General features: G+C 45.9%; 2 protein-coding genes and 1 pseudogene across 2 annotated transcripts; all 3 read right to left on the minus strand.

Moving 5' to 3' along the window:
- Positions 1-3,622: 3,622 nt before the first annotated feature.
- On the minus strand, positions 3,623-5,767 carry LOC120941629 (E3 ubiquitin/ISG15 ligase TRIM25-like). Its single transcript, XM_040355159.1, has one exon. It carries the CDS (start codon positions 5,534-5,536, stop codon positions 3,959-3,961), a length of 1,578 nt encoding a protein of 525 aa, XP_040211093.1. The 5' UTR covers positions 5,537-5,767; the 3' UTR covers positions 3,623-3,958.
- A 19,095-nt stretch (positions 5,768-24,862) lies between these two features.
- Positions 24,863-26,434, minus strand: LOC120941361 (E3 ubiquitin/ISG15 ligase TRIM25-like). The gene has a single exon (XM_040354699.1). The coding sequence runs from the start codon at positions 26,429-26,431 to the stop codon at positions 24,863-24,865; it is 1,569 nt and encodes a 522-aa protein (XP_040210633.1). The 5' UTR covers positions 26,432-26,434.
- A 33,415-nt stretch (positions 26,435-59,849) lies between these two features.
- On the minus strand, positions 59,850-62,171 carry LOC120941631 (annotated as a pseudogene).
- Between the last annotated feature and the right edge of the window lie 9,918 nt (positions 62,172-72,089).

A 72,089-nucleotide genomic window follows, 5' to 3' on the forward strand; every position in this document is an offset into this window, starting at 1 on the left:
CAGTTAAAGCGACGCAGTGCCAAATCGCAAAAACTGGCCGGGTCCTTTACCTGCCTAAAGATCCGGGGCTTAAGTGGTTAATCCAATCACCATTAGATGTGATGAGGCAGATGTTGATTATCCAGCATGGGGGGTGTGAAAGGTGTGGAACCCCCCCTGTTCTAGTTACATCATCCCATTGAGACACCAAGGATGGGACGATGTAACTAGAAGAGACGGCTCACACCATACTATAGCATTTCTATCCACACAGGTAGCATTGGCACCTTCATCCAGTCACCATGGAATGTGAAGATGTTGATTGTCCAAGAACAGGGTGGGAGATGTAAAAGTTGTTGGACCCCCCTCTTCTAGATACATCATCCAAATGTTGGTGTCAGGAAGCCTGCATAGGGGTTAGTTCCTCCAACAACATCCTAAATGTGACTCTTCCAATTAAAGCTGAACTCAGAGAACACATACAAAAAACATTTGGGGCCAGATTCTCAAAGGCGTTACGACGGCGCAACACCATTAGCGCCGTCGTAACACCTCATCTGGCCCCGGGTATCTATGCGACTGATTCTCAGAATCAGTTGCGCATAGGTACCCATTAGATCTGACAAGCGTAAGGCTGTTACGCTGTCAGATCTTAAAAGTAATTTTTTTTCCCGCCGCTAGGTGTCGCATCGTCGCTTTTCCCCGTCGTCTATGCAAATGAGGTAAGTACGGCGATTCCCGAACATACGCGAGGTCGACGCAGCGAATTAACGTCGTTTGCATAGCGTACCCGACGCGTAAGGTTGCCCCTGCTAATTAGCAGGCGCAACCAATGTTAAGTATGGCCGTCGTTCCCGCGTCGAATTGAATAAAAATTACGTCGTTTGCGTAAGACGTCCGTGAATGGCGCTGGACGCCATTTACGTATACATCTAGGCAAATGACGTTGGGGCGACGTCATTTAGCGCAATGCACGTCGGGTAATTTACCCGACGGAGCATGCGCAGTACGCTCGGCGCGGGAGCGCGCCTAATTTAAATGGTGCCCGCCCCATTTGAATTGGGCGGGCTTGCGCCGAGCAATCTAACGCTACACCGCCGCAAGTTTACAGGTAAGTGTTCTGAGAATCAGGATGTAAACCTGTAGACCTGCGGCGGTGTAACGTAGAGCTCATACATTACGCTGCCCAGGAGCAGCGCGAATGTATGAGAATCTGGCCCTAGATGTATAACTAAACGCTCGTCAATTTTTTATTGCAGTCTGTTCCCCCGTTAAGGGGTCTCACCTTCTCTATTGGTCCTTTTTACCATTATCATTGAAAGTAAAAGAAATTACCCAAATGTTGGGTTGTCCCCAGAAAAGTAATAGAAGGGAAATCTTCCAGTGGAATATTCCAAGGGGGTCCCCAAGAAATTCCCATGATTTACAGGAATTTCCTCTCACTTCCTGTTTGGCTATGGGACAGGAAGTGAAGGGAAATCTCCACAATGGGACACAGATGGTAAAAAAAAAATCTGACGGGGGTTATAACCCTCCCTTGATCTATCCAAAATAAAATTAAAAGTTTTGCCCATAGTTCCATTTTAATGCAATTATGTATTAATAAAAAAGCTTTTTTCTTCTACATAGAACTGTTGTATATATCTGAATTTGTCCTGATATCACTTCCTGTAATCACCTACACAGCAGCATGGGGGGGGGGGGCAGCACTCTGAGCCAATTAGAGCTTTACAGCTTTGTACACTTCTGTCTGACAGCAACAATAATCTACAATGAAGATACCAACAAACGTCACTTATTTCCTTCATTTTGATCTGTTACATATACACTTAAAGAATATTGTTCTAGTTATTCAATAAGTGTATAAATCCCCTGTGAATCCTGCCCGAAATCCAGTGCTGTCCTGTGCACTCTGCAGTCTGATATTAACCACTTCCCGCCCGGCCTATGGCCGATTTACGTCCGGGAAGTGGTTTTGAAATCCTGACTGGATGTTCCAGAATGTCCTGCAGGATTTCATGCCGCGCGCGCCCGTGGGGGCGCGTGGCGATCGGTGATGCAGGGTGTCAGTCTGACACCCTGCATCTCCGATCTCGATAAAGAGCCTCCGGTGGAGACTCTTTACCACGTGAGCAGCCGTGTCCAATCACGGCTGCTCACGATGTAAACAGGAAGAGCCGTTGATCGGCTCTTCCTCACTCGCGTCTGACAGACGTGAGTAGAGGAGAGCCGATCGGCGGCTCTCCTGACAGGGGGGGTTCGCGCTGATTATTTATCAGCGCAGCCCCCCTCGGATCGCCACACTGGACCACCAGGGAAGCCCACCCTGGACCACCAGGGTGGGCCAAAAAAAAAAAAAAAGTCTTAAAAAAAAAAACACTTAAAAAAAAAAGATGCCAATCAGTGCCCACAAATGGGCACTGACTGGCAACATGAGAATCAGTGCTGCCCCACAGTGTCCATCAGTGCCACCCCACAGTGTCCATCAGTGCCACCCCACAGTGCCCATCCATGCCCAGTGCCCACCTATCAGTGCCCATCTGTGCCACCCATAAGTATCCATCAGTGCCACCCATAAGTGCCGCCCATGAGTGCCCATCTGTGCCGCCTCTGAGTGCCCAGTGCCGCCCATGAGTGCCCATCAGTGCCGCCTATGTGTGCCAATCAGTGCCACCCATGTGTGCCCATCAGTGCCACCTATGTGCCCATCAGTGCCACCTATGTGTGCCCATCACTGCCGCCTATGAGTGCCCATCAGTGCCGCATACCAGCGCCGCCAATCAGTGCCACCTCATCTGTGCCCATCAGTACTACCTCATTGATGTCCATCAGTGCCATCTCATCGGTGCCCATCAGTGCCGCCATATCAGTGCCCGTAATTGAAAGAGAAAATCTACTTATTTACAAAAAAATTAACAGAAAAAAATAAAAACGTAATTTTTTTTCAACATTTTCAGTCTTTTTTTAGTTGTTGCGCCAAAAAAAATCGCAGAGGTGATCAAATACCACCAAAAGAAAGCTCTATTTGTGGGGAAAAAGGACGCCAATTTTGTTTGGGTACAGTGTAGCATGACCGCGCAATTGCCATTCAAAGTGCGACAGTGCTGAAAGCTGAAAATTGGCTTGGGCGGGAAGGTGAGTAAGTGCCCTGTATGGAAGTGGTTAACCGCTTCCAGTCCGGGCCAATCCTGACATTCCTCTCCTATATGTAAAAATCAGCATTGCTTTGCCAGAAAACCGCTTAAAAACCCCAAATATTATCTATTGTTTTAAGCAGAGGCCCTAGAGAATAAAATGGAGGGTGTGGCATATTTTTATATTTGCACAGCATTTTTTAAAATGCAAATTAAAAACAAAAAAACGTAATACATTTTAAAACACACACAATTTTAAAACACAATATATTACCCATATGGGGAAATATAAAAGATGATGTTATGCTGAGTGAATAGATACCCAACATGTCACTCTTTAAAACTGCGTACGCTCGTGGAACAGCGCCAAAAAACGACAGTACCTCAAAATCTACACTGTACAGTACTATGAGTGAGTGGTGTCACCCCAGGACAGGAAGTGTGTTACTGGCAGAATCTCTAGGTAATAATAGAAAAGAATAAAAAACGTCTGAAAAAAGAAAACTAATGCAGTCAGCACATTTAATGAATAGTGTATATTACAATTTTCTGAAAATGTTGAATAATCATTCAAATCATAATCAATGATAATATCTCCTAGTCTTATCATAACCACTAACACTTAATGAACCCCTGAAAACCCCAAATCTTATTATTGTGACTATAAGAGAATAAATCACACTTCCCTGTGCTGAGATTTCTCAATGCTGTGATTGGTTGTGTTGGGAACCTTTAGATTTATGACATCTGGAATATGAATCTACTGCATTATTCTGTTGGTTAAAAATCATCAGATTCATATTTCTGTGATGTCAGCAGATTTGGGCAGATTTTCTGTTATATTATTATTTCTCACGTCGCCCCTCACCCCCAGATATTGTTATAGAACCTTTTCCTACACATAACCCGGCATGGAGGGGCTCAGTGAAGGTGGTGGTGAAGGTGTGGAGGTGTCTGATCGGGTCACACAGATCATAAAAGGACAGCCGCCCGGCCTCATAATCCACATAGATCCTGACTCTGTTACTGGAGAGATCGGGAGATATTCTGATCGGTTTATTGTCATGTATTAGAGAACACACACCTCTATACCTGTGCAAACCCCAGGACTTCTTATTATTTCCAATCCCTGACTGCCTTCCTCTCCTCTCTATACTGGGATAACACACCCCAACTATGCAAAGTTCTGACTCTCTGACATCCACTTCCCAGTAATGTCGCCCCGAGGAAAATCTCTGACTGCTTAATACCTGGACACACCACTGAAATCTCTCCGGTGTTTCTGGACGATTCTGCTTTATATGTGACCAGGATACAGTTTTCATGTCATCTGATATCTGTAGATAATTATCAGCTGTGTTCACATCCAGTAATATGTCTGAAGCTTCCTGTATATAGAAGAATACATTTACCTCTTTTATCATATCAGATAACCCTGTGTGTAATGTGTGTGAGATTCCAGACACATCCAGATCCCCTCCATCATGGAGGAGTCTATCATGTCTCTCTCTGTCCTCATTATCTCCCTCCTCAGTATCACACAAGTCCCCTGTGTCTGATTCCTGTAGGACAGTCAGTGGGTCAGTCATGTTACACAGCTCCTCAATGTCCTCCATCTTCCTGGACAGATCCTCCTTCTTTATTTCCAGCTGATGGATCAGATCAGACAATGAGATCCGCTCTTCCTGGCTGGAGATGTTCCTCCGGACTCTCTTCTCCAGGTCCTCCAGATGTCTCCTGAGCTCTATGAACAGGGCAGTGACTCTCTCTGATTTTTCTTGTACTTTTCTCCTGCGATCCTGCAGACTCTGGACTCTTTTCTCCGTCTCCTCTCTCTCAGTCATTAGTTTCTGCAGAACATTTCTCAGTTTCTGTTTTTTATTCTCAGAGGCCTCATCCAGAGTCTCCACCTTGTGTCCCCGGTGTTCTCCATCCAGCCTGCAGGACACACAGATACAGGCAGAGTCCTCAGTGCAGTAATATTCAAGAAGTTTCCTATGAATGGAGCATTTTCTGTTCTCTATGGAAGTGGTGGGATCAGTTAGGACATGTTCTGGTCCCTTGCTGTGGACTCTCAGGTGATTATCACATAGAGAAGCTTCACACATCAGACAGGATATAACAGCAGGTACAGGAGAGTGATAGCAATAAGTACAGAAGATTCCAGTCTTCCCTTCCAGCTGAGTAGATCGGAAAGTCTCCACTATGTTACGTAGTGTTATGTTCCTCTGCAGTACAGGCCGATCCCGGAACTCTTCTCTGCACTCAGGACAGGAATATCCTCCAGACCCCCCCTGTGTATCCAACACACGATCAATACAGACCCGGCAGAAGTTGTGACCACATCTCAGGTTTACAGGATCTGTATATGTGGTCAGACAGATGGAACAGTCCAGCTCCTGTCTCAGATCAGCAGACGCCATCGCTGACAGCAGAAGAGAGAAATGAAAGTAAAAAGTCTCCGACAAGGAAAATCTAAAGGGCGTCTCACATTCCTCGGCACAGGGAGGGGCTGAGCTGGTCTTGCAGCTTTTATCTTGAGGAAGTTTGTGGAGAAATAAATGTTTATATTGAAGGTATATGTCCTACATGTTGATACACATTGTACTGATTTGGAGCTTTAAATGACTTCTGCAGACGAGGCACAAAACTAAGTTCTATAATGCAGTGTGATAGATATTTGCATGTTGATGCTTTTTGTGTTTAGGAGAAAATTATTTCCAACGGTAAAAGAAACCTGTCCTGAGAGATATACAAGAGCGTCTCAAAAAATGTGATATCATCAAAAAGTTCATTTATTTCAATAATTCAATTAAAAAAATTAAACTCCTATATTATATAGATCCATTACACACAGAGTTACAGTATCTGACAAAAGTAAGTACACCCCTCACATTTCTGTAAATATTTTCTTCTATCTTTTCATGTGACAACACTGAAGAAATGACACTTTGCTACAATGTTGTGTAGTGAGTGTACAGCTTGTATAACAGTGTAAATTTGCTGTCCCCTCAAAATAACTCAACACACAGCCATTAACCACTTAAGGACCCCTTCACGCCGATATACGTCGGCAGAATGGCGCGGCTGGGCACATCAACGTATAGGTACGTTGTCCTTTAAGCCCAGCTGTGGGGTCGCGGGCGCAATCCCGCGACCCGGTCCGAAGCTCCATGACCGTGACCGTGGGACTCGCGGACCCGATCGCCACTGGAGTCCCGCGATCGGTCCCCGGAGCTGAAGAACAGGGAGAGCCGCGTGTAAACACGGCTTCCCTGTTCTTCACTGTTGCGGCAGCATCGATCGTGTCATCCCTTTTTTAGGGGGACACAATCGATGACGTCACACCTACAGCCACACCCCCCTACAGTTGTAAACACACTTCAGGTCACACATAACCCCATCAGCGCCTCCTAGTGGTTAACTCCCAAACTGCAACTGTCATTTTCACAATAAACAATGCATTTTAAATGCATTTTTTGCTGTGAAAATGACAATGGTCCCAAAATGTTGTCAAAAGTGTCCGCCATAATGTCGCAGTCATGAAAAAAATCGCTTATTGCCGCCATTAGTAGTAAAAAAAATAATTAATAAAAATGCAATAAAACTATCCCCTATTTTGTAAACACTATAAATTTTGCGCAAACCAACCGATAAACGCTTATTGCATTTTTCTTTTACCAAAAATAGGTAGAAGAATACGTATCGGCCAAAACTGAGGAAATTTTTATATATATATATATATATTTTTGGGGGATATTTATTATAGCAAAAAGTTAAAAATATTGAATTTTTTTCAAAATTGTCGCTCTATTTCTGTTAACAGCGCAAAAAATAAAAACTGCAGAGGTGATCAAATACCACCAAAAGAAAGCTCTATTTGTGGGGAAAAAAGGACGCCAATTTTGTTTGGGAGCCACGTCGCACGACCGCGCAATTGTCAGTTAAAGCGACACCGTGCCGAATCGCAAAAAGGGGCAAAGTCCTTTAGCTGCATTTCGTTCCGGGTCTTAAGTGGTTAATGTCTAAACCGCTGGCAACAAAAGTGAGTACACCCCTAAGTGGAAATGCCTAAATTGGGCCCAAAGTGTCAATATTTTGTGTGGCCACCATTATTTTCCAGCACTGCCTTAACCCTCTTGGGCATGGAGGTCACCAGAGCTTCACAGGTTGTCACTGAAGTCCTCTTCCCCTCCTCCATGATGACATCACAGAGCTGGTGGATGTTAGAGACCTTGCGCTCCTCCACCTTCCCTTTGAGGAGCCCCACAGACGATCAATAGGGTTTAGGTCTGGAGACATGATTGGCCAGTCCATTACCTTTATGCCGCGTACACACGATCGGGAATTCCGACAAGAAAACCGTGGATTTTTTTCTGACGGAATGTTGGCTCAGACTTGTGTTGCATACACACGGTCAACCAAATCTTGTCGAAAATTCCAACCGTCAAGAACGCAGTGACGTACAACACGCATGACGAGCCGTGATCAATGAGGTTCAATAGGCAGTTCGGCTCTTCTGCTTGATTCTGAGCATGTGTGTTTTTTGTGCGTTGGAATTGCATACAGACGAGTGGATTTTCCTATAGAAACTTATTCCGTTGGAAAAATAGAGAACCTGCTCTCAATCTTTTGTTGGCTGAAATTCCGACAGAAAAAGTCTGATGGAGCCTACACACGGTCGAAATTTCCGACAAAAAGCTCACATGGGACTTTTCTTGTCGGGATTTCCGATCGTGTGCACGCGGCATTACCCTCAGCTTCTTTAGCAAGGCAGTGATCATCTTGGAGGTGTGTTTGGGGTCGTTATGTTGGAATTCTCTCTGGAGGGAGGGGATCATGCTCTGCTTCAATATGTCACAGTACATGTTGTCATTCATGGTTCCCTCAATGATCTGTAGCTCCCCACAGGGCCGTCTTTAATATTGACTGGACCCTGGTCAAACATTTTCTTGGGCCCCCTCTTCCATGCAATTTCGCTCTCTGCATACTTTGAGACATACAATAAATAGATTCAAAATCAGTTTACTGAATTAGATCAGGCAGTAAAAGAGCTGCAAGAAGATAGTGGAGAAGCCCGGCAGAAGGACATCGGAGAGGAGGGAAGAAGGCAACGTGGAAGACTGGGCCCCCCGCTAGTAAAAGAGATGCAAGAAGATAATGGAGATGCCCGGCAGAAGGAAGCAGGGAGAGCAGAAGAAGAGACCCCCCAAAGTCGGAAGAAGACCCCCGAAGTTGGAAGAAGACCCCCGGAGCTGCCTAATAAATGACTTTTAAAACCTGTGTAGTGTGTTTTTTTTTTATTTATTTTTTCCTCCAGGTGAATGGGTAAGGGAACGATGTACCCCTTACTCATTCACCTAGGGTGGGTGATCCGGGATCTGGGGGCCCCTTATTAAAGGGGGCTCTCGGTTTCCGATAAGCTCCCTGCCCGCAAACCCCGACAACCAACGGCCAGGGTTGTTGGGAAGAGGCCCTACCCCCCAATGCTGAGGGCATGCGGCCTGGTATGGTTCAGGAGGGGAGCGCTCGTCCCCACCCCCTTTCCTGTCCAGCCTGCGTGCTTGGATAAGGGTCTGGTATGGATTCTGGGGGCCCCCACGCTGTTTTTTCAGCGTACGGGGTTCCCCTTAAAATCCATACCAGACCTAAGGGCCTGGTATGCCCTTGGAGGGGGAACTCATGCCGGTTTTTTATTTAAAATTTGGCATGGAGATCCCCCTCAAGATTCATACCAAATGCAGCTGACACAGTGCACTGCGATTACCTGCGGTTATGTGCAGATAGCTGCGCCAGATCGCACCTGTACGCATTCAATTCTATTTTTTCTATTCGCAACAAACCGCAGGTAACGAAACCACAGCTAAACGCAGTGTGTGAATGGTGTCAAAGGAAACATTGTGTGCTTCTAGCTGCTGTAGAATCCGCAGCTAAAAGCACCATTCTATCCGTCCTTGTGAAAGGGGACAAAAAGGAGTTGTAAAGGAGAAAGTTTTTTCACCTTAATCGGGGACACTCTGTGCAAAACGAACTGCACAGTAGAGGTAAGTATAACATGTTTGTTTAGAAACAAAAATGTTTTTTTCCTTTAGTGACCCTTTAATGATTATAGTTGTAGGCAGGACTTTCAAGCAAGCTCCTTTACCTCCCCAGAGGGCAGAATTCAGCAGAAGTGATGGTAGATATGGCCACGGCCAGATTAAAAACATTATGGGCCTGGTGCTGAGGATTTTGGTGGGGCCTTTTGTAAATAATAAATAAATGCGTGGGAATGACATGAACGCAGCCCAGCCAAGGCAAGTGACCAATGGCACAGAACCCAGAAGGAAGAGCGGGTGAAGATGTAAGCGCCCGGGCCCCGCCTGATTCATCACAGCGCAGCACTGGAGGGCTCAGTCTGAAAATGTAAGTGTACACTAATGTGCTAATATGCTGTGCATACTTGTACATTGTGGCATAACCTACCCCAGGGCCTCTAAAAAGTAGTAATGTCAGGAAAGTTTACTACCGCTTTATTATCACAGGATCCCAGGAGCCTCTCATGGGGCCCCCTACTGACCCAGTGGTCCTTGGGCAGTGCCTAAGTGCACAGTTGCCAACATTTAAAAAATATTTTCAGGGACACTTTTTTATATAAGTGCTATATTTAGAGTAGCTGAGATCCCCGATGTTCCTCTATACATCACAGTAGTAATCACAAAATTAAAGGAGTATTAATAATGGGGCAGAACAAATATGAGAACTGAGATTTCCTTTAGTTGAACTAACAAAAGTGTGTCCATTCTAGAGCTGGTAACATTGAGGATATTCAGTATAATTTTAAAGAACTGTTTTTGTGGGTAAGCGACATAGGGGAGGAGTATGGACGGTATATAAGTGGGAAGTATGTGCAGGTGAGGGAGAGGAATGTGGAGGGTCTAACAGTGGGCACTATGTACAGGAGAGGAGTACAAAGGGTACGGCAAAAGGCACTATGTACAGGAGAGGAGTGTGAAGGGTATGACAATGGGCAGTATGTACAGGAAGAGTGTGGGGGTATGACAGAGGGTAGTACGTACCAGAGAGAAGTGTGGAGGGTATGATGGGGCAGTATGTACAGGAGACGAGTGTGGAGGGTATGACAGTGGGCAGTATGTACAGGAGAGGAATGTGGACGGTATGATAGTGGGCACTATGTATAGGAGAGGAGTGTGGAGGGTATGACAGTGGGCACTATGTACAGGAGAGAAGTGTATGACAGCAGGCTCTATGTACAGGAGAGGAGTGTGAAGGGTATGACAGCGGGCGCTCTGTATAGGAGAGGAGTTTGGAGGGTATGACAGTGGGCACTATGTACAGGAGAGGAGTGTGGAGGGTATGACAGTGGTCACTATTTATAGGAGAGGAGTGTGGAGAGTATGACAGTGGTCACTATGTATAGGAGAGGAGTATGGAGAGTATGACAGTGAGCACTATGTACAGGAGTGGAAGGATATTTAGGGACTGCGTAGTGGTTAAGCGGGTCATACATGGATTGAAATTACGCCAATTATGCAGAGACCAGCCATAGTCGATCTATGTATGGGCTAGCTGGTTTTACACAAGTCAATCTATTAATCGACTTGAGTACAACCAGCCTGTTAGGTTGTTCCCAAAACAATCCGTGCTGCCAGCAATTGTTAGCAACACTGATCATTGTACTCACTGGTCAGCAGGTGAGAGGGTGTGCGGGGACAGGCTGGGGAGAGATACTAGTCAGTGGCTGGGTAGGCACTGGTAGTATCAGAGCCAGATACACACAGGTTACATACGCCACAATCGTTAGAGCGAGAACAATAATTCTAGTACTAGACCTCCTCTGTAACTCTAAACATGTAACCTAAAAAAAAATTAAAGAATCGCTTAGGATACCAAAAAAAATCATGCTAACTTAACTAACTAGTGTTTTTTTTTAATGAATGAAACAGTTCCAAAAAAAAACATGTTTGAAAAATTGCTGCGCAAATACCGTGCTAGAGCTGCACAATTAATCGTTAAAAAAATTGTGATCTCGATTCAACCCCCCTGACGATCTTCAATGCAGAGTTTGCTGATTCTTTCATATAACAAGTGGAAAGACTTTCAGCTGTCAAAAGAAAAAATCTGGGCAGTCTGCCAAGTTTGTAAAAAAAATGAAACATTCTTAGATCAAACTTCTGTGTGTAAATTCAGGAAATGTAACCACTTAAAGTCCAACACTTGTTTCTTAAAGCGGGGGTTCACCCTTAGAGGGCACTTTTCCCCTTAGATTCCTGCTCGTTTTTACTAGGGGAATCGGCTATTTATTTTAAAATATGTGCAGTACTTACCCGTTTACGAGATGCATCCTCTCCGTCGCTTCCGGGTATGGGCTGCGGGAATGGGCGTTTCTTCTTGATTGACAGGCTTCCGAGAGGCTTCCGACGGTCACATCCATCGCGTCACGATTTTCCGAAAGAAGCCGAACGTCGGTGCGCAGGCGCAGTATAGAGCCGCACCGACGTTCGGCTTCTTTCGGCTACAAGTGACGCGATGGATGCGACCGTCGGAAGCCTCTCGGAAGGCTGTCAATCAAGAAGGAACGCCCGCTCCCAAAGACCCATACCCGGAAGCGACGGAAGAAGATGCATCTCGAAAACGGTAAGTACGGATCATATTTTAATATAAATAGCCGATTCCCCTAGACCGAACGAGCAGGAAGCTAAGGGGAGAAATTTTTTTTTTTTATAAATGGGTGAACTCCCGCTTTAAGTTAAAAAGCAATATTATTTGCTAGAAAATTACTTGGAACCGCCAAACATTATATATATTTTAGCAGAGACTCTAGGGAATACAATGGCAATTGCTGCATTATTTTATGTCACACTGCATTTGCCCACTTCAATGAATAATAAAAACCATAAAAACAAAACAGTGAAGTTAGCCCATTTTTTTTTTTGTTTTAATGTGAAAGATGATGTTACACCGCAAGAATCGTGAGAGAATCGTGATCTATCTTCTAAGCAAAAAAAATTGCAATTCTCATTTTAGCCAGAAATGTGCAGCTCTGTACCCTGCAACATAAAAAGTGCAAAGACCACCATAGAGTCATTTTCTAGCAAAAAACAAATGATGATTTTTACTAGGGATGCACCGATTATCGGCGGCCGATACATATCGGCCGAAAATAGCATTTTTGGGTCCCTGCCGAAACACAGTAAAAATTGCCGATAATAAAGTTTTGGGTTGTACCATTTAGTTTACAAGAGGGGTGGTTCTTATGTACACGCAGACCGCCAGACACACACTCTGGCCGCCAGACCTGTACATAGCGTGAGCAGCGGCAGTGGCACTGTACAAATTGTGTGCCGACTGCCGATCGCGCTCCACCGGAGTTCTCCTAGCTCCGATTTCCTGATTTTTGGACTCCCCCTACTCTTTGGACTCTCTTGGTATAGTCCAGCAGCGTGAGCCGCGTGACGTCACGGCCGGAGGCGAGGGAGGACTCGGAGCGCGCAGGGAGCTGTGTCGGAGCCTGTGTGCCTGTAATCACACTGCATGCCTAGGAGGAACCTAGCAGTGTACTAAAAGTAAGCAGCACAAAACCTTTAACTGTTAACTAACTGAGGAACTGAGGTGCCATTTTTTTTTTGGTAGTCAGATAAGGCAAGCATGGCTCAATAACATACAAACGTTTAACGTTTGTGTGTTATTGAGCCATGCTTGCCTTATCTGACTACCAAAAAAAAACATTAATTGCAGCCTCACTGTGCCATCACATACAACCACTGTGCCATCACACGTCACCACTGTGCCCATCAAACGCAGCCACTGTGCCATCACACGCAGCCACTATGCCACTGCCAACACACGTCACCACTGTGCCCATCAAACGCAGCCACTGTGCCATCACACGCAGCCACTATGCCACTGCCAACACACGTCACCACTGTGCCCATCAAACGCAGCCACTGTGCCATCACACGCAGCCACTATGCCACTGCCAACACACGTCACCACTGTGCCCATCAAACGCAGCCACTGTGCCATCACATGCAGCCACTGTGCCACTGCCAACACACGTCACCACTGTGCCCATCAAACGCAGCCACTGTGCCATCACACGCAGCCACTATGCCACTGCCAACACACGTCACCACTGTGCCCATCAAACGCAGCCACTGTGCCATCACATGCAGCCACTGTGCCACTGCCAACACACGTCACCACTGTGCCCATCAAACGCAGCCACTGTGCCATCACATGCAGCCACTGTGCCATCACATGCAGCCACTGTGCCAACACACGTCGCCACTGTGCCCATCAAACACAGCCACTGTAACCATCTATTATTGCCACTGCCAGTTTGCCCCATCAATTGCCACCACTGTGCCCATCAAACGCAGCCACTGTGCCATCACACGCAGCCACTATGCCACTGCCAACACACGTCGCCACTGTGCCCATCAAACGCAGCCACTGTAACCATCAATTATTATTGCCACATCGATTGCCGCCAAAAAATTGAAATAGGGGGAAAACAAAGAAAATTAATTTTCGGTTTCGGTTTCGGTTTCGGACTGAATTTTTTTTTTATTTCGGTTTCGTTTCGGTTCTGAAATTTCCATTTCGGTGCATCCCTAATTTTTACATGTAGTAGAGAAGTGTCAGAATTGGCCTGGGTGGCGAGGGGTTAATTACCATGAGTAATATACAAATAATTATTATAAGCACTGTGATCCTATCAGTCTGCTGCAGTGTGTCAGCTTGTATTTATATTGGCCGCTCTGAATGTAGCTTCTGACAGGCTGTGCAAGCAGGCCTGTATCTCCGGAACCATAAATGATAGCCGTCCCATATTTTAACCAGTTGTGGGGTAGCTCTTCACCTGCCTACCCCCAAATGTGGGATTTCTGTGACCTCTAGTCGTCGAGCTACAAGCCCCCCCCCCCCCCCCAAAGTCGATCTTTTTTTTTTTTTTTTTCAGGGGTTTTTTTTTTTTTTTTGGGCAAATGGGCCTATCTTGAGAAAGGGGCCTGGAACTGCAGCTCCATCAGCCCCATTGTTAATCCGGCCCTGCAAGTAGTCTGTCTGCTCTGTAGCACAGTGCTACCTTCAGCTAGGGGAGCTGACAGTCCGCACTCGGAGGAGCGCCCTCAACACATGCATGTTCAGTGCCACTGCCCGCTTGCAGACACGGCACGGGGGGGCCGGATGGAATGATTTTGTGGGCCGCAAGTGGCCCGCGGGCCGCAGGTTCCCCACCCCTGATGTAGAGCAAAGCTGGAAATCTTTGGCAAGTATATAGTTGGGGATTCTACCAATGTAATGGGGAATTTACACGGACCACCAATGTGAGGGGGGATTTACACTGACCACCAATGTGAGGGGGGATTTACACTGACCACCAATGTGAGGGGGATTTACACGGACCACCAATGTGAGGGGGGATTTACACTGACCACCAATGTGAGGGGGGATTTACACTGACCACCAATGTGAGGGGGATTTACACTGACCACCAATGTGAGGGGGGATTTTACACCACTCACCAATAGAAAGGAGGGATCTCTACACTGACACCAATGTAATAAGAGCATTTACACCAACCACCAGTGTAAGGGGGAATATAAAATGACCTCCATGTAAGGGGGGATTTACACTGACAACTATTGTCAAGGAGATTTGTACTGACCACCAATGTAAGGTGACACTTCTACACCGACCACCAATGTTAGGGGGGATTTACACTGACCACCAATGTAAAGGGAGATTTACACTGACCACCAGTGTAAGGGCAATTCTGCACTCACCACCAATGTAAAGGGAAATGTACACTGATGACCAATGTAATGAAGAATTTACACTGACAATCAATGTAATGGGGGATTTTACTGCAACAGCCAATAAAGGGGGATTTCTACACTGGCCACCAATGTAAGGGGGATTTACACTCACCACCAATTTAAAGGGGGCTTCTACATGGACCACCAATGTAAACTGACCACAAATGCAAGTTTGGATTTTTTTTTAACAATTTCCAATATAAAGAGGAGTTTCTACACTGGCCACCAATGTAATGGGGATTTATACTGACCACCAATGTAAAGAGGGATTTACACTGGCCACCAATGCAATGGGGATTTACACTGGCCACCAATGTAATAGGAGCATTCACATTAACCACCAATGTAAAGAGGGATTTACACTGACCACCAATGTAATGGGAGATTTACACCGACCACCAATGTAATGGGGATTTACACTGACCACCAATGTAAGGGGGACCTTCACACTGGCCACTAGTGTGAATGAAAGGATTGTACACAAAGCCCCAATGTAAGGAGAAGAGTCACACTGACCACCAATGTAACTGAGACATTTAGCCTGCGTTCACATTTGTGTGTGTTGGGAATACATGCAAAATCACTTTCCTGACAACACAGGAACATGCTGCCCTTTAGCAGATACACAGCAGTGCCATTAGTGGTTAGTGACACCCTCATGCATCAGCTGAGATGTGCGTATTCACATGCACCACAATTCAGGGTGCTGTGGTACCTCGTTATTCTGAAGAAGGGTTCCACCTCCAGTTTCCTTACCTTTGCAGAACAGTCTGGTGTTGGGCTTAATGATTATAGTTGTAGGCAGGACTTTCAAGCTCCTTTACCTCCCCAGTGGGCAGAATTCAGCAGAAGTGATGGTAGATACGGCCTCAGGGGGACATGATATACATATGAATGCCGCCTCTATTTACATATCAATGCCGCAGTCCACGGCTATTTACAACTTAATGCCACCGCTATTTACATATCAATGCAGGTTATTTACATGTAATCACAGGGGGGTAGATTCAAATAGATTAGCGGATCTTTAGATCCGCGTAATCTATCTGAATTACGATCCGCCGGTGCAATTTTGCGAAGCTAGTGCAGTATTCACAAAGCACTTACCTCCAAACTTGCGCTGGCGGATCGTAACTCCCCCGGCGGAATTCATATTCCGCGGCTAGGGGGAGTGTACAATTTAAATCAGGCGCGTCCCGTGCCGATTTAACTGCACATGCGCCGCCGGCGAAATTTCCCAGTGCGCATGCTCCAAATGACGTCGCTAGGACGTCATTGTTTTCGGCGTGAACGTAAATTACGGCCATCCATATTCACGACCGACTTACGCAAACAACGTAAAAATTCAAAACTCGGCGCAGGAACTACGGCCATACTTAACATTAGCTACCCCTCATATAGCAGGGGTAACTATCCGCTGGAAAAAGCTGAACGCAAACAACGTAAAAAAAAAGCGACGGGCGGGCGTTCGTTTCTGAATCGGCGTATCTCCTCATTTGCATATTCGTCGCGAGTAAAACACGAAACGCCACCTAGCGGACAGCGGAAGATTGCAGCCTAAGATCCGACGTGTAAGTCACTTACACCTGTCGGATCTAAGGGAGATCTATGCGGAACTGATTCTTATGAATCAGTCGCATAGATCCGACCGTCGGATCTCAGAGATACGCCGTCGTATCTCTTTGTGAATCTCCCCCAGGGTCTGCAGGTGGGGTCATCTGTAAATCGCAATAGGGCAGAGAACTTTCCACTGAGATATAGGGACATAGCGCAGGACTAAAATTTCAAGGGATGAGGAAATTTAAACTGGGATAGTTGGCAAGTATGAGAAAAATAATGGGGCCCAGGGCAGACGCCCTTTTTGCCCTGCCTTAAAAACGGTCCTGGCTCCCCAGTGCCGGCAGCATTCATGCAGCCCCAGATCATAACACTCCCACCACCATGACTGACTGTAGGCAAGACACACTTGTCTTTGTCCTCCTCACCTGGTTGCCGCCACACAAGCCTGACACCATCTGACACCAAATAAGTTTATCTTGGTCTCATCAAACCACAGGACATGGTTCCAGTAATCCATGTCCTTAGTCTGCTTGTCTTCAGCAAACTGTTTTTCGGGCTTTCTTGTGCATCATATTTAGAAGAGACTTCCTTCTGGCATGACAGCCATGCAGACCAATTTGATGCAGTGTGCGGCGTATGGTCTGAGCACTGACAGGCTGACCACCCACCCCTTCAACCTCTGCAGAAATGCTGGCAGCACTCATACGTCTATTTCCCAAAGACAACCTCTGGATATGACGCTGAGCACATGCACTCAAGGGAAAATGGCTAATTGGGCCCAATTTGGATATTTTCACTTAGGGGTGTACTCACTTTTGTTGCCAGCGGTTTAGACATTAATGGCTGTGTGTTGAGTCATTTTGAGGGGACAGAAAATTTACACTGTTATACAAGCTGTACACTCACTACTTTACATTGTAGCAAAGTGTCATTTCTTCAATGTTGTCACATGAAAAGATATTTACAAAATTGTGAGGGGTGCACTTACTTTTGTGAGATACTGTATTTCAAGCATTCCTTTCTTTAACGTTTGATGATTATGGGTTACAGCTAGTGAAAACCCAAAATTCAGTATCTCTAAAAAGTAGAATATTACATAAGACCAATAAAAAAAAGGATTTTTAATACAGAAATGTTGGCTTAGTGAAAAGTCTGTCCATAGTATGCACTCAATACTTGGTCGGGGCTCCTTTTGCATGAATTACGGCATCAATGCGGAGTGGAGTGGAGGCGATCAGCCTGTGGCCCTGCTGAGGTGTTATGGAATCCCAGGTTGCTTTGATAGTGGCTTTAAGCTCATCTGCATGGTTGGGTCTGGTGTCTCTCATCTTCCTCTTGACAATACCCCACAGAATCTCTATGGGGTTTAAGTTGGGTGATGTGAACTCTAGATGGACTTTTTAGGCACCACACTATACACAATCTTAAAATATAATCGTTTATTGATACATAAATATAAAATCAACAAGTGCATTTTAAAATTCCTAGCAACATAAGCTAAACAACCTACCACATATAGACATCCCCACCATTACCCTTAGGCCACCCTGTAACTCGACTTAATAAGTATTATCATAGGTAGCAAAATATGGGCCTGATGTGGGTTGAGTTCAAGGGTAGAAGAGCTCAATGCTCAACGCGCTACATGTTTCACGCTGACACGCCTCTTCAGGAGCTTCAGGTAGGTACTATAGACAGTAATTACATGTCCCGGGGAGTCCTTCACTGCTCAAGAAACATGGACCAAGGTGTGTGGCATCCACAGCAGTGGTCAACACCGTAATAAAGTAATATAGGAGACAGCTGGTGGCAGAAATAGTGGGGGACGAAGGGAGAGAAATGTTATTGTCTGTTAGACAAAAATATATAAGTATCGTGTGGGGTCAGCAGGATCCCCAGATATTTGTAGAGTAATCTCCACCCCGGTATGTCTCACACATCCTGGGAGAGCAGATGACAGGAGCCTGCTCAATGTAGCTACTGAAAACTGGTCTTCATTAAGGCTGCATTCACATCTAGACGGACGAAATCGCGGCGTTTTGTCGCCGCAAATCGCGGTAAAAATAGCGGCGTTTTGTACCGCGATTTGCGGCGACAAAACGCGGGTATTGTCCGCCTAGATGTGTCCCAAGATGACCCCCTCTATGGAGATGATTGCCATCTCCTAGCCGAACGCTCGAAGACGCCTGAAAAAAAGGTCCGGGACCTTTTTTCACGCCGCAGGCGACAGGCGTCCGGCGTTCGGCGTGGAGATGTGAACCATCTCCATAGAGGGACATGTATTTCCAGCCCTCTGGCGGCAGAGGCGTAGCGCTACAGGCGTAAAAACGCCTAGGTGTGAATGGGGTCTAATATAATGGAGGGAACAGCAGGATTTGTGAGACATACGGGGGTGGAGATTATTCTACAAATCCTGGACCTGAATGTGACTTGGTATCAACTTTTTTCAGTCCCTGTACAGCAGGAGGAAGAAGCAACACGAGGAGACACATTTACAGTAAACAGAGTCATTATACGAGGTGTGTCCAGAAAGTCATGAGAATTATATTTTACAAATTATTTCATTGAACATTGTCTCCTTCGAGGTTTGCACCTTGTGAGTGTACACAACGCTCCCAGGAATTCTTCCATTTTTCATATCGTCCCTGGAAGTCTTCACGTGGGATGGCGCTCAGAGTCGGCGTAGTGGCTCTTTGGACGTTATCCACACTACCAAAATGGTGTCTTTTCTCGTGTTGACTTGGGTATTTCCCATTTCCTCTGCAATCATTCTGATAGTGAGCCGTCGGTCAAAAACAGAACAGAATGTGGATGCAGTGAGGTCTGTTCTCAACCGCGATCAACAGATCACTATCAGAATGATTGCAGAGGAAACGGGAATTACCAAGTCAATTGTTCATGAAATCGTGACTCAGGATTTGAACACGAGAAAGGACGCCATTTTGGTAGTGTGAATAACGCCCAAAGGACCACTACACCGGCTCTGAGCGCCATCCCACTAGAAGACTGTGTTCAGTTGTAACATTTTTCAATAAAATAATTTTTAAAGCATCATTCTCATTATTTTCTGGACACACCTCATATGTTCCATTATTGTAATATAAACTAAGCATTATTTTATACAATGCAGTATGGACAAACCCTTCATTGTTTATCTAGTAGCAGTTAGTCACATTCAGCTGGACTTGTTCTGTAATGTTGAAGACATTTTGTAGATTCTCTAAGCCACTTCTTCAGTTTTAATGAGTGTCAGAAAGATACCCCAACATGTACTCAGGTAACACCAACACCTCAATCCAATCACCATTAGATGTGATGAGACAGATGTTGATTATCCAGTATGGGAGGTGTGAAAGGTGTGGAACCCCCCCTGTTCTAGTTACATCATCCCATTGAGACACCAAGGATGGGACGATGTAACTAGAAGAGACGGCTCACACCATACTATAGCATTTCTATCCACACAGGTAGCATTGGCACCTTCATCCAGTCACCATGGAACGTGAAGATGTTGATTGTCCAAGAACAGGATGGGAGATGTAAAAGTTGTTCAACCCCCCTCTTCTAGATACATCATCCAAATGTTTGGGTCAGGAAGCCTGCATAGGGGTTAGTTCCTCCACCGTGTCCACCAACAACAAGCTAAATGTGACTCTTCTAATTAAAGCTGAGAACACATAAAAAAAACATTTAAAGTAAAACTAAATGCTTGTCAATTTTTTATTGCAGTCTGTGCCCCCCGTTAAGGTCCTTTTTACCATTATCATTGAAAGTGAATGTAAAATAAATTACTCAAATGTTGGGCTGTCCCCAGAAAAGTAATAGAAGGGGAATCTTCCAATGGAATCTTCCAAGGGGGTCCCCAAGAACTTCCCTTGATTTACATGGATTTCCTCTCACTTCCTGTTTGGCTATGGGACAGGAAGTGAAGGGAAATCTCCACAATGGGACACAGATGGTAAAAAAAATCTGACGGGGTTAGAACCCTCCCTTGATCTATCCAAACTGAAAAAAAAGTTTTGCCCATAGTTCAATTTTAATGCAATTATGTATTAATAAAAAAGCTTTTTTCCTGACGCATTCATGGCAGCACACACTGGTTTGTGACTCCGCCCCCACAACCTGACAGGATTGGTTAGCTATAAATTTGAAGGGGAGACACCCGGCATCATTCTCTTTTTTATCCTCACCTGACAGGACGTGGACGATACAGCTTGCCTCCTACCGCTATTACCCCAGCAGGTTCAGCCTCTCCTGTTTGGAAATCCCCCCTGTACAGTCTCTAATAGAGCTTTATGGGGGGAACCCCTCTCTGGTGGTCTCAGGGGTTGGTCCCGGCAGAATACCTGGCATCTACACAAGCTTTAAATAAGCTTAACTTAGGCAGTGTGGCTCCTTCTCCTTTTTCCAATAGTATCCTTCCTCCCCTCGTTTTGTTTAGGCTGCTGTCCCTCCCTTCATATTTTTCTCCCATATTTGTTTACCTTAGCCCAGCGGGCCTGCTGGGCAATGTGGTTCCTTGCAGCCTCCGCTCTGCTGCGTCCCCTGACCGTTCTGCGCATGCGCGCAGTGGAGTGATGATGCCGGCGGTCTCCCTCGCTCTCATCCAAAATGGCGTTGGGACGCGCAGGGCGCTACTGCGCATGCGTGCATACGTCATCAGCGCTGCGACGGCGGCGCGCAAATTTATAAAAGACAACATTTTTCCTTTCCCTTCCAGAGCCTGCTGCTTTGCCCGAATTCCTCAGGGATTTTTGTCCCAGGTACCCATGTGCCTTCCCCCTTCTAGGCTTCCCTAATTTTCCAACTTGCTTTATTTTAACCATCTTTGTGCTTTCTTCCAGCTTCCACAATCTGCTGCTGTCTCTGTACATCTCATGGAGCCCACTGCCCTCGCAGACCACTACCAGCAAACAAGGTATGGAGGCAGTCATAAGATTTGGTAAGTAGTGAAGAGACAAAAAGAGAGCCGGCCACTAAACACTGCTTTTCTTGCAGTCCCATCAGGCCAAAAGACGCAAGCCCGCGGCGCAGGGAGAGATCCAGACATGCATCAAGCAAGAGGTCCCGCAGAAGTCGGTCAAGATCATCCTCCCGCTACCATCGATTGAGACATAGCCGATCATGCCGCAACCGCTCCCGTCATAGCCGGTCTCACCGCAGACGGTCACCCTCATTGCACCGCGAACATTACCATAACCGTCCTGGAGCAAACGCTTGCTGGGTGTGCGGTGCTACTGCGTTGCCAGGAAAGCTGCTTTAATGAAGCAACCAGAGAAAAGGAGGCGGACGCTAGAGTGGCTACAGACCTCATAAGAGAGTCAGTGCGGGAATCAATCTGGACCGCAGCTCCTCTGGCCTGTGATGATCCCACCCCGGGCACTTCATCCGCATCCGGTCCGTATGCCCAGCTAGCAGAGACCTATTCCGATCATGAAGAACGTGAGCTGGTGTCTGGATTTGACTTTGGCCTGGTCGAGCCTTTTGCCCGCTCTGTTAAGGAAGCTATAAGTTGGGAAGAACCCATAGCGGAACCACTGAAGGTTGGGAAGTACTTCCCCGAGTTAAGGAGGGATCCCGAACTGTTTCACTTCATTGAAGAGTTGGAAGACCTCATTAAGGAAGAGTGGGAAAAACCGGATAAGCGGCCTGGTCTGTCCAATAAGCTCGCCAAGTTGTACCCTCTAAAGGAGTCTAAAGTCTCTTCCCTCATTAACGCTCCCATTGTTGATTCGTCCCTAATGCGGCTCGCCAGGCACGTCACTTAGAAGACGCAGTCTCGTTGGTGGTACTGAGGCCTTCAGATCGTTTCCTTCCAAAAGTTACTTCGGCCTTCCACTACAGCCAGGACATCGTCTTTCCATGCCTTTCTAACGAGAATGGCGAACCTCATGCCTTGGACATTAAGGGGTAGATTCAGGCCCCGTACACACGACCGAGTTTCTCGGCAGAATTCAGCCAGAAACTCGGTCGGAGCTGAATTCTGCCGAGAAACCCGGCCGTGTGTACACTTTCGGCCGAGGAAGCCGACGAGGACCTCGGCGAGGAAATAGAGAACATGTTCTCTATTTCCTCGTTGTTTAATGGGAAATTTCGGCTCGCCGAGATCCTCGGCGGCTTCACAAGGAACTCGACGGGCAAAACGATGTGTTTTGCCCGTCGAGTTCCTCGGACGTGTGTACGGGGCCTCACAGACAAGATACGACGGCGTATCTCCAGATACGCCGTTGTATCTCTGAGTCCGACCGGTCGTATCCATGCGCCTGATTCATAGAATCAGTTACGCATAGATTTCTATTAGATCTGACTGGCGTAAGTCTCTTACGCCATCGGATCGTAACTGCATTTTTCCGCTGACCGCTAGGGGCATGTATGCTGATTTACGCGTCGAAATATGTAAATCAGCAAGATACGCAAATTCACGAACGTACGCCCGGCCGACGCAGTACATTTACGCCGTTTACGTTAGGCTTTTCCCGGCGTATAGTTACCCCTGCTATATGGTGGCGTAAGTGCGACGTACCAATGTTAAGTATGGCCGTCGTTCCCGCGTCGAATTTAGAATTTTTTACGTCGTTTGCGTAATTCGTCCGTGAATGGGGCTGGACGTCATTTACGTTCACGTCGAAACCAATGACGTCCTTGCGGCGTACTTTGGAGCAATGCACACTGGGAAATTCCACGGACGGCACATGCGCCGTTCGGGAAAAACGTCAATCACGTCGGGTCAAGCCTAATTTACATAACACACACCCACCTCTTCACTATTTGAATTAGGCGGGCTTACGCCGGCCTATTTACGCTACGCCGCCGCAACTTTCTTTTAAGAATACGGCACTTGCCTGTAAAAGTTGCGGAGGCGTAACGTAAATAGGATACGTTACGCCCACACAAAGGAACGCCGATCTACGTGAATCTACCCCTAAGTCTACAATTTCCACTTGTCTGTCGGCTACTACCCACCTTCGGTCAACAGATGCCCTCCTGATTATACCTCACGGAGCCAGGCAAGGCCAAGCAGCCACTTCCCGTACCATCGCCTCTTGGCTAGTCAAGGCTATTGAAAAAGCGCATTCCACTCAACAACTGGAGATCCCGGAAAGGCGTCAGGGCGCACTCAACCAGGGCAGTGGCAACCTCTTGGGCAGCATATTGTGGTGTTTCTTCGGAAACTATCTGCAGAGCAGCAACCTGGTCTTCCAGGCATACCTTTATCTCCCACTACAGAGTGGACGCCGCTCACTTGGCTATAGCCGAATTTGGCAGATCTATCATCAGGGCCAATTCTTCTGCACTATAGGGAATAAATACTATTTGCATTGAACCCTCCCGACTGGCGAGTTATTTCCCAGTGTGTGCTGCCATGAATGCGTCAGGAAAACGGAAAATTGTATACTCACCTTTCTGTAATTTTCCTTTCCTGACGCATCTTCATGGCAGCACACAGCTGCCCACCCTGTTGTTCAATGATGATATATACGGAGAATGATGCCGGGTGTCTCCCCTTCAAATTTATCGCTAACCAATCCTGTCAGGTTGTGGGGGCGGAGTCACAACCCAGTGTGTGCTACCATGAAGATGCATTAGGAAAGGAAAATTACGGAAAGGTGAGTATACAATTTTCCGTTTTTTCTACATAGAACTGTTGTATATATCTGAATTTCTCCTGATATCGCTTCCTGTAATCACCTACACAGCAGCATGGAGGGGGGCAGCACTCTGAGCCAATTAGATACATTAATACATTTTAATACACACACAATTTTAAAACACAATATATTACCCATATGGTAAAATATAAAAGATGATGTTATGCTGAGTAAATATTCAACATGTCACACTTTAAAACTGCGTATGCTTGTGGAATGGCGCCAAAAAACTACAGTACTTAAAAATCTACAGTGTACAGTACCATGAGTGGGTGGTGTCACCCTAGGACAGGAAGTGTGTTACTGGCAGGATCTCTAGGTAAAAATAGAAAAAAAAAACACCTGAATAAAGAAAACCAATGCAGTCAGCACATCTAAGTATTGGAAAGCTGCAATAGTGTATATAAAATTTTCAGAAAATTTTGAATAATCATTCAAATCATAATCAATGATAATATCTCCTAGTCTTATCATAACCACTGACACTTAACGAACCCCTGAAAACCCCAAATCTTATTATTGTCACTATAAGAGAATAAATCACACTTCCCTGTGCTGAGATTTCTCAATGCTGTGATTGGTTGTGTTGGGAACCTTTAGATTTATATCTGGAATATGAATCTACTGAATTACTCCGTTGGTTAAAAATAATTAGATTCATATTTCTGTGATGTCAGCAGATTTGGGCAGATTTTCTGTTATATTATTATTTCTCACGTCACCTTTTACCCCCAGATATTGTTATAGAACCTTTTCCTACATATAACCCGGCATGGAGGGGCTCAGTGAAGGTGGTGGTGAAGGTGTGGAGGTGTCTGATCGGGTCACACAGATCATAAAAGGACAGCTGCCCGGCCTCATAATCCACAGAGATCCTGACTCTGTTACTGGAGGGATTAGGATATATGATGATCTGTTTATTTTCATGTTTTAGAGAACACCCACCTCTATCCCTCCACAAACCCCAGGACTTGTTATTATGTCCAATCAGTGACTGCCACCCTCCCCTCCCTATACTGGGATAACACATCCCGACTATGTAATCTTCTGACTCACTGACATCCACTTCCCAGTAATGTCGCCCCGAGGAAAATCTCTGACTACTTAATACCTGGACACACCACTGAAATCTCTCCGGTGTTTCTGGACGATTCTGATTTATATCTGACCAGGATACAGTTTTCATGTCATCTGATATCTGTAGATTATTATAAGCTGTGTTCACATCCAGTAATATGTCTGCAGCTTCCTGTATATTGAAGAATACATTTATCTCTTTTATCATATCAGATAACCCTGTGTGTAATGTGTGTGAGATTCCAGACACATCCAGATCCCCTCCATCATGGAGGAGTCTATCATGTCTCTCTCTGTCCTCATTATCTCCCTCCTCAGTATCACACAAGTCCCCTGTGTCTGATTCCTGTAGGACAGTCAGTGGGTCAGTCATGTTACACAGCTCCTCAATGTCCTCCATCTTCCTGGACAGATCCTCCTTCTTTATTTCCAGCTGATGGATCAGATCAGACCATGAGATCCGCTCTTCCTGGCTGGAGATGTTCCTCCGCACTCTCTTCTCCAGGTCCTCCAGATGTCTCCTGAGCTCTATGAACAGGGCAGTGACTCTCTCTGATTTTTCTTGTACTTTTCTCCTGCGATCCTGCAGACTCTGGACTCTTTTCTCCGTCTCCTCTCTCTCTGTCATCAGTTTCTGCAGAACATTTCTCAATTTCTGTTTCTTCTTCTCAGAGGCCTCATCCAGAGTCTCCACCTTGTGTCCCCGGTGTTCTCCATCCAGCCTGCAGGACACACAGATACAGGCAGAGTCCTCAGTGCAGAAATATTTAAGAAGTTCTCTATGGAAGGAGCATTTTCTGTTCTCCATGGAAGTGGTGGGATCAGTTAGGACATGTTCTGGTGACTTGCTATGGACTCTCAGGTGATTATCACACAGAGAAGCTTCACACATCAGACAGGATTTAACGGCAGGTACAGGAGAGTGATAGCAGTAATTACAGAAGATTCCAGTCTTCCCTTCTTCCAGCTGAGTAGATCGGAAAGTCTCCACTATGTTACGTAGTGTTATGTTCCTCTGCAGTACAGGCCGATCCCGGAACTCTTCTCTGCACTCAGGACAGGAATATCCTCCAGACCCCCCCTGTGTATCCAACACACGATCAATACAGACCCGGCAGAAGTTGTGGCCACATCTCAGATTTACAGGATCTGTATATGTGGTCAGACAGATGGAACAGTCCAGCTCCTGTCTCAGATCAGCGGATGCCATCGCTGACAGCAGAAGAGAGAAATGGAACTAAAAAGTCTCCGACAACAAAAATCCAAAGGTCGTCTCACATTCCTTGGCACAGGGAGGGGCTGAGCTGGTCTTGCAGCTTTTATCTTGAGGAAGTTTGTGGACAAATAAATGTTTATATTGAAGGTATTGATGTCCCTACATGTTGATACACATTGTACTAATTTTGAGCTTTAAAGCGGGGTTTCCACTACATTTTGCATTTTTTTTAAGTATGTCCGTTTTCTAATTGTTTTATTTGTACACATAGGGTAACTTGCTATTGCCATATGCGCTGCCGTTCCGCAGACTTCTTACCAAACTAACACTTTATATTCCGGTGTGCTGATGGTTGTCATTTTGCTTGGGGGCATTGTGAAGCCCACAAGCAATTACTTCCTGGATTTCTCTGGAGATGAATCAGAAAGCCCCGCCGTCCCACTCCAATCTTGCGCCGCGCCGTCAACCACTTGGGTTGCCATGACAACGAGCAGCGGCTGCGAAAGTGCACGCGATTCTTGTACAAGGGAGGCGCACGGCATCATATGTCTTCATTTCCCAGGAGCATTAGCGACGAGAGGAGCCGAGGGAGCTGACGTCAGGATCCTCGGTGAATAGGAAAGCAGATTTCGTGGGACCGCATAGCAACAGGCATTTCGAGGTGAAGCTACAATATAAAGCAAACTTATATTTTTGATGGAAACTCCACTTTAAATTACTTCTGCAGACAAGGCACAAAACTAAGTTATATAATGCAATGTGAATAGCTATTTTCATGTTTAGACTGCAGCTGGTAAACGGACCGTTAGAAGCATTTGGGCTTTTTTTTAGCAGCTCCTGAACTTTTCTCAATGTTATATTATAGGTACATGTACACTCAGGCATTTATAGTAGTGTAGCGCCTATGTACCTTACAGTACTGGTGCTAGTAAAAGTTGAGGGTAGATCAGAGTGTAGTTAAACTCTGATCCAGATTGTTAGTAGCAAAATGCGGTCTCTGTCTCAGCTTGGCTGTAATCCCATTCTGCTGTGCTGGGGTGTTCTTCCAGCCCGGTGCTGCAGGTGGCAGCAGTGGAGTCAAGGTTTGGGTGCTCTTTCCCAGCAGCCAATCACGGGGGTTTGTCCTTGCTGTGCATGCTGGGGAGGGGTATTTTATGGGGCAGACGCCATTGGTTCTGGGGTTCTTCTTCATCCAGTGTGGCACCCACCTTTACGGTGTCCACATCACGGCACCCCGGCGTTATAGCCTATCTGGCCGGGGCGTGCGTGCCACGTGGTGTTCCTGGTTTCCGGGACCATGCTGACCCGGAGCATCTGAACAGTGACAGGGACCCAGCGAGTGACTGGGTTCCCAATTTGAAGATCCCAAGCTGTATTGCTGTTTGGTGGGGAGTCGGTCTGAGGAGCGCCATTGAGAGGCTGGCGGTCCAAAAGGGCCTGGATAAACCACCGGGTATCAAGGTAGCCGGACACCGAGAGATTGATCACCTGTCGGTCGATACCTGGGCGACAAGTTGAAGGAGATCCAGACGTAACTCAATTAAGGAGGCATATCTCCAAGAATCCAACCCAGAGGAGACCTGTGGCAGAGGTATTTTCTGGGGCTCATTGAGAGGGGTCTGTGACAGAGACTTTCTTCCAAGTTCAAGTTCACCAAGGAGGGTCTGTGGCAGAGACTTATGCCGCGTACACACAACCGTTTTTTGGGTTCTAAAAAACAACGTTTTTAATGGTCTAGAAAAAAATACGTTTTTTTTTCAACCCGATCATTAAAACGGCCTTGCCTACACGCGTGAAAAAAATCATCGTGAAAAAAAATGCTCTAGCAAAGCGCGGTGACGTACAGCACGTACGACAGCACTATAAGGGGGAAGTTCCATGCGGATGGTGCCACCCTTGGGGCTGCTTTTGCTGATTTTGTGTTACCGCATGTTAGTAAAAGTTTGGTGAGAGACGATTCGCGCTTTTCAGTCTTCATGCTTTAAAGATCGTTTTCTGGTGTTCAGTTTGTGCTTGTGGGTTTGTATCTGTCTTTCAGTGCTTGTAGTCAGTTCGTATCTGTTTTTGAAGTGCGTTCTTGTGCGCTCGTTACTGTTTTTCAGGTCGTTCTTCAGAGGCCTTGCTGTTCTGTGCGTTCTTTTAGTTTGTTCTGATTAGACGACCATTTTCTAGCCATGTTGCGGGTTCGTTCTCGTTGCCGAGATCGTGCTGTGCTTGGTTCTGGGATTTCTGCTTTATCCTGGCTCCGGTACATGAACAGGGTGAGGAGGAGTTTGTGGGCCAATAATTGGTTGCTCCAGTGGCACCAATTCTGTCATATGCCTCTGCTGTGGGAGATCCAGGAATTTTATAAAAGGATGTCTGACCCTGTCTTTCAGCAGCTCTTGGCTTTGGTGTCTCCCTATATCACCAGGCAGGACACCGTTATGCAGGAAACCATCACTGCTGAGCAGAGGCTAGTTGCTACGTTGCGCTACCTGGCAACAGGAAGAAGCTTGCAGGACCTCAAGTTCTCGACAGGCATCTCCCCCCAGGCTCTGAGGATCATAATCCCAGACACCTGTTCTGCTATAATCCAAGTCCTGCAGGAGGACTATATTAAGGTAAGTTTTGTCCTTTAACCTCACAATCTATGTATTTAATGCTTGCTATGTATTGTATTTTTTGAATCAGTCCCTAATTAACATGTTTGTAATATGCTGTGAATGTCCCCTTTGTCCCCATGTATGCTGTAAGCTTTTAATGCTCCTTTTTTGGCCTACATGCATATTTCCAATAGCCAACCTCTCCAACATCCTATCCTGGGCCCAAACACACCTAGCCTAGTCACTTCCCAATGTATTTTGTCTGCTCCATTGTAGTGCTTGCCCAAACTCCCCCCCTAAAATGTGTGCATTTAATATTTTTGGGGAATATAGACAGAGTGCTAGATCCTTTATTTCTGAGGTCCCCAACTCATCTTGAACCACCCTCCCCAAAAACAAAATTGTATTGGGCCATCAGAGGTGGTGATGAATCTGATTAGTGATCCATTATTTTTTTTGGTCTTAAAATACTCCTTTCAAATTAATGATATACTGTTGTTTTTGGCAAGAATGTTTTTGAATAATCTGATTGCAATGTTTGTTTGACATTTTTTATTTATTTTTTTACTCCACAGTTCCCTTCTACGCCACAGGAATGGCAGACTGTGGCATCAGAGTTTTCGCAGCGTTGGAACTTTCCAAACTGTGGAGGAGTCATTGATGGCAAGCACGTCCGCATCGTGCCACCACCCCGTTCGGGATCCTATTATTTTAATTATAAAGGGTTCCACAGTATCGTGATAATGGCGGTGGTGTCGGCCAATTAAGATTTCTTATTTGTGGATGTGGGGAAAAATGGGCGGAGTGTTTTCCCAGACCGAATTCGCCCAACGGCTCCAATCGAATGACCTGGCATTGTCACCTGCAGCGGAGAATGAAGATGGACTACCCTTCGTGTTCATTGCTGATGAGGCGTTTGCGCTGGGTCCCCACATGATGAGGCCTTTTCCCCAAATAACCCTCACCCCTGAGAGGAGGGTGTTTAATTATAGGCTGGCCAGAGCCAGAAGGGTGGTCAAAAATGCCTTTGGCATCATGGCCAGCCGTTTCCGCTTATTTCTTACCTCCATCAACCTTGTGGAGTACAAATGGAACCATGTAATAATACGCTGTTGCTTTCTACATAACTTTTTAACCACTTAAGCCCCGGACCTTTAGGCAGCTAAATGCCCAGGCCAGGTTTTGCGATTCGGCACTGCGCTGCTTTAACAGATGATTGCGCGGTCGTGCGACGTGGCTCCCAAACAAAATTGGCGTCTTTTTTTCCCCACAAATAGAGCTTTCTTTTGGTGGTATTTGATCACCTCTGCGGTTTTTATTTTTTGCGCTAAAAAACAAAAATAGAGCGACAATTTTGAAAAAAATTCAATATTTTTTACTTTTTACTGTAATAAATATCCCCCAAAAACATATATACATTTTTTTTCCTCAGTTTTGGCCAAAACGTATTCTTCTACATATTTTTGTTAAAAAAAATCACAATAAGCGTTTATCGATTGGTTTGTGCAAAATTTATAGCGTTTACAAAATAGGGGATATTTTTATTGCATTTTTATTAATTTTTTTTTTTTACTACTAATGGCGGCGATCAGCGATTTTTTTCGTGACTGCGACATTATGGCGGACACTTCGGAAAATGTTGACATATTTTTGGGACCATTGTCATTTTCACAGCAAAAAATGCATTTAAATTGCATTCTTTATTGTGAAAATGACAGTTGCAGATTGGGAGTTAACCACAGGGGGCGCTGAACGTGTTAGGCTTCACCTAGTGTGTGTTTACAACAGTAGGGGGGTGTGGCTGTAGGTCTGATGTCATCGATTGTGTCTCCCCTATAAAGGTGATGACACGATCGATGCGCCGCCACAGTGAAGCACGGGGAAGCCGTGTTTACATACGGCTCTCCCCGTTCTTCAGCTCCGGGGACCGATCGCGACGGAGCGGCTATAAACGAATAGCCGCACCGTCGTCCCGGATCGCTCCCCGAGGTAAGCCGCCTGCCGCACGCAGCGGGGGGGGGGGGGTCCCGATCGGACCCCCGACCTGCGGAAAGGCAAGGACGTATATATACGTCCTTCTGCCTGTCCGTGCCATTTTGCAGACATAAATAGTCGTGCGGCGGGCGTTAAGTGGTTAAAGAAAAATTCTATAAATTATTTAACATCCATTGGGCCTGATTAGCCCATTCAACAATCACAAATGTCATTGCCGGCCCATAAAGCTGGCCCTACAGGCTTGGCCCCCCAAAGCGCCCGTGATGTCCGGCAAAAATATGTGGATTATTTTATGGGTAGGGGGCCATTGCAATGCCTGATGATCTTTGAGGAAAAATGTCTAATAAAATGTTAATTTGTAATGAAAAAGTATTTTTTTTTCCTAATTTGGGTTTCTTTTATCTTTCTAGGTTATCCTAGTGCCATTGTAGTGCCATGTGTATTTTCCTTTACTAAATACCCATCATTGTTAATGTAAACACCACAAATATTTATTTGTTATTTTAGGCAACATTGATATAAGAAGCCACACATTGTTGAGTATATTTTTTTTTATTGTTACACATTTTAAATGTGCAATTTTCTTGGGGTCATTTTTTTGTTTTATTTTTAAAATATATATATTTTTTTGTGAAAATATTTATTTATTTATTTAAAAAAAAAAAAAAGTTTTTTCTTGTTAAAACGCATGAACAATGTAATTGTTTTCAAGTTTTACATTGTTCATGCGTTTTAGCAAGTACAACTAAAAATTCTAATTCTAAAAAATTACAGAATTTTTAAAAATTCAAATAAAAACAATTAAAACATTAACAACAAAACAACAAACAAAATTAAAAGTACAAAATATTAACATTCTTTTTTAAAAAAAAAAAAACTCCCAAGAACATCAATAACATATTTTATCCTTTGCTCCACCCGCTTTGTCTTTTCCCTTATATGCAACAAGCTTGTGTTGATCTCATCCAGGTCAGCAGAGCAGGCCAATCAACATCTGGGCGCTGTGTGAATCAAACTGATCTGCAGCCAGAAAAGCTCCTAAAATTTTGAAACACACCATGTATTATAAATATGCAGGCCTACATCTATTACCTGAAGCTGTGGTGTATGACACTGACCTGTTGTGGTGCCACTTTCTCCTTCCTTCGCTTGTTCTTCCTCCACATCCTGCAGGGGTGGGGCTTGGGTAGGAGGTGTGGGGTTTCTCACCTCCTGTCTGGAAGCTTGTACTCACCTTATGAGATTGTAACAAAAGGGATACTTGAGTCAAAAAGATTTGAGGCCTGAAAGAGAAATATGAATCATTCTTTTTGTAAGTGTGGTACAATTGTCTGTTTTGTCAATACTTCTAAGCTGAACACAGGATTGTATCCATTACCAAAGCTGCTGCATTTATCTATTTTTGGTCAAGTTTCCTACATGGAAACACACCAAGTATCCACTGGATCACCTGTGTGCGACACCCTAACTAGGTTGTTCTTGTGGCCAACACTTGTGCTACTGAGTCCACATGTGTAACCAACTGCTGAGCATACTCTCCTTTTACTGTATATTGAATCCAGTTTGATTAGTTAAATCTAGTTAAGAACACATCTACACTAAAAAAAAAAAAAAAAATATATATATATTCTCACATAAATAGTTCAAGATGTCAAGTTTCATGTTTGTGGGCACAATAATTAGTCGTATGAGTCGTCGTTCATTCGCTCACTAATAATAAAATACAATCTTTTTGTCTGATACAGTGTTAACTACATTTGTCCATGCCTAAATAGGCATGATGACATTTCTTAAAACACTGTATCAGACAAAAAGATCGTATTTATATATTAGTGAGCGAATGAACGACGACTCATACGACCAATTATTGTGCCCACAAACATGAAACTTGGCATCTTGAACTGTACTACATGAAAGTAAAAGCACATGCAGCACAATGATATTAATAATACTAATCTGAGTACACAGGAAAATTACTTACTTTTTCGACTGAGTCTTTTAATTTTCTGGTATTGCTCCGGCTCCCTCAATTTTAGGTCAGACCATCTTTTGCTGAGCTGTTCTTTTGACCTGCGCACCCCAAATTTTTGGTAGAGACTTTTCACCACTTTGTCCATTATTTGGGCCTTCACCTTATTAGGGTATTTGTATGGGCCATGTTTACCATCATTATCCTCCCTCCTCAATATTGCCACCATCTCCTCAAACGCCATATTTGTGGCCTTGTATCTCCTGGTCCTGGATCTGGTGTGTGGTACCGCCTGGCTTCGCTCCTGGCTTGAGGTTGCCACTTGCAGAGTGTCCTCCATGTTATATTGCACTAGGCGACCGATAAGGGGCAGGGAAAGTACTAGAACGAACGTCAGGTGCGGGGAAACGTGCGGAGCTTCACGCATGCGCAGTGTATAAAGGGATACCGCATAAGTGAAAATGACGTTCACAGTCTGTGGAAGAATGCGGAAGAAACGACCGTGTACAACAACGCTACGTAACTTGATTTTGGACTTTAGTGATCAGTGGATGAGTTTGTGGCCTATATATGGCGAGAAAGCTTATTAGTAGAGGCTTGACTGACATTAGCTTTTTTTTATTGATTTTGACTTGCAGAAATAATGGAAGCCTTCAAAGATAAAGATTTCTTTACTGAATTTGTCCAAAGGTGGAGGGATCTCCCTATATTGTGGCAAACAAAAAGCAAACTTAATAAAAACAAAGATGCCAGGAACAAAGCACTGGAGACCCTGCTTGTTTTTTTGTAAAGACAAGGATCCCCACAGCAACAGTCAAGACTGTGAAAAAAAAAATTGCGACCATTAGGGGCACCTACAGAACTCAACGTACACAAGTCCTGAGCTCTATGAGGTCTGGAGCTTCTGCTGACAGTATCTATAGACCGAACCTGTTATATTCTAGTCAGCTCCAGTTCCTGGACGACCACCTGGAGTCCAGGACATCCCTTTCGACTCTTCCCCCCAGAGGAAGCTCCAGACTTCCCTGCAGGCAAGAGCAGCCATCCTCAGAGGAAGAGCCAGAGTTCCTGGAGGAGCCTGATTGTGACCCATGGAGCCAGGTATTGCATTCTGATAAAAAATGTGGGGAATAAAAGTATAATGATGTCAAATTGATGTTACTAGTGCTCAAAATTTAAAAGGATTGAGTGAGTGAGTGAGTGAGAGACTTGTAAAGCGCAACACATGCGAACTGAATCGCCTCTGGGCGCTGTATCCATTTCATTGGTAAGGAACCCCTTGACCTCAGAAGAGATGGGTTTTAATCTTTCTCCTGAAGGCCAAGTGGTCCGACTCTAGTCGGATGGTGGTTGGTAGTGTATTCCACAGGCGAGGTCCCTGGACTGCAAATCTTCGATCTCCTTTGGACTTGTATCTGGCTTTGGGTATCTGGAGGAGGTTTTGAATGGTGGATCGCAGAATGCGATTGGGGTTATGGGCTTTTATTTTTTCAAATAGATATTGGGGGGCATTGCCTTGAATACACTTATGTATTAGACAGAGTGCCTTGAAAGTGATTCTGTCTTTTACTGGCAACCAATGAAGTGATCTCAGTGAAGGTGAGATTGATTCCCATGGTTTTTTCCCAGTCACTAGTCGAGCGGCCGTATTTTGAACGACTTGCAGACGAGTGATTTGGTATTTGGGGAGTCCTAGATAGAGGGCATTTGCGTAGTCGAGTCTGGAATTGATGATTGTTCCCACCACGACTGCAATGTCCTCTTTTGGGATAAAGGGCGTGAGTCTGCGTAGTAGGCGCAGCAGATGGTGGGATCCGCTAACTACTGACCCTATTTGTGCATCCATTGTCATGTAGGTATCGAAAATTACTCTGAGACTTGAATGGGTCCATGTTGACGCGGGGTGATTTTTCTGGTTAGCGTGAAACAGGAGAAGTTCTGTTTTCGAACCGTTGAGTTTAAGATAACTGTTTGTCATCCAGTTATCTATTAGAGTGAGGCATTTCTCTAGTCCAAGAGAATGGTCCTTTTTGTTGCAGATGCGGAAATACAGTTGTGTGTCATCTGCATAGGAGTGGTAAAGTAACTTCTGGTTACTGATGATTTCAAAGAGAGGGCGAAGATAGATATTAAACAATACGGGCGATAAGGGAGATCCCTGTGGGACTCCGCATGATACCGTACGTTTTTCAGAAGTGAAAGACCCCAGTTTCACTATTTGTGATCGGTTTTCCAAGAAGGAGGAGAACCAGGGTAAAACACCTTCAGCGACTCTGGCTACTTCAGCTAGCCTAGCCAGTAGTAGTCCGTGGTCTACAGTGTCAAAAGCCACGCTTAGGTCCAGCAGTATCAGGAGACAAGATTCTCCTTCGTCTGCGGCCTCTAGAGCGTCATCCCATATTTTGAGCAGCGCCGTTTCTGTTCCGTGACCCGGACGGAAGCCTGATTGAAACGGATCGAGTAATTTATGGGTGTCTAAATGCAGTTGCAGCTGTTGTACAACTACTTTCTCCATTACCTTGGAGAAGACATTTAGAGCTGTTATGGGCCTCCGGTTGTTTGGGTCTTTGAGGTCGAGGGTAGTTTTTTTTAGAATTGGTTTTATTGTACCTTGTTTCAGCAAGGTGGGCACCATGCCCTCCTTGAATGATTGGTTTATGAGCTGCGTGATAGTTGGTGCCAGTATATCGGCACTTTCTTTCAGCAGTTTTGTGGGGATGATATCATTGGGTGCTGTGCTTTTACGCAGATTCCCGATGATATTTTTAGTGGCATCGATGGAAATGTGTTTTAGAGTGAATTTTGGTGATTGCGGCGGATTTATGTGGGTATTAGGTTTGTGATTTGGGGGGGAGTTGGTGACGGTTCCATTTTGCTGAAAACTTTCACAGATTTTTTCAATTTTATAAATGAAATAATCCGATAATTCGTTGCAAAATTCTTGTGAATCAGAATTGGGGGCCTCTAAACAAGCAGGATTCATAGTCTGAGTGACCAGCTTGAAGAGTTCTCGAGGGCGGTTAAGGGCATTTGCGATGATGTTGGAGAAATGTTTTTTTTTGGCCGTGAAAATTTCTTTGTGATATTTCTTTGTTATTATCTTGTAAATGGTGAGGTTTTATTGAACAAAAAGTGTTGGACATATCAATAGACAGTAGTGGCCAAACATGATAGGGACAAGAATGAAAAATGCTGGGGTCAGAATGATTGCCTGTAAATTTCAGGGACGCCATCAGGGGGGTACAGGCAGTACACCTGTAAGGAGCCCAGAGGTCCCCAGGGCTCCCGGATGGCAACCCCCCTTTTTTGTATTTTTTTTTTATATATATTTTTCCATATTTTTTTTTTAGTAAAGGCAATTAGTCAATTTCAGGCGGCAGCACCCCCCCCCCCCCAGGGGACCCATGCCTGAAGCTGTGTAAGGGGCCCCATAATTCATGATGGTGGCCCTGTCTGTAATATATATTAGCATTCAATTTGCATCTGTCATGAGTTGAAAATGTGTGTGTGATTTATGAAGACAAAAAATAAACTATGTACCTTTTTTTATACACAGACAGAGCAAAGCCCACAGGGAGCCAGGAGGAGGCAGGGCCCACAGGGAGCCAGGAGGAGGCAGGCCCCACTGCAAGACAGGAGGCAGCAGAGCCCACTGGCAGCCAGGGGGAGGCAGGCCCCAGTGGGAGACAGGAGGCGTGGCTTGATACCATCTCGCGTATTCCTCCTCTCTGCACTCCTGCGAAAAGGGCCAGGAGGCTTATTCAAATGGAGGAGGAGACCCAGACCCTGATTCGCGAAGCAACTGCGATCCTCCGAGGGCACTCCAGCGCAGAAGAGGGTTTTGCAGCACTCATTGTTAGCAAGCTCCAGAATGTGGAGAGGGGCCAGCGTGTGCGCTGTGAAACCCTCATCTTTAAGGCAGTAAACATGTTGGGGCAGCTCGATGACGACACCGAAATTGTGCGTATCGCTCCTCCTGTTCTTGCTGCTCCTCCTGCTCCTAGTCCTGATCCTGCTCCTGCTCCTCTTCCTGAGCCTGCTGTCAGTCCTGCTCATGGCACAACCTCGCCTCCAGGAACCTAGCCTCAGAGGACTCGGTCTGCAGGGAAGACTGCAGGGAAGATTGCAGGGAAGAGGACAAGCAAATCAAAGAGATGAGTGATGTAATGCCCCTAATGGTCGCAATTTTTTGGATCACATCCTTGTTTGTTTGCTGTGGGGATCTGCGTCTTTACAAATGCAAGCAGACTCTGCAGTGCTGACTTCCTGGCTTCTTTGGGCCAGATCCATAAAGAGCCGGCGTAACGTAAAAATTCCCATTTAAGTTACAGTGCCTTAAAATTTCTACCTAAGTGCCCGATCCACAAAGCACTTACCTAGAAATTTTCGGCTGTGTAACTTAAATTCCGCCGGCGCAAGGCGTTCCTCTTCAAATGGGGGCGATTCCCATTTAAATTAGGCGCGCTCCCGCGCCGGCCATACTGCGCATGCTCGTGACGTAATTTTCCCGACGTGCATAGCGCGAAATTACGTTACGCCGAGCTTTGTGGATCGCGCCGGGTCAATAAAGTTGCGTCGGGAAAAAAAAAGATACGGCGGGAAAAAAAACTTAAGGAGAAAAAACGAAGCTGAAAAGCTTCGTGGATCTCCGTAAGTGCTAATTTGCATACCCGAGGCGGCATTTCGACGTGAAATGCCCCCAGCGGCGGATGCGGTACTGCATCCTAAGATCCGGCAGTGTAAGTCCCTTACACATGTCGGATCTTCTGTCTATCTCTTGGATCAGTTCCAAAGATAGAAACAGGGATACAATGGCGTATCAGTAGATACGCCGGCGTATCCCTTTTGAGGATCTGGCCCTTTGTTTTTATTAACGGAGCATTTTTTTGCCATCAGCCTTTATTTTCTATTACTTTTACACCAGAATAAATGGATTTTTTGTTTGCTGACAAAACTTGACCTTGGGCTAGATTCAGCATACTATTACGGTGGCGTATCTCCAGATACGCCGCCGTAATTTCAAATCTGCGTTGGCGTATCGTTACGCCGATTCTCAAAGGCAGATACGTCCAAAAAATAGGCTTCCTCCGCCGACGTAACTTGAATGCGGCGCCGTATAATTGTGTGCAATATTACGTTGGCCGCTAGGGGCGCTTCTGTTGTTTTCGGCGTAGAATATGCAAATTACCTAGTTACGTCGATTTACGAACGTACGTGCGCCCGGCGGTAGTTTTTTACGTCGTTTGCGTAAGGCTTTTTCGGCGTAATGTTGCTCCTGCTATTAGGTGGCACAGCCAATGTTAAGTATGGACGTCGTTCCCGCTTCGAAATTTGAATTTATTACGTTGTTTGCGTAAGTCATTCGCGAATAGGGCTGGACGTAATTTACGTTCACGTCGAAAGCAATGACGATTTGCGTCGGAATTTCGAGCATGCGCACAGGGATTTTTTCACGAACGGCGCATGCGCCGTTCGTAAAAAACGTAAAATACGTGGGGTCAACCTAATTTAGGTAAAACACGCCCCCTCATCCTCATTTGAATGACGTGCGCTTACGCCGGGCCCATTTACGCTATGCCACCGTAAGTAAGGAGGCAAGTGCTTTGTGAATACAGCACTTGCCTCTCAAACTTACGGAGGCACAGCATAAATACGATACGCTGCGCCGCCGTAATAGTATGCTGAATCTAGCCCCATGTGTTTTTTTATTAAAAATAGAGAGATTGCTAGTGAGAAGGCAGGGACATTTAAAAAAATAAAATTTTCTAATTAACAAGGGACACTAACCTCCTTGTGGGTAAATCATACTAGATAATAATGTTGTTGTGGTAACTTGACACACTCCAAAAAAATAAATAAATGGAAAGCAGTCTAAAATATTATCCAATTAATAACCAAAAAATAAGAGCTACATTTTTTTTTTATCTTAATTTCTCTTTATTGTTTTCCACTTTCTTTTCTTTTAAAACAAATTGTATATTTACATACAAATAGTATAAATTGTCTTAGTACATTTATATTAATATATGTAGTTAAACATACATTATGTACATACAATAAATTAACATATTCCATTCCTCCCCCCCCATCCTACCCCCCATCCTACCCCCCTCCCTATAAATGTTATGACATATTATTTTTACTACCCCAAAGTAGGAGCAGGAATCTTAATCTAGGTTATTCTTTAGTTAGTTAAGCATACAGAGAGGAAGTTAAAAGGAAAAAGGAGAAGAGAGAAAAAAAAAAGAATCCCAAACAAAAGTCATAGAGAGGAACCAAGCCAGACCAGAACAAAAGAAAACAGGGGAAAATTCTGTCCTCCCTGTCATTAGTCTCTAATTGTAAGGAATCGGCATCCAGGGTGTAGGAGGTATCAAAACCCCCCTATAAAAGCTATCTCTACAAAGGAAATCCCATTTCGCTCAACCAAGGCCCCCACATTCTTGTGAATTTATTATAATTTCCTTGTTTAATAAAGGCCACCCTCTCACACCAGATCAAAGCATTGATCGTTTCAACCCAATTTTCAACAGATGGAGGAGCATGCGCTTGCCATCTCTGTGCTATTAATTTCCGAGCTTGGAATAGGCACCTCAACACACTTTCCAGAGCTCCTGTGGGGACTCTATGATCTTCCATACCCCCTAACAGGCAGGTTCTAGCCTCTGGCTCTAAAGAGGTCTATTTATCACTTCTGTCCAGTATCTAAAGAGCTTAGGGCATCTCCAGAACATGTGAACAAGGTCCCCTGTTATCTTACACATGGGGCATTCGTCACTTAGGTTCCAACCTAATTTAAACATTTTTTTAGAGGTATAATAAACCCGGTGCAGTAGAAATAAGTGGGACAACCTCTGTGCAGGAGCGATTGACACCAATGCCCCTCTGTGTAGAATCTCGTTCCACTGCTCCAAGGTTATCAACCCAATATCTCTTTCCCATCTTTCCCTGCACTTAGATACACCAGTTTGACTTATGGCTCTAGCCCCCAATTTATCGTATAGTGAAGAGATTTGACCTTTCGTAATATTAGTTTGAATCATTTTAAGAAGAGCAGGAGTCCTAATCATCGGATGGACCTTAAACTGGGTCTGGAGGGCATGTCTAATCTGAACATACTTAAAAAATGTTTTTTTTGGTATGTTAAATTTATCTCTCAATTCCGAAAATGTTTTAATGAAGTTACCCTCGTACATATGTAATAGCCGTGTTATTCCATGATTCTCCCAAATTTTAGGTATTTCTATATCTTTAAGTTCTGTTAAATTCTTGTTGTTCTACAGGGGAACACACTCAGTTACCCCAGTATATCCCAACAAAGCTTTCGTGGTCTGCCACACTTTATTGATTAGCTTTGTAGTCGGGCATTGATGGAAAAATGAGTTTGCCTCCAAGGCTTCTATTAGAATTTTATGTGGGGCCCCTGTTAACATTAATCTAAAGCAATTATTACCCCGGTTTTGAGTACCACAGCCCACTATGTGTTGTAACTAAGATGCCAAGAAATATGTTCTCGGATGTGGAACCGCCATTCCTCCCTCTCCCACCGGGCGTTGCAACGTCTGTAGTTTAATTCTGGCCTGACCTCCTTTCCATATTAACTCCCTGAATAATGTTTCGATTCGTTTAAACCATATTTGGTTCACCCAAATCGGAGAGTTGTGAAGAACATATAATATCTGAGGAAGCCAGATCATTTTTATCAAGTTACATTTCCCAGCTACCGAGAGGGGGAGGCGGTTCCAGATATCTTTTTTTTGTTTCAGTTTTAACAGTAGTGGAGCTATATTATTACTAGTATACTCCTTAACCTCACTAGTAATCCAGACCCCTAGATATTTTAATTTTGTTGGAATTTTCAGCTGGGGCATTTTGGCTATTATGTGATCCCGCAGTGGGTCTATTGGAAGCAGGGCCGACTTGTCCCAGTTGATAATTAGTCCCGAGAACCTTCCAAATTCCCTGACCATCTGAACCACCAGGGCCAACGAACTATCCACATCTCCTATAAAGAACAAGACATTGTCTGCAAAAAGCTATATCCTATCTTCCTCCGAACCACTTCTAAACCCCTTTATGTCTTCCTTGAGCCTAGTTTTAATAGCAAGAGGTTCCATGGCCAGTGCAAACAAGAGTGGGGAAAGGGGACAACCCTGTCTCGTTCCCCTCTCAAGCTTAAATGTATCCGAGACTTCACCATTGATTTTAATTTTTGCTTGTGGCTCCCTATATAGGAGTTTAACCCACTTAGTAAAAAATGGACCAAATCCAAAGCTTTCTAATACCTTCCATAGGTATGGCCACTCAATGCTGTCAAAGGCCTTAGCGGCGTCTAGGGCCAGCAGGGCTCTAGAGCCCTCATTCTCAGAGGGGATCTGTTTATTTAAAAAGACCCTTCTGATAATAATGTTAGTTGACCTATTTGGGATAAACCCTGATTGATCAGAATGAATAAGGCTCTCGATGCACCCTTTTAGGCGATTTGCCAAGACTTTTGCAATAATTTTTGTATCTGTACAAAGCAATGAAATTGGGCGATAAGAAAAGGGATCGAGTTGATCCTTTCCCTCCTTATGAATTACAACCACCGTTGCCTCCATCATAGAGGGAGGGAGATGTCCCTCCAAGAAAGCACTCTTCAAAAAACTACATTAAAAGATTTTAAATATGCAGAAAACTTTTTAGACGGAGATCTGGCTTAGAAAAAAACAATAATATTCATGAGATAACAATAAATAATAAAGTAACAAGCTTGTCATGACTATGTAACAATATCAGCAGCAAACGATTTGGATTAGTGTAGCATTAAAAAGAAGAAAAGAATGCGCTGCATTACACAATGCAATAATGTGCTTACTCCATTACGAACGGTAGTTTTACCAGAACGAGCGCTCCCGTCTCATAACTTGCTTCTGAGCATGCGCGGGTTTTTCATGTTGTTTTAGCCCACACACGATCATTTTTTACAACCCGAAAAATTACATTGTTTAAAACGTCGTTAAAAAATGCAGCATGTTCGAAAAAATATGTTGTAGTTTTTCAGAACCCGAAAAATGATGTGAAGCCCACACACCATCATTTTAAATTACATTTTTTTAAAACAACGTTTTTTCATGCTGAAAAACGATCGTGTGTACGCGGCATTAGACCTTCTAAAAAAAAAAAAGAAAAAAGAAATGGGAACTGTCCTGTCTACAAATAAGTGTTTTTTTAGGCTGGGCTTCAGTTCATGGTACAGTTACCATAAAAGTGATTGATATGCTAATTTACTGTATACTTATTATTAGTGACTTCATTTTATCCTTATTGTGATCTGGAGAGTTACATCAGAGGTCTAGCAGTATTTGGCATAGGGCTAGATTCAGAGAGAGTTACCCCGGCGTATCAGTAGATATGCCGTCGTAACTCTGAATCTACGCCGTCGTAAATTTAAGCGTATTCTGGAAACCAGATACGCTTAAATTAGGCTAAGATACGAGCGGCGTAAGTCTCTTACGCCGTCGTATCTTAGTTGCATATTTACGCTGGCCGCTAGGTGGCGCTTCCGTCGTTTTCAGCGTAGAATATGCAAATGACCTAGATACGCCGATTCACAAATGTATGTACGCCCAGCGCTATTTTTTTAAGTCGTTTACATTAGGCTTTTTCGGCGCAAGGTTACTCCTGCTATTAGGAGCCGTACGCAATATTAAGTATGGCCGTCGTTCTCGCGTTCCCGAAATTTGAATATTTTACGTCGTTTGCGTAACTCGTCCGTGAATGGGGCTGGACGTAATTTACGTTCACGTCGAAACCAATGACGTCCTTGCGACGTACTTTAGAGCAATGCACACTGGGAAATTCCACGGACGGCGCATTACTCCTGCATTTTACCACCGATCGCCATCTTTTATTAGCTGCCTTAAGTGAGTTTATTGACAGTGGGCCACTTTTGGTAAGCAGAACTGGCGCTGCGGGATGATTGAGCTTCATGTTCGAGTTGAACATGAGTACGACTCAAACATTGGCTGTTCGCCCGTTCGGCGAAAAGCAAACAATTTGAGGTGTTGTCGGCAAATTCGAAAAGCCGCGGAACACCCTTTAAAAGTCTATGGGAGAAATCAAAAGTGTTAATTTTAAAGGTTAATATGCAAGTTATTGTCATAAAAAGTTTTTTCGGAAGCAGTGATTTTAATAATGCTTAAAGTGAAACAATAAAAGTGAAATATTTCTTTGAATTTCGTACCTGGGGGTGTCTATAGTATGCCTGTAAAGTATCGCATGTTTCCCGTTTTTAGAACTTTCCCTGCACAAAATGACATTTCTAAAGGGAAAAAAGTCACTCAAAACTACTCGCGGCTATGATGAATTGTCGGTCCCGGCAATACAGATCAAAGTCATTGAAAAAAAAATGGCAGGAGTCCATGTTGATGGGGACAAGGGCCTCTTCCCCACAACCCTTGCCCGGTGGTTGTAGGGGTCTGCGGGCGGGGGGCTTATCAGAATCTGGAAGCCCCCTTTAACAAAAGGGGAACTCCAGATCCCAGCCCCTCCTATGTGAATTGGTAATGGGGTACATTGCACCCCTGCCATTTCACAAAGAAAAAGTATGACAATTTTAAACATCACAGTAGACGGTTTGGGACAAATCCTTTATTGAAAATAAAAAATAAATTCCAGCGATGTAATCCCGTCTCTCGATGTCCAACGATGATCCATTCTCCAGCGGCTCTGCAGTCTCCACTCATTCTCCAGTGAGGAATGAAACCCCCATGACGCGTAAGAGGGGGCGGGGTCACCCATCCATGTCATTGGTTAACCCCCGGCTTCAAGCGTATCTATATGTCCCTCCGCCATTGTAGGCTAGCGGGCGCGCACGCCGCCAGCGCCGCGATCGTGGCAAAGAGAGGCAGAATGGGGAAATGTAAACAAGGCATTTCACTGTTCTGCCTAGTGACATGACAGGGATCTACAGTTCCCTGTGATTGGGAATGGTGATCTCTGTCATGTCCTAGTGAGCCCACCCCCCCTACAGTTAGAACACACCCAGGGAACACACTTAACCCCTTGATTGCCCCTAGTGTTAAACCCTTCCCTGCCAGTGACATTTATACAATCATCAGTGGTTAGTTTTAGCTCTGATTGCTGTATAAACGACAATGGTCCCAAAATAGTGTGAAAAGTGTCCGATGTGTCCACTGCAATGTCGCAGTCCCGATAAAAATCACTGATCACAGCCATTACTAATAAAAAATAATAATAATAAAAATGCCATAAAACTACCCCCTATTGTGTAGACACTATTAGGTGGATTCACAAAGACTTAGGCCGGCGTATCAGTAGATACGCCGGCCTGAGGCCCCATACACACGAGAGGATTTATCCGCAGATACGGTCCAGCGGACCGTATCCGCGGATAAATCCTCTCGAGGATTTCAGAAGATTTCTATGCGATGGCGTGTACACACCATCGCATTGAAATCCGCGCTGAAATCCTCTGGCGATGACGTGTCGCGCCGTCGCCGCTATTATGACGCGGCGACGGGCGCGACGCTGTCATAAAAGGAATTCCACGCATGCGTCAAATCATTACGACGCGTGCGGGGAATCCCTTTGGACGGATGGATCCGGTAAGTCTGTACAGACGAGCGGATCCAGCAGATGGATATGTTGTGCAGCACAGCAAATATCCGATCTGCTGAAATCCATCCCAGAGGAGATTTCTCCGCGGAAACAGATCCTCTGGCGTGTACACACCATAGGATCTATCCGCAGAAACCCATTTGCTGGGATTTATCTGCGGATGGATTCTATCGTGTGTATGGGGCCTAAGTCTAAATTTACGCCGGCGCTAATTTAAGCATATTCTGGAAACCAGATACGCTTAAATTAGGCTCAGATACGAGCGGCGTAAGTGTCTTACACCGTCGTATCCTAAAGTGTAATTTTTAGACTGACCGCTAGGTGGCGCTTCCATTGCGGGTGGCGTAGAATATGTAAATCACTAGATACGCCTATTCACGAACTTACTCCCGGCCGACGCAGTACAGATATGCCGTTTACGTAACGCATTATCAGGCCTAAAGTTATTCAATCAAATAGCTGGAATAGTAATGTTAAGTATGGCCTTTGTTCCCGTGTCGAAATTCGAAAATTTTACGTCATTTACGTCAACGTCGAAACCAATAGGCCCGTGCGGCGTACTTTGCCGCAATGCACACTGGGATATGTAGGCGGACGGCGCATGCGCCGTTCGTAAAATACGTCAATCACGTAAGGTCACCCCCATTACCATAAAACACGCCCCCTCAAATAAATTTGAATTAGGCGCCCTTACGCCTGCCCGATTTACGCTACGCCGCCGTAACTTAGCAGGCAAGTATTTTGTGAATCATGTACTTGCCTCGCTAACTTACGGCGGCATAGTGTAAACACGATACACTACGCCGCCGCAAAGTTAGGGCGGACTGTGTGAATCCAGCTATATAACTTTTGCGAAAACCAATATACAATATACACTTATTGCGATTTTTTTTTACCAACAGAATACGTATCGGCCTAAACTGATAAAGAAATCGTTTTTTTTATATATTTTTTGGGGATATTTATTATAGCATTTTTTTTAATTGTCGCTCTATTTTTGTTTATAGCGCAAAAAATAAAAACCTCAGAGGTGATCAAATACCACCAAAAGAAAGCTCTATTTGTGGGGAAAAAAGGACGCCAATTTTAATTGGGAGCCACGTCGCACGACCGCGCAATTGTCAGTTAAAGCAACGCAGTGCCGAATCGCAAAAAGGGGCAAGGTTCTTTAGCTGCATAATGGTCCGGGGCTTAAAGCGGGGGTTTCACCCAAATTTTTTTTTTAACATTACATTTTTTTAAATCGTTGCCGTACATACCGGTTTATAGATATATGTTCACCGTGGCTTCCGGGTATAATCTGCGGGACTGGGCTTTCCTAATTGATTGACATGCTTCCGACCGTCGCATACAGCGCGTCACGAGTTGCCGAAAGAAGCCGGACTGCGAGTCGGCTCTATAAGGCGCCTGCGCACCGAGGTTCAGCTTCTTTCGGCAACTCGTGACGCGCTGTATGCGACGGTCAGAAGCCTGTCAATCAATTGGGAACGCCCAGTCCCGCAGATTATCCCCGGAAGCGGCAGTGAACATATATCTATAAAACGTTATGTACGGCAACGATTAAAAAAAAACCACCCGATTGTCATTCTAAAAACTCGCCTGAATGTAATGTTAAAATTTTTTTTGGGGGTGAACCCCCGCTTTAAGCAGTTAAAGTAGCGCAGTGCTAAATAGCGAAGAATGCTCTGGTCATCATGAAGGGGGGGTAAAACCCTCCGGAGCTGAGGGGGTTTATAACAAACCATTCCATGGCGTACAAATATAACATCTCAACAAAAAAGTCCCGTACTTTTTTTATTTTTGTTTTTTCATGCAAATTAGGGATGTGGAGCTTTATATACCCAACAATCATGGGATAAGTCACAAGAAAACAGAGATGACCATTTTAACGATTATGCAGCTAAAAGACCAGGCCCACTTTTTGCGATTCGGCACTGCGTCGCTTTAACTGACAATTGCGCGGTCGTGCGACGTGGCTCCCAAACAAAATTGACGTCCTTTTTTCCCCCACAAATAGAGCTTTCTTTTGGTGGTATTTGATCATCTCTGCATTTTTTTTTTTTTTGCGCTATAAACAAAAAAAGAGCGACCAATTAAAAAAAAAAAAGCAATATTTTTTACTTTTTGCTATAATAAATATCCCCAAAAAATATATAAAAAAAATGTTTTCCTCAGTTTAGGCCGATACGTATTCTTCTACCTATTTTTGGTAAAAAAAAAATCACAATAAGCGTTTAAAGCTATAGCGTTTACAAAATAGGGGATAGTTTTATGGCATTTTTAATAATATATTTTTTTTACTACTAATGGCGGCGATCAGCGATTTTTTTTGATGACTGCGACATTTTGGCGGACACATCCGACACTTTTGACACATTTTTGGGACCATTGTCATTTTCACAGCGAAAAGTGCACTGATTCCTGTGTAAATTACACTGGCAATGAAAGGGTTAACCAGGAGGGGGCGCTGTAGGAGTTAAGTGTTCTTACTGTGGGGGGGCGTGGCTGTGCATGTGACGTCACTGATCGTCGTTCCGTAACACAGGGAACAGACGATCAGTGACAGGCTCACTAGGAAGCACGGGAAGGTTTGTTTATACTTACCTCTCCCCGTTCTTCCTCTCTGTGACCCGATCGCGGGACACCGGCGGCTATCGGGTCCCACGGGCACGGTCACAGAGGACAGGACCGAGTCGCGAGCGTGCCGCCGCCGGCGTTGCGCTCGCGACCCACGGCTGGGCATCTTAAAGGGGACGTACCTGTATGTCCATATGCCCAGCCGTGCCATTCTGCCGACGTAAATTGTCATGTGGTGGTCCTTAAAGCGGTTCTCCACCCTAAAGTGGAGTCCCGCTGATCGGAACCCTCCCCCCCTCCGGTGTCACATTTAAAACCTTTCAGGGGGGAGGGGGGTGCAGATACCTGTCTAAAGACAGGTATTTGCACCCACTTCCGGCCCGGCATTCACGGGCAAAAGACGGGCATTCCGTCACATCCCGTCGCCCCCCGTTGTGTGCTGGGAACACTCGGCTCCCAGCACACAGCGGGAGCCAATCGGCGGGCGCGGCGCGACTCGCGCATGCGCCGTAGGGAACCGGGCAGTGAAGCCGCAGCGCTTCACTTCCTGGTTCCCTCAGCGTGGATGGCGGGGGGAGCAGCTCAGAGACGAGCGATTGCTCGTGCTCTGCTGCGATCGGCGCTGGACTCCAGGACAGGAAAGTGTCCTAATATTAAAAGTCAGCAGCTGCAGTATTTGTAGCTGCTGGCTTTTAATATTATTTTCCCCATGGCACATCCGCTTTAAGGGGTTAAAGTACAATTTCCACACAGCTATACAATAGGAACCACAACTGCAACTAAACCCTCTTTTTTTAACATGAATTTTTGGGTCAAATTGCCTTTTTTTTTGCAGGGTAACTGGAAAGTGTGCTGTTAAATTTGGATTTGTGATGTGCGTTTTCATTTCTATGTGCACCTTGCTGTAAAGATCCTCACCATCTCTATGGTTAGCCAGGAAGGCAGCGGAGGAGGGGACCCCATTCCATCGCCTGTAAAAGTGATCCAGCAGCTACTTAGCCACTGGGATCGCTTTTATAGTAACTACTTCCTGCCTGCGCTATAGCTGAAAGACAGCTACAGTGTGGGCTTACTTTGCCAGGAGGACATCTTCCCATGATCTCACATCCCGCGCACCCCCTGTGGTGCGTTATGGGATCACTGAGTCCTTGGGACTCGGCTGATCACAGATCGGGGAAAAGGGCCAATCACAGTGGCCCTTTACCACATGATCAGCTGTCAGTCAATAACAGCTGATCACAGCATGTAAACAGAAGCCGCTCATTGGCTTTTGTTTCCTCATGGTCAGCGTGAGTTGAAAAGAAGAGAGATGATAACTAGCTTCTGTTAAAGGGACATCGGCACTGATAATCAGGGCATTGGTTATCAGTGCATTCCCAACAGTGCCCATCAGTGCTGCCAATCAGTGCCACCTATCAGTGCTACCAATCAGTGGCACCTATCAGTGCTGCCAATCAGTGCCACCTATCAGTGCTGCCAATCAGTGCCCATCAGTGCTGCCTATCAGAACCTATCAGTGCCACCTATGAGAGTCTGTCAGTGCCTCTCAATCTCCTTCAGTGCTGCCTATGAAAGCCCATCAATGCTTCCTTTCAGAGCCCACCAGTGCTACCAATCAGTGCCTCATCATCAGTGTCATCTATTAGTGCTGCCAATCAGTGCCCATTAGTGCCACCTATGAGAGCCCATCAGTGCCACCTATCAGAGCCTGTCAGTGCCACCTATCAGTGCCTCTCAGTGTCCTTCAGTGCTGCCTATGAGAGCCCATCAGTGCCACTTATCAGTGCCCATCAGTGAAGGAGAAAAATTACCTGTTTGCAATTTTTTTTTTTACAAACTATGAAAAATGTTTTTGTTTTGTTGTTTTTTTTCCAACATTTTTGGTCTTTTTTTGTTTAACAAAAAAATAAAACCCCAGCAGTGATTAAATACCACCAAAAGAAAGCTGTATTTGTGTGAAAAAATGATAAACATTTTAATATGGGTACAGTGTAGCATGACCGCGCAATTGTCACTCAAAGTGTGACAGCGCTAAAGGCTGAAAATTGGCCTGGGCAGGAACAGGGTGAAAGTGCCCGGTATTTAAGTGGTTAAAGCCCATCGCCTGCAAAAAAAAAAGATACCGTGCCGATGCTTGTAGCTGCAGGCGGATAGAACCACTTCTATCAGATAATGTACAACAACCACATCTTGTATTTCCTGATGAGGATTTCTTCTCACAGTCCTGGATGTTCCTCTGGTTGGAGCAGCTGAAGGAGGAGGAGATGTAGGAGGAGAAATCTCTTCTCTCAGATCTTCTGCTTGTTCTAGATGAGACTCTGGGAGCCCGGCTTGTAGATGCCGGGTCTTTTCAAGGTCTGCGTCCTTCTTTCCTGGAGGCTGTAACACCGAGGCATGAGACCCAGGAGGGGGATGTTCCAAAGAGCTTCTGAGCCGAACCTCACCCCCTGCACCCTCCATCCTCCACCCTCCATCTATCCTCCCTTCACCCATCCTCCATCCATCCTCCATTCTCTGTCCTCCATCCATCCTCCGTCCTCCATCCTCCATCCACCCTCCATCCATTCTCTGTCCTCCATCCATCCTCCGTCCTCCATCCTCCCTTCACCCATCCTCCGTCCTCCATCCTCCCTTCACCCATCCTCCATTCTCCATCCTCCCTTCACCCATCCTCCATTCTCCATCCATCCATCCTCCATCCATTCTCCGTCCTCCATCCATCTTTCATCCATTCTCCATCCATCCTTCATTCTCCGTCCTCCATCCATCCTCCGTCCTCCATTCTCTGTCCTCCATCAATTCTCCATTCTCTGTCCTCCATCCATTCTCCATCCATCCTCCATTCTCCGTCCTCCATCCATCCTCCGTCCTCCATTCTCTGTCCTCCATCAATTCTCCATTCTCTGTCCTCCATTTATTCTCCATCCATCCTTCATTCTCCATCCATCCTTCACCCTTCCTCTATCCATTCTCTGTCCTCCATCCATCCTCTGTCCTCCATTCTCTGTCCTCCATCAATTCTCCATTCTCTGTCCTCCATTCATCCTCCATCCTTCATCCATCCTCCATACTCTGTCCTCCATCCATCCTTCGTCCTCCATCCATTCTCCATCCATCCTCTATCTTTCATCCATCCTCTATCCTCCGTCTTTCATCCATCCTCTGTCCTCTATCCATTCATCCTCTATCCTCCATCCATCCTTCATCCTCCATCCATCCTCTGTCCTCCATCCATCCTTCATCCTCCATCCATCCTCCATCCATTCTCCATCTTTCATCCATCCTCTATCCATTGTGTATTCATCCTCCATCCTCCATCCATCCTCCATTCTCTGTCCTCCATCCATTAATCCTTCATCCTCCATCCATCCTCCATCCATCCTCCATTCTCCGTTCTCCACCCATCCTCCATCCTCCGTTCTCCACCCATCCTCCATCCTCCGTTCTCCACCCATCCTCCACCCTCCGTTCTCCACCCATCCTCGCAGGAAAGGGGGAGGGAAGGGGATTGGTGACGATGACTGCAGGGAGAAGAAACGAAACTGAAAGCAAACTGAAGACCTCTGTTCTGTCAAAAGAGCCAACTCGTCAAAATCTCCAATGACATCACTTCCGGTGACTCTCCAGCAGCAGTAATTGCAGATTTCACCGACTCGGCTGTTTTCACAGAACACCGACCAGCTGAACAAAGAGGGTGGCGGGGAAACAGTGCGGCTCTCTGTCGCTCTCTGTTGGTGCTCCATCACAGGTGCTCTGGCATGGGCTTAAAGGGTAACTCCACTTTTGTGGGGAAAAATTGTGAATAAAAAAAAAATAATAATAACCTAGCATATACAATTGTGACACGAGTCATATTATGAAAAAAATCCCTTTCCTTTTCAATCTGCAATGCTGTGTTTTCTGTAAAATGCAATATGGCCCCCTGGAGGTGTTCTGTACATAGATGGTGTACAGAACGCCCCTCAGAAACATAATTTCCTGCTTGTGTGACTGGCTCACTGATTTTCTGCACTAACATACAAGTCAGATTTTGTGCATCCCCTGCAACAAAAATGTAATTTTTGGTGAGATACTCCCCAAAGGGAAATCACCTGTAAAGGGACCCTCCTCATTAGATTCCTGCAAGTGCAGCAGCTGATTTATAATTATAAAGTCACTCCCATTAGATTCACTCTGTACATGGACACAGAGGGCCAGATTCTCATATTTTTCCCGCGGCCGTAGTGTAAGCCATTTACACTACGACGCCGCAACTTACTGGAGACTGCAAAGACACCCACACAAGCCGGAGACCTATAGACGTAATGCGGCATTACGATCGCCCCGTCCCCGCAGTTTTTGTATGATCTGTGAGCACGATCATCTTTTATCTACATGTACGATCCCCTTTTTGTTTAATAAATCCCCCCGTTTTCAACCTATTACACTATTGGAGGCATCTCTCTCTTTTTTCCTTTTGCACCCTCCTCACTACATCCCCACTGGATCACTGGGCCTGGATTTACCCAGTGGCGTGCAGCAACAACAGCTGGAGTGAATACGTCTGGGAGAAGTGAGACCCGCACCCTGGAGGAATTCCACTATATGCTTATATATAGCACCTTCAAGGTAAGGGAACCACGAGACCTGTGAGGATATTGACCATTCAACACACCATCGCATCTTCACCATTCAACATTATAACATATTATCCCTTATAGACTGATCTGTCTATGTTCACCAATTCTTTTGATTTGTTTGTTTATCACTCAACACTGTGATACACTTTGGTGAATTGAGCTTCACTTATTAGAAGAATTTGTTTGAAGTCTGGACTCACTTTTTTGATTTATTTCACTTATAAGTGCAGCCACTTAATTTATTTCTTTATTTGTGTATTTTTTATTACGTTCACCTCAGTTGTGGTTTTCACAGATTTGAAGTGGTTATCATTTATTTATTTTTCTTCAATCCTATTTGTGTGCACTGTGAACACTTCAGATATAGCTGCCTCTCATCCACTTGCCACACACTCGGGTTAATTTATTTGTTTACTCACAGTAGCGCATTCGATTTTATTTATATATTTACTGGAGCAAGTGCCGTATTCCTCAAGCACTTGCTCCGTAGTTTGCGGCGGCGTAGTGTAAAAGGCCCGGCGTATCCCCGCGTAATTCAAAGGGGGCGGCTTATATTTAAATTAAGCACGCCCCCGTGCCGATCGAACTGCGCATGCGCCGGGCTAAAAATAGCCCAGTGCGCATGCTCCAGTTCTCGACGGAAAACGTCAATGACGCCCACGTGTGCGTCATTGACGTAAAGTCGTATTCAAGAACGACTTACGAAAGCGACGTACCCGACGGGAAAAGACGATGCGGACCCGACGCCATACTTAACATGGCATACGTCGAACTGGCGTAAGGTTACCCCTCATATAGCAGGGGTAACCTTACGCTTACGCAAACGACGTAAGCGACGGTTACACGACGCGATTTCGTTTGGGAATCGGCGTATCAGGCTCATTTGCATAAACAAATGAGACCTGAACGTAAACGCCACCTAGCGGCCGGCGGCGAATTACATTTAAGATCCGACAGTGTAAGTGACTTACACCTGTCGGATCTACAGCGTATCAATGCGAAAATGATTCTAGGAATCACTCGCATAGATACGCGGGTCAAAAAACAGAGATACGACGGAGTTTCCTGAGATACTCCGTCGGAACTCTTCTGAGAATCTGGCCCAGAGAAACAAACAGCTATTTCTTTAAAATAAAAAACGGGTCATAATCTGCAACAAAGTTTGTTATAATCCCTGCAATGCACATAGATCACCCAAAAGGGAATGTTTTTTTTCTCAACAAAAGTGTAGTTACTCTTTAAAAGCAGTATTAATCCAAAAATGTTATATATTGCAGCTTACCAATCATTAGATGTGACGGCTGCATTTGTTTTCTTTTCTTTGTCCTTTTTTCCTTTCTGATGCTTTGCCAGTCTCTAGATTTTTTTTGGCAAAGTCTAATCTGGCTTTTGTATTCTTGAGGCTTATGAATGGTTTGCACCTTGTGGTGAACCCTCTGTATTTTCTCTTGTGAAGTCTTCTCCTGATTGTAGACTTTGACAATGATACGCCCACCTCCTGGAGAGTGTCCGTCACTTGTCTCCACCTCCTGGAGAGTGTCCTTCACTTGTCTCCACCTCCTGGAGAGTGTCCTTCACTTGTCTCCACCTCCTGGAGAGTGTCCTTCACTTGTTTCCACCTCCTGGAGAGTGTCCTTCACTTGTTTCCACCTCCTGGAGAGTGTCCTTCACTTGTTTCCACCTCCTGGAGAGTGTCCTTCACTTGTCTCCACCTCCTGGAGAGTGTCCTTCACTTGTCTACACCTCCTGGAGAGTGTCCCTCACTTGTCTCCACCTCCTGGAGAGTGTCCTTCACTTGTTTCCACCTCCTGGAGAGTGTCCTTCACTTGTCTCCACCTCCTGGAGAGTGTCCTTCACTTGTTTCCACCTCCTGAAGAGTGTCCTTCACTTGTCTCCACCTCCTGGAGAGTGTCCTTCACTTGTCTCCACCTCCTGGAGAGTGTCCTTCACTTGTTTCCACCTCCTGGAGAGTGTCCTTCACTTGTCTCCACCTCCTGGAGAGTGTCCTTCACTTGTTTCCACCTCCTGAAGAGTGTCCTTCACTTGTCTCCACCTCCTGGAGAGTGTCCTTCACTTGTCTCCACCTCCTGGTGAGTGTCCTTCACTTGTCTCCACCTCCTGGAGAGTGTCCTTCACTTGTCTCCACCTCCTGGTGAGTGTCCTTCACTTGTTTCCACCTCCTGGAGAGTGTCCTTCACTTGTCTCCACCTCCTGGAGAGTGTCCTTCACTTGTTTCCACCTCCTGAAGAGTGTCCTTCACTTGTCTCCACCTCCTGGAGAGTGTCCTTCACTTGTCTCCACCTCCTGGTGAGTGTCCTTCACTTGTCTCCACCTCCTGGAGAGTGTCCTTCACTTGTCTCCACCTCCTGGAGAGTGTCTTTCACTTGTCTGGATGTTTTGAATGGGTTTTTCTTTACCATAGAGAGGACCCTGCGATCATCCACCACTGCTGTATTCCTTTTTTCCTTTCTGATGCTTTGCCAGTCACTAGATGTTTTTTTGGCAAAGTCTAATCTGGCTTTTGTATTCCTGAGGCTTATGAAAGGTTTGCACCTTGTGGTGAACCCTCTGTATTTGCTTTCCTGAAGTCTTCTTCTGATTGTAGACTTTGACAATGATACGCCCACCTCCTGGAGAGTGTCCTTCACTTGTCTCCACCTCCTGGGTTTTTCTTTACCATAGAGAGGATCCTGCGATCATCCACCACTGTTGTCTTCCGTGGACGTCCAGGCCTTTTTATGTTGCCGAGCTCACCAGTGCGTTCTTCTTTCCTCAAAATGTCCTTAGCTGTTGATTTGGCCACTCCTAACGTTGCTGCTATCTCCCTGATGGATTTGTTTTAGTTTTTTAAGTCTTACAATGGCCTGTTTCACTTGCATGAACAGCTCCTTTGAACGCATGATTTAGGTTCACAGCTATAAATTCCAAATGCAAATACCACACTTAGAATCAACTTCAGACCTTTTACCTGCAGAATTGATGAGGAAATAACAAAGGAGTAGCCCACACCTGGCTATAAAACATTTTTCATTCAATTCAATTTGTCCAATTACTTTTTGGTCTCTTGAAAAATGGGGAAGGTTATTCTTACGAGCTGTAAATTCCTAAAACCTTCCTCCGACTTGGATGTACATACCCTCAAATTAAACCTGAGTGTGTGCACTTTCAACCCATATCCATTATATAATTATAGCTTGACGGCTGTTCTGCCGCAGTTAAAAGCACGTTTATGTTTTGCTGGAATTCAAGACTCCAGGCACAGCGGTCAGCTGCATTTGTACAGTGCGATTAGCTGCAGTTGCGTTTAGCCGTGGCACGATATTGAATGGGGATCCGACTTGGATCCCTGCCAATACCAAGCACTGTGTCTGGTATGAATCTTGAGGGGGAACTCCACGCCAAATTTCAAATAAAAAATCGGCATGGGTTCCCTCTCCAAGAGCATACCAGACCCTTGGGTCTGCTATGGATTTTAAGGGGAACCCCTGTATGCCGAAAAAACGTCGTGGGGTTCCCCCCAAAATCCATACCAGACCCATAGCCGAGCACACAGCTCGGCCGGTCAGGAAAGGGGGTAGGGATGAGTGAGTGCCCCCCCTCCTTTTTTTTTAAACAGTAAAAGCGCCCCCCCTCCTTAACCGTACCGGGCCGCATGCCCTCAACATGGGGAGGTAGGTGCTTTGGGGCAGATGGGCGCTCTGCGACCTCCCCACCCCAAAGCACCCTGTACCCATGTTGATGAGGACAGAGCCTCTTCCCGACAACCCTGGCTGTTGGTTGTTTGGGTCTGCGGACGGGGAGCTTATCGGAATCCGGGAGCCCCCTTTAATAAGGGGGCCCCCAGATCCCGGCCCCCCACCCTAGGTGAATGAGTATGGGCTACTTCGTACCCCTATCCATTCACCTGGAGGGAAAACAAATGTAAAAAAAAACCACTACACAGGTTTTTAAAGTAATTTATTAGTCAGCTCCGGGGGGCGTTCTGCCGGGGCCCCCGCTTTCTTCTTTTAAGCTCTTTTACAAGCCGGGCCCCAGGCTTCTTCGGCGTCTTCTCTGTTGTCTTCTGCTGGGGGGGGGGAGCCGTCTTCACCGCCATCTGGTTCTCTTCTGCTGGGGGCCCCCGCTTTCTTCTTTATCTCTTGTACGAGCGGGGGCCCCCCAGGCTTCTTCGACATCTTCTGCCGGGGCGGTCCCGGTCTTCACCGCCGCCTGGTTCTCTTCTGCTGGGGGCCCTTGCTTTCTTCTTTAACTCTTTTACGAGCGGGGGGGCCACCCAGGCTTCTTCAACATATAGATGGCCTCTTACCTTGCGGTAAGGCCCCTTTCACACGAACAGATAGAATGGTGCTGCGGATTTTACTGCAGCTGGAAGCACACAATGCTTTCCTATGACACCCTTCACACACTGCGTTACCTGCAGTTTTGTTACCTGCGGTTTTGTGCGAATTGAAAAAATAGAATTGAATGCGTCCAGCTGCGATGTATCGCAGCTATCGGCACATAACCGCAGGTAACAGCAGTGCACTGTGTCAGCTGCATTTGGTATGAATCTTGAGGGAGAACTCCACGCCAAATTAAAAAACAAAACAACAGCCAGGGTTGTTGGGAAGAGGCTCTGTCCTCATCAACATGGGGAGGTAGGTGCTTTGGGGCACCAAAGCACCCTGTCCCCATGTTGATGAGGACAGAGCCTCTTCCCGACAACCCTGGCTGTTGGTTGTTAGGGTCTGCGGGCGGGGAGCTTATCGGAATCTTAAATAAGGGGGCCCCCAGATCCCGGCCCCCCACCCTAGGTGAATGCAGTCCAAGGACCCCGACTGTGGAACACATTACCAACCGATATCCGAACGGAAATTAATCACCAGGCCTTCAGAAAGAAACTCAAGACCCATCTATTCTGAAGGCCAAAATTAGAAGGAAGTGGTTACCAAGCACCTTGAGGCGGTATATGTAGCGTTATTCAAGTTTTTCATTCATGAGTATGGAGTACATCATACCCCTGCCCATTCACCTGGAGAGAAAAAAATGTCAAAAAAACACACTACACTACACAAACTACACTACTACTTTATTAGTCAGCTCCGGGGGCGTTCTCCCGGGGCCCCCGCTTTTTTCTTTAGCTCTTTTACGAGCCGGGAGGGGGGGGGGGTCCCGGTCTTCAACTTCTTTTACCTGTCCACTGGATTGGCTTGATTGCACAGAGAATAGGATGACTTGTTGCCGTCTGCTTACAGCTTGATTTGCAATTTTACACTTTTGGATGTATTTTCACTGCATCTTTTGGCCTTTTTTCATATTGCACTGCTTGGACTTTATTATTATATTGTTGGCACTAGCCACTTGCAGCATTTGACACTTTTATTTACACTTTGCACATTTCACCAGAAATAGTTTTTTTATGCATTTTTCACACGTATCTCCCTCATTTCCATATTTGAATAGGAAATCAATGGGAGCGCCACATGCGTCCAGCGTAAATATGCGCCCACGATACGACGGCGTAGGCAAGTTACGTCGGTGAGATGAAGCCTCTTTTTAGGCGTATGTCAGCTTGTGGGTCCGGCTCACAGATACGACAGCGCATATTTGCACTTACGCGGCGTATCTAGAAATACGTTGGCACAAGTGCTTTGTGAATCCGGGCCATAGTCTTCATCCACACTTGGTAGCACAGGAATAATAACATTTTCTTAGTATGGACTTATCTCACACATACTGTCCACTCTAGTTTTAAAAGGAGTTAAGGTGGTTGTAAGCCCACAAAAAAAACCTGCAAGACAAAGGCATAATTAGCTAGTATGCACAGCATACTAGAGCATTATGAAAAAAAACTCACCTTCGATCGAAAACCCCCACAGCGGTCCCGGCACACTGCTCTGCCCAGTGACACGTCTCCCAGAGTTATTTACAGGTATTGCAGGCTCCATCGCTGTGATTGGCCGGAGCCGTGATGACGTCACTCCCGCACATGCACAGGGGAGCTGCCGGTAACGGCACATCAGCTGAAGCAGCGGCATGAACGAGCCATTGCTTTAGTCCGCATGTGCCAATGACGCCAGCACATGCTGATACAGGGGATATCTCCTGAACTGTGCAGGTTTAGGAGATATCCGGGGTAGCTACAGATAAGACTTATTATGGACTTACCTGTAGTAAAGAGTGGTTTGTAAGGGTTAACAACCACTTTAACCAAAAAGATGTCCTGGAACTGGAAAGGCTGCAGAGAAGGAGATCCAAATGAATAAGGAGGACAACTATGAGAAACTATTGCAAATTAGACCATTGAAGCCAAACTCAGTGCAGATATAAAAGACACAAATGAATGCGGCTGTATAATCATACATTTATTTTTTTACTGCAAGCAATGTAAGTACCTGAATGTGATTTGGTATCAACTCCTTGGAGTCCCTGTACAGCAGGGCTGGAAAGTAAGAGGAAGAAGCAACACGAGGAGACACATTTACAGTGAACAGAGTCATTATACGAGGCGTGTCCAGAAAGTAATGAGAATTATATTTTAAATATTATTTTGTTGAAAAATTTTACACTTGAAAATTGTCTCCTCTGAAGTTTGCGCCTTGTAAATGTACACAACGATTCCCAGCGAATTTTCCATTCTTCATAGCGCCCCTGGAAGTCTTCACGTGGGATGGCGCTCAGAGCCGGCGTAGTGGATCTTTGGACGTTATCCACACTACCAAAATGGCGTCCTTTTACGTGTTGACTTGGTATTTCCCGTTTCCTCTGCAACCATTCCGATAGTGAGCCGTCAGTCAGAAACAGAACGTGGATGTAGTGAGGTCTGTTCTCAACCGCGATCAACAGATCACTATCAGAATGATTGCAGAGGAAACGGGAATTACCAAGTCAATTGTTCATGAAACTGTGACTCAGGATTTGAACACCAGAAAGGACGCCATTTTGGTAGTGTGGATAACGCCCAAAGGACCACCACACCGGCTCTGAGCGCCATCCCACTAGAAGACTGTGTTCAGTTGTAAAAAATTTCAATAAAATAATTTTTAAAGCAACATTCTCATTATTTTCTGGACACACCTCATATGTTCCATTATTGTAATATAAACTAACCATTATTTTATACAATGCAGTATGGACAAACCCTTCATTGTTTATCTAGTAGCAGTTAGTCACATTCAGCTGGACTTGTTCTGTAATGTTGAAGACATTTTGTAGATTCTCTAAGCCACTTCTTTAGTTTTAATGAGTGTCAGAAAGATCCCCCAACATGTACTCAGGTAACACCAACACCTCCATCCAATCACCATTAGATGTGATGAGACAGATGTTGATTATCCAGTATGGGGGGTGTGAAAGGTGTGGAACCCCCCCCCCCCCCCCTGTTCTAGTTACATCATCCCATTGAGACACCAAGGATGGGACGATGTAACTAGAAGAGACGGCTCACACCATACTATAGCATTTCTATCCACACAGGTAGCATTGGCCCCTTCATCCAGTCACCATGGGATGTGAAGATGTTGATTGTCCAAGAACAGGACGGGAGATGTAAAAGTTGTTGAACCCCCCTCTTCTAGATACATCATCCAAATGTTGGTGTCAGGAAGCCTCTGATCTAATTGGAGCTTTACAGCTTTGTACACTTCTGTCTGACAGCAACAATAATCTACAATGAAGATAACAACAAACGTCACTTATTTCCTTCATTTTGATCTGTTAAATACACACTTGAAAGAATATTGTTATAGTTATTCAATAAGTGTATAAATCACCTGTGAATCCTGCCAGAAATCCAGTGCTGTCCTGTGCACTCTGCAGTCTGATATTAACCGCTTCCAGTCCGGGCCAATTCTGACATTCCTCTCCTATATGAAAAAATCAGCATTGCTTTGCCAGAAAACTGCTTAGAGCCCCCAAACATTATATATTGTTTTAAGCAGAGGCCCTAGAGAATAAAATGGAGGGTGTTGCAATTTTTATATTTGCACAGCATTTTTTTAAATGCAAAAAAAAAAACGTAATACATTTTAAAACAAACACAATATATTACCCATATGGTAAAATATAAAAGATGATGTTATGCTGAGTGAATAGATACCCAACATGTCACGCTTTAAAACTGCGTATGCTCGTGGAACGGAGCCAAAAAACGACAGTACCTAAAAATCTACAGTGTGCAGTACTATGAGTGAGTGGTGTCACCCCAGGACAGGAAGTGTGTTACTGGCAGGATCTCTAGGTAAAAATAGAAAAGAATAAAAAACATCTGAAAAAAGAAAGCTAATGCAGTCAGCACATTTAATGAATAGTGTATATTAAATATTCAGAAAATTTTGAACAATCATTCAAATCATAATAAATGATAATATCTCCTAGTCTTATCATAACCACTAACACTTAATGAACCCCTGAAAACCCCAAATCTTATTATTGTCACTATAAGAGAATAAATCACACTTCCCTGTGCTGAGATTTCTCAATGCTGTGATTGGTTGTGTTGGGAACCTTTAGATTTATGACATCTGGAATATGAATCTACTGCATTATTCTGTTGGTTAAAAATCATCAGATTCATATTTCTGCGATGTCAGCAGATTTGGGCAGATTTTCTGTTATATTATTATTTCTCACGTCGCCCCTCACCCCCAGATATTGTTATAGAACCTTTTCCTACCCATAACACAGCATGGAGGGGCTCAGTGAAGGTGGTGGTGAAGGTGTGGAGGTGTCTGATCGGGTCACACAGATCATAAAAGGACAGCTGCCCGGCCTCATAATCCACAGAGATCCTGACTCTGTTACTGGAGAGATCGGGAGATATGATGATCTGTTTATTGTCATGTATTAGAGAACACCCACCGCTATCCCTCCACAAACCCCAGGACTTGTTATTATATCCAATCAGTGACTGCCATCCTCTCCTCTCTATACTGGGATAACACATCCCGACTCTGTAATGTTCTCACTCTCTGACATCCACTTCCCAGTAATGTCGCCCCGAGGAAAATCTCTGACTGCTTAATACCTGTTCCCAGTACTGAAATCTCTCCGGTGTTTCTGGACGATTCTGCTCTATATCTGACAAGGATACAGTTTTCATGTCATCTGATATCTGTAGATTATTATGAGCTGTGTTCACATCCAGTAATATGTCTGAAGCTTCCTGTATATAGAAGAATACATTTACCTCTTTTATCATATCAGATAACCCTGTGTGTAATGTGTGTGAGATTCCAGACACATCCAGATCCCCTCCATCATGGAGGAGTCTATCATGTCTCTCTCTGTCCTCATTATCTCCCACCTCAGTATCACACAAGTCCCCTGTGTCTGATTCCTGTAGGACAGTCAGTGGGTCAGTCATGTTACACAGCTTCTCAATGTCCTCCATCTTCCTGGACAGATCCTCCTTCTTTATTTCCAGCTGATGGATCAGATCAGACAATGAGATCCGCTCTTCCTGGCTGGAGATGTTCCTCCGGACTCTCTTCTCCAGGTCCTCCAGATGTCTCCTGAGCTCTATGAACAGGGCAGTGACACTCAATGATTTTTCTTGTACTTTTCTCCTGCGATTCTGCAGACTCTGGACTCTTTTCTCAGTCTCCTCTCTCTCTGTCATCAGTTTCTGCAGAACATTTCTCAGTTTCTGTTTTTTATTCTCAGAGGCCTCATCCAGAGTCTCCACCTTGTGTCCCCGGTGTTCTCCGGCCAAACTGCAGGTCACACAGATACAGGCAGAGTCCTCAGTGCAGTAATATTTAAGAAGTTCTCTATGGATGGAGCATTTTCTGTTCTCCATGGAAGTGGTGGGATCAGTTAGGACATGTTCTGGTGCCTTGCTGTGGACTCTCAGGTGATTATCACACAGAGAAGCTTCACACATCAGACAGGATATAACAGCAGGTACAGGAGAGTGATAGCAATAAGTACAGAAGATTCCAGTCTTCCCTTCTTCCAGCTGAGTAGATCGGAAAGTCTCCACTATGTTACGTAGTGTTATGTTCCTGTGCAGTACAGGCCGATCCCGGAACTCTTCTCTGCACTCAGGACAGGAATATCCTCCAGACCCCTCCTGTGTATCCAACACACGATCAATACAGACCCGGCAGAAGTTGTGACCACATCTCAGGTTTACAGGATCGGTATATGTGGTCAGACAGATGGAACAGTCCAGCTCCTGTCTCAGATCAGCAGACGCCATCGCTGACAGCAGAAGAGAGAAATGAAAGTAAAAAGTCTCCGACAAGGAAAATCTAAAGGGCGTCTCACATTCCTCGGCACAGGGAGGGGCTGAGCTGGTCTTGCAGCTTTTATCTTGAGGAAGTTTGTGGAGAAATAAATGTTTATATTGAAGGTATATGTCCTACATGTTGATACACATTGTACTGATTTTGAGCTTTAAATGACTTCTGCAGACGAGGCACAAAACTAAGTTATATAATGCAGTGTGAATAGATATTTGCATGTTTAGACCTCATGTACACTGCAGCTGGTAAACGGACCGTTAGGAGCATTTGGGCTTTTTTTTAGCAGCTCTTGAACTTTTCTCAATGTTATCTTATGGGTACATGTACACGTTTATAGTAGTTTGCAAGCAGTTGAGTTTAGAAGAATTTTCCGACAGCCCAACCTGCACAAACCTATTTCAGGGAAGTGACAAACTCATTTTAGGGAGGTGGCGCTCCACAAGCCCCCCACCACCAATTTAATACAACTAGAGGGGTACTGCTGGCTGGTACTGCTGGTGGGTACTGCTGGCTGGTACTTCCGGTGAGTACTGCAGATGGGTACTGCTGGCTGGTACTACTGGTGGGTACTGCTGGTGGGTACTGCTGGCTAGCTGGTACTACTGGTGGGTACTGCTGTGCTGGTACTGCTGGCTGGTACTGCTGGTGGGTCCTGCTGGCTGGTACTGCTGGTGCTTACTGCTGAATGGTACTTCGGTTGGGTACTGCTGGCTGGTAATGCCAGTGGGTACTGCTGGTATTACTGGTGGGTACTGCTGTCTGGTACTGCCGGTGGTCCTCTGCCCCGCCATCTTTGAGCATCAGTGTGAAAGGAGCATGCGGCTGCAGTAGAGAGCAGAGCCGATGCTTCCTGTACAATGCCAACTGTCACGGGCAGAGTACATTTGGTATCACTCCGCCTCTGACAAAAGGTGGCGCTATACAGGAAGCATTGGCTCTGCTTCCACTAGCGCCGGCTCTGTTCTTCACACTGATGCTCAGGATGGCGGGTCGGGAACCAAAGATCTGGGCTTGCCAACCCTCCATCCAAGAGCAGGAGGTGGCGGAACACATCAGAGGGCGCCAGACACCGCTGCATTACAGGCACTTCGGCGGCACCTGGGTGCGCTGTGCAGTGGATTGTCCCAGCCGCCGGGATATTGCGCTGGACTTGTGGGCATCAGGGAGCCACAGATGAAATGCGGGAGGCTCCTGCACCTCACGGGAGACTTTTGATATCTGCATTTTTCTGAAAGCAAAAAATCGTATTCAGGACGATAGTTTAGTGGCATTTGAAATGCCAAATGCTTGTAACAGCGTGTAAACGTGTCTAAACGGGGTAATTTGTATTTTATAAGCGTTTTCGAGAGAGAGAGAGAGAGAGAGAGAGAGAGAGAGAGGTTGCTCATGCATTGTGGGCATTTGGGAAGGTCTCCTGAGGTTATCTTCACAAAAACACTTCTAAACACAAACGCTCCTAAACCCGCATATACGCGACATGTAAAAGAGGCAAAATTATATTTTTAAACATCGGTTATTAGTAGGGTTGAGCGAACCCGAACTGGGCTTACCCAGTGACGTAGCAGAGGGTACGTCAGAGGGGGCGGGGTCACGTGACGGGTGGCTCTGCCTCCTCTATATAAGAAATGTCACAGCTTCAGCCGCTCATTCGCTGGGCTGTGCCCAGCGGTGAGAGGAGGTCCGGGATGCTGCTGCGCTGGATGGATGGATCTTCTCAGCGCTGGAGCGGAGGTCACCCGACGCAGGATCTTCTCATCGCAGGAGATCACCCGCAGCCGTCGCAGGATCAGGACAACGCAGGAAGTCGGGAACGAGTGAATTTCTCACCGCTGGATGTTTTTTTTTTTTTATAAAGGACTTTATTCTTTGGTGTCAGTGTGTTTTTTTTACAAGACTTTACACTTCCTTCGTGAAATGGTAGTGGTACAGTGTACCCCATTACCATTTCACACAGGGGGGGGTCAGGATCTGGGGGTCCCCTTTGTTAAAGGGGTCTTCCAGATTCTGATAAACCTCCCGCCCGCATACCCCCACAACCACCGGGCAAGGGTTGTGGGGATGAGACCCTTGTCCCCATCAACATGGGGTCATCCTCCCCATGTTGAGGGCATGTGGCCTGGTGCGGTTCAGGAAAGGGGGGCCGCGCTCTGTCCCCCCCTCTTTTCTGCGGCCGGCCAGGTCAACGTGCTCGGATAACGGGTCTGGTTATGGATATTTAGGGGGAACCGCACGTCATTTTTGTTTTAAATTGACGGTGGGGTTCCCCTGAATATCCATATCAGACCTAAAGGGTCTGGTTATTGAATTTGCGGGGACCTCCGCACATTTTTTTTTTCTAAAAGTCCGTGTCCCATTGACTACAATGGGGTTCGGAGTTCAGGTTCGGGTTCCCAAACCCAAACTTTTTTTTAAAGTTCGGGTTCGGACCCGAACCCGAACATCCAGGTGTCCGCTCAACTCTAGTTATTAGCTGTCAAATTCCAGCATCCAGATGAGGTTATTAAACGTCCTGTGTACAAGAAGCCTTTTGCTTTTTGTATTTCGTGTTTAGGAGAAAATTATTTCCAACGGTAAAAGAAACCCGTCCCGAGAGATTTCTGGATGATGTTATTGGTGACCTTCTTTAGAAATGACTTCTTTTATAAAGATGAAGCTTGCTTGCAGCAAAATGAAATCAGAGACCAATGAGAACTTTCAACATTCTTGTTCTAATAAGCACGCCTTACCCCAATCTGTCCGCTTATATCCTACTCTATTAGCTAAAAGCCTTTCTCAACCTTTTTACCGCTGGGGAACCCTAAAAATTATTTCCAGGTCTCGGGGAACCCCTGATAAAACCCATTCATTGGGGGTCAGTGGGAACAATGCCCTTTTTTATAGTAGTGATAATGCCCCCCCCCCCCCCCCTACAGAGAACTATGAAGATCATTGGTGTAATACCACTGGCTCCCCCAAGTGGAATTGGCTCAGAACTATGTAGGCACCATCAAACAGGAGGTAAATCAGCCACAGCTCAAGGAACCCCTAGCCACCTCTGGAGGAACCCTGGTTGAGAATGGCTGTTTTAGACAATCCCTGAAAACCCTTCTCTTCAGAGAAGCCTGTCCTACCCACACCTAACCCATCTTGTCCATCTGATCATCCCCCACAGATACTACCCTTTGTTCCACTTGACCCTCCTTCTAGATTGTAAGCTCTAAGGAGCAGGGCCCTCTGATTCCTCCTGTATTGTATTATAATTGTACTGTCTTCCCCGATGTTGTAAAGCGCTGTGCAAACTGTTGGCGCTTTATAAATCCTGTATAATAATAAAATGGACTTGACCCCGAAAGTGGCATGTCAACTGGACAAATAATTTTCTTTTTACCGGTAGAGGTCCTCAATGGAAGCTTTCATATTTATGTAGCGCTCAGTGGCGGCCTGTCCATAGGGACGCACGGGCGCCGCCCCCCCTCCCACAGTCACAAAAAAAAAAAAAAAAAAAAAAACGGGCCCTTTAAGAACTTTTATTCTGCTAAAATGTCATTTTGACATTTTAGCCGCAGTTCTGGCGGCCGTCTATAGAGGGCGCTGCAGTGCCACCCCCTCTCGCAAATAACATACATACAATGTATGTTATTGCTGGTTGCCAGCGCTGCCTGGTCTATTCAGATAACCGGATGCGGGACGCCGGTTATCCGAATAGCGGCAGCTGGTTGGCTGAGGGGAACTGCCTATCAAAGCCAGCGGCTCTGATAGGCTTTTCTCCGGCTCTCAGCTGTCTATACTCTGAGCGCAGGCAATCTGCGCTCATTGTATAAGACAAACGGCCGTTTCAGCCAATCAGGTTCCCGGATTCTGGTTATCAGGAACCTGATTGGCTGAAGCTTCACCACAGCGGCAGAAGACATCGAGGGAGCACATGGAATCCTCAGGTAAGTGCTTTTTACAGGGAAAGGGGCACAGTGGACAGTGGTGAACAAGGGCACAGAGGTGACATTTGGCACAGTGGCATCATGGGGCACAGTGGTGACAAAGGGCACAGAGGTGACAATGGGTACAGTGGCATCATGGGGCACAGTGGTGAGTGACAATGGGCACAGTGGCATCATGGGGCACAGTGGTGACAATGGGCACAGTGGCATCATGGGGCACAGTGGTGACAATGGGCACAGTGGCATCATGGGGCACAGTGGTGACAATGGGCACAGTGGCATCATGGGGCACAGTGGTGACAATGGGCACAGTGGCATCATGGGGCACAGTGGTGACAATGGGCACAGTGGTGACAATTGGCACAGTGGCAACAGTTGAGGGGCACAGTGGCTGCGTTTGATGGCATGGCACAGTGGTGACAATTGATGGCACAGTGGTTGCGTTTGATGGCATGGCACAGTGGTGACAATTGATGGCACAGTGGCTGCGTTTGATGGCATGGCACAGTGGTGACAATTGATGGCACAGTGGCTGCGTTTGATGGCATGGCACAGTGGTGACAATTGATGGCACAGTGGCTGCGTTTGATGGCATGGCACAGTGGTGACAATTGATGGCACAGTGGCTGCGTTTGATGGCATGGCACAGTGGTGACAATTGATGGCACAGTGGTTGCGTTTGATGGCATGGCACATTGGTGACAATTGATGGCACAGTGGCTGCGTTTGATGGCATGGCACAGTGGTGACAATTGATGGCACAGTGGCTGCGTTTGATGGCATGGCACAGTGGTGACAATTGATGGCACAGTTGCTGTTTGATGGCATGGCACAGTGGTGACAATTGATGGCACAGGGGCTGCATTTGGTGGCATGGCACAGTGGCTGCGTTTGATGGCACAGTGGCTGCATGTGATGGGCACAGTGAGGCCGCAATTTTTTTTTTTTTTTCGTTTGCGCCCCCCCAAAAATTTTGAGCACCAGCCGCCACTGGTAGCGCTACCCCCGAAGGAGCCGCTGGTTGATTTGGGATCGGCGTATTAAGTTACCAAATTCTTCTGTCTAGTGGTGATGCTTGTGAGTGTGGATAAAAGAACAAGTGTCCAGCAGGTAGCGTGACTTTTTAATGCTTTATTCCAGGGCCAACAAGGCCAACATCAACATGGCACACTGTAGAGCAAAAGGTTGATGAGTAGGAAGGACTTGTAGCATCAGGCCTTGGATATCAAAAACATAGAGAGCAAGCCTGCTCTCGGCACAGATAATTCAAACGTCGCCACCCTCGCCAGGGTGGGTAAGTGCCCTTTGGACAGGCAATTAACTTGGACCTGGCAGCCAAAGGGGCACTCGCAATAATCAGATTACTGGGAGGAAACAATGCCTCTGCCACAGGCGTAGTAAATTTTCTTGGTATAATTGAAGTGTAAGGATAGCGAATCCTCCCAGTAAGTTTTGTTCTAAAGGATCACCCACTGACAGCAAAAGAAAAATACCTGTCATGTGGCATGGTGACTGGATCCCCGGTGATCAGGGGAGGGCTGGCAGCCTTAAGCCTGGGGGGCAAGTCGAGTCGGGTGGCCCATTGTGCCACCGAATCATCTCACCATCCATGCCCTCCGGGTTTTATAACGGATATTGATGTTATGAAGCAAGACAAATATGACACAGCAATGACAGCATGACCCTGATCTTGGTAAATAGCCGGTGACACTGCTCTTTACCCATGTGATTGGCTGTGTCCAATAACAGCCAATCACATGTAAATGACAGCCTGTGAGGAGCGCCGATTAGGGGCATCTCCTCACGGGGGACACTGTACAAATAATTAGGGCATTGATTACAGTGCAGCCCCAACAGTGCCCAGCAAATGACACCAATCTGTTCTGCTTTTTAGTGCCACCCATTAATGCCCAACATTGCTACCCATCAGTTCCGCCTATCTGTGCCCCCCATCAGTGAACTTCAGTGAAGGAGAAAAATGACTTACAGTGCCCTGAAAAAGTATTTATACCCCTTGAAATTTCCCACATTTTGTCATGTTACAACCAGAAAAGTAAATGTATTTTATTGGGATTTTATGAATACTTTTTCAAGGCACTGTATTTACAAAAAAAAAAAACATATTTTTTTTTTATTTTTTCCATGTTTTAGCAAAAAATAAAAAACCCCAATTGTTATTAAATACCACCAAAACGAAAACTCCATTTGTGTGAAAAAAAAGAACAATGTAATATGGTACAGTGTTGCTTGACTGCGCAATTGTCATTCGGAGCCCAGGTTCACACTGACATCGGGAATGAAATCGTGTGAGTTCAGCTGAATTGAACGATTTCATACTCGCATTTCAGTCCCGACTTTGGAGTGCGATTTCAGAGACATCTGTGCAGGTTCCTGTACAAATTTCTATTGAAATCGCTCCCCGAAGTTGCCAAAAGTAGTACAGAAACTACTTTTGGGAATCGGTGCACCACCACAAATGGAATCGATGCAACGTTGCATCGATTCGAATGGTGCCATCGCTGGCAATTGTCACCGTTTTGGCATGCGATTTGACATGTCAGATTGCATGCCAAATCGCTCCAATGTGAACCTGGGCTTAGTGTAAGGGCTCTTTCACACGGAGCGGACCGCTTCTGTGTCCGCTCCGTGTGTCCGCCAAAGCTCAGCGGGAATCCCCGCTGAGCTGTCGGCGGATAGGGCGGTCCCCGCACACTGTGCAGGGACCGCCCGGTCTCTGCTCCGCTCTCCCCTATGGGGGACCGGATGCAGACGGACCGTATGTCCGTCTGCATCCGGTCCGTTCCGCCGAATGGAAGAAAAAGTGTTTCTTCCGTTCGGAAAAGCGGATCCCGACTGACGCGGACGCTAGCGGATGCTCCATCCGCTAACGGACGCGTTCCCATAGGGATTCATTACAAGTCCGTTAACAGACTTGTAATGAACGGACGAACGGTCCGCTGGTGTGAAAGGACCCTAAGAGAACTGAAAATTGTACTGGGCAGGAAGGGAGTGAAAGTGCCTGGCAGGCAAGAGGTTAAATGATAAGGCTCAAGGGAGAGAGGAGTAGGAAAAGAGGGGGGAGGGGAGAGGCTGTTTACAGCTCACCCACTTGCACAGTCCTAGCAGGAGGCTCACTGTCACTGGCTCACTCAGCTTCTTCATGTTTAGAATATGATGACACTGTGGCTGCTGACTTCAAAGTTTCCCACCGGAATTTCTGCTTCACAGAAGACATGGTCTGCATCGAGTGTGTCGGTGTGGGCAGGCATAGGGAGAGAGGGGCGGGAGGAGACAGTGCTGATCGTTCTCCCATTAGTGGAGACTGAGGAGGGGGAGGGCTGTACTCTGCAAGACGGAATACACTCACACTCACTGAGCCCTGTGCAGCTAACATTCTTGTCACAGGACACAGCACAGGCTGGATGGAGTGTGATCTTTCACTGCAATTCGGCCGCTAATTCACGATCCAGGGCCAGTGCAGGCTCTCTCTCAGACTCACTGATATTTCTCTGCAGGCAGCCCCAGCCAGCCCACGAGTCACAGATGTACGGCGCTCGTGCCTTAACCCTCCCCTGACGTGCCACATGACCTAAACTTCCTACAACTCCCACAATGCAGCACGGCAGCAGCCAGCCAATCGGCGGCCGCCGCTGACGATTTTTAGCAAAAAAAAAAAACCAGCGCTGCGGCCCTTTTTAAACATAATGTGAGCGGCCTGGGGGGCAATGTCCTCTTTTCCACCTGGGCCAGTCCGCCCCTGCCGGTGGTTCGTCCAGGCCTCACAGACAACCTCTGCACTTAGGTTCTCCCGAGCCAATCCCCCACCGTTCAGCCTCCAGCTTAGGATCTGGAACCCAGCAAGCCGCTGGGGTCACTTTCTTCATCAACAGAAGGCTCCGCGAGGTGCACAGCCTCAACCCGGCCGGCCATGAGGATGGGGCCCGCGGATGTGCGCACCCTAAAGGTGGATGCCACACCTGGAACTCGGGCCCCACAGACTCTACACGAAAAATGTCCGGTGCTCCAGATATACCCCCCGCCAGCATGCCCAAAGAGGGAAAATCCTCTGATTGGCTGCTGGGGAAGGATGGTTCTGTCAGCACCCCTATAGCGCCAACTGTCGCCCAGGGGTGGAAGCGCACCCCTGGACACACAGACTGACCCAAGAGGCAGTTCTCAACTGGCACCAGCACAAACTAACAATTAGTGAATGGGAGCAACTGAAATCTCCCATTCCCCACTAACTTTAGCGTAACGCCCCACTAACTAAAAGGGGGGGGGGCGCTACATATATTTTATTAATGATTTCCTTTAACCCTTTTACTGCCACCACCGTATGCTGTACGTCGGTGATGGCACGGGGAGGAGGGGGTTGCATGTTGCCATTTTCCCCAGGCTCCGCAAAGCCCATATGATGCAAAAACGCTCTGGAAGCAAAAGGGTTAGAGGGAACCTACAATTCCAAAGGATATTGTATGGCAGCCTTTTTCAACCAGGGTGCCCAGGCCACCCTGGGGTGCCTTTAGATCTCTTCAGGGGTGCCTTGGCAAAATGCCTAAAAATTGCCCCAATATGGTATATAAGCCAGCAGATGGATGAAACCTTTTAGGATCACAAAGCCATGTTTTATATTGTGCACCATTACGACCTTCTAGCCACCGGTGTCCTAACAACCAATGACCCTCCCCCGCCACTCTCTGTCAGCGCTGAGGTTACATTAGCTGAGGGATGGAGAAAAACTGAGGGGGGAAGAGAAACATTGGGGTACTAGTCATTTCCAGTGTGCAAAAGTGTATTGGATTTGGAAGAATAAATCACCTGTAATGTTGGGTGTCCTACGTGTGGATGTTGATGTATTATGTAATACTATTATGCCGCGTACACACAGTCAGAATTTCCGACAACAAATTTGAGTTCGATGTGAGCTTTCGGTTGGATGTTCCAACCGTGTGTGGGCTCCATCGGACATTTGCTGTCGGAATTTCCGACAACAAATGTTTGAGAGCTGGTTCTCAATTTTTCCGACAACAAAAGTTCTTGTCGGAAATTTCAGATCATCTCCATGCAATTCCGACGACACAAAAGTCCTACACATGCTCAGGAATCAATTTTCCGCATTCTCGGAATCAGTGGCCCGGATTCAGCTAGATTTGCGCTTTTTTTACGGAGGCGCAGGGCAACGTTTTTGCCCTGCGCCCCCGCAAATTTACTGCGCTGCCCTTGATTCACGGAGCAGTAGCTCCGTAAATTGCGTGGGCGCGCCGGCAAAATGCCCGGCGTAAGCACGCGCAATTTAAATGATCCCCTAGGGGGCGGGAATCATTTAAATTAGGCGCCTTCCTGCTCCGATCGAAGAGCGCATGCTCCGTTGGGAAACGTTCCCGACGTGCATTGCGGCAAATGACGTCGCAAGGACTTCATTTGCTTCAAACTGAACGTGAATGGCTTCCAGCGCCATTCACGAATCACTTACGCAAACTACGTAAATTTGAAATTTCGCAACGCGGGAACGACGGGTATACGAAGGGCGAAAACCGCCGTACGGAAATGAGGTAAACTGCGTACGCAGGGCTCGCGTAACATTGTGAATCGGCGTTAGTATGCAATTTGCATACTATACGCTGAGCACAACGGGAACGAAACCTAGCGGTCATCGCAAGAATGCAGCCTAAGATATGCGGGCATAAGAGCCTTATGCCGCGCATATTTTAGTCTGCAGTCGGCGTAACGAGGTTCCTGAATCAGGAGAAGTCGTTACGCCGGGGCAAGTAAGCAATTGCGCTGTGTAACTATGGTTACACAGGCGCAATTGCTTCTTGAATCCAGGCCAGTGAACTTAATTTTTCTCGGCTCGTCGTAGTGTTGTACATGACCGCGTTTCTTGACGTTGGGAATTTCCGACAACATTTGTGTGACCGCGTGTATGCAAGACAAGTTTGAGCGAACAATCCGTCAGAAAGAAATCCAGGGTTTTGTTTCCCGCAATGTCCAATCGTGTGTACGCGGCATTAGGATCATTTTTTACTTTTTAGAATGGGGGGCCTCGAGACTGTCCGTCATTTTAGAGGGTGCCTTGGCTGAAAAATAGGTTGAGAAATATTGTTGTATGGTGTCAAGAAGAAAAGTTGAAAACATAAATACTGCT

Source organism: Rana temporaria, chromosome 5 (assembly GCF_905171775.1).
Source record: "Rana temporaria chromosome 5, aRanTem1.1, whole genome shotgun sequence".
NCBI lineage: Eukaryota > Metazoa > Chordata > Amphibia > Anura > Ranidae > Rana > Rana temporaria.

What these genes read in the sequence shown, in the direction of transcription:
- LOC120941629 (XM_040355159.1), bottom strand. Translation starts at nt 5,536, where the DNA reads ATGGCGTCTGCTGATCTGAGACAGGAGCTGGACTGTTCCATCTGTCTG.
- LOC120941361 (XM_040354699.1), bottom strand. Translation starts at nt 26,431, where the DNA reads ATGGCATCCGCTGATCTGAGACAGGAGCTGGACTGTTCCATCTGTCTG.